Here is a 70866-nt window from a genome sequence, read left to right on the forward strand (position 1 = left end):
GTGAGTCATTATTTTTTTACTTTTTTTTTATTTTTATTTTTTATTCATTTTTAGAGAGGAGAGAGAGACAGAGAGAGAGAAGAGGGGAGGAGCTGGATGCATCAACTCCCATATATGCCTTGACCGGGCAAGCCCAGGGCCTCGAACCGGCGACCTCAGCATTTCCAGGTCGATGCTTTATCCACTGCGCCACCACAGGTCAGGCAGTGAGTCATTATTTACTTGGCTATTTACCCCACAAGACTGTGAGTCTCTGGAGGACAGGAATGTGTCTGATGCTTCATTGTAGCATTAACTGCCTAACACTGTGCCTGGCACATAACAAATGCCTTATTTTTGAAAGCTTCGGAAATTGAGTCACAATGGATATAATTAAAGAAAACAATTTTGCTATTTTTCTGCTTCATAAAAATACTTGAGTATCCTGAATACTAATGACTTTGTTTTGCTTTTCCAGAATGATGATTACCAATTTTTGAGGGCTAACTAGGCATCAGTCATAATTGCCAAGCACACCCCAATTAACTTACAACTCGTGAGTTGTCAAACCATTTGGCAGAGCCCTGGCCGGGTAGCTCAGTTGGGCGGAGTGTTGTCCTGATGTGCCAAGGTTGTGGGTTCAATCCCTAGTCAGGGCACATATAAGAAACAATCAATGGAAAAAAAAAAAAGAAACAATTAATGGCCTGATTGGTGGTGGCACAGAAGATTGTCAACCCAGAAAGATTTGTCACCAGTTCCAAACTTCTAGAGTCACCAACTTGAACGCTGGCTCACCAGCTTGAACACAGAGTTGCTGGCTCAAGCATGGGATCATTCACACAATCCCAAAGATCACTGCCTTGAGCCCAAAGGTCGCTAGCTTGAGCAAGGGGTCACTGGCTGATCAATGAATACATAAACAGGTGAGGCAACAGAGTAATGTTTTCTTTTCTCTCTCTCTCTCTCTCAAATCAATTAAAATAATTTAAAAAATAATTTGACAATGATGAAACAAGTACAAAGAGGTTAAGTAACTCATTCAAGGTTGCAGAGCTAGTGAACATTAGAGCCAGAATTCAAAACCAGGTCAGTCTGCCTAACCTGTGATGACACGGTGGATAAAGCATCGATCTGGAATGCTAAGGTCTCTGGTTCAAAACCCTGGCCTAGCCTGGTCAAGGGAGTTAATACTTCCTGCTCCTCCCTCCTTCTCACTCTCTTCTCTCTCAAATAAATAATAATAAAAAGATTTACAAAACCAGGTTCATCTGACTCCTTAGCTAGCGGCCTTATCCATTCAAACATGCCTACATGTCACCTACTTATAGAAAACCACATGAGAGGGTCAGACTCTAGTCATACCACATGACTCAATTCAGAGGTGGCTGAAGGCAGGCTGTAATCAGTATCACCAATATTTAGCATTTTCAATGTCCACTGGGTTTTTATTTTTTTATTTTTTACAGAGACAGAGAGAGAGTCAGAGAGAGGGATAGACAGGGACAGAAAGACAGTAATGGAGAAATGAGAAGCATCAATCATTAGTTTTTCATTGCATATTGCGACACCTTAGTTGTTCATTGATTTCTTTCTCATGTGCCTTGACCCAGTGCCTTCAGCAGACCGAGTAACCCCTTGCTCAAACCAGCGACTCAAACCACATGAGCCCGCACTCAAGTTGGTGACCTCGGGGTCTCGAACCTGGGTCCTCGGCATCCCAGTCCAACACTCTATCCACTGTGCCACCGCCTGGTCAGGCAATGTCCACTGTTTTGATGACCCTAGATAATTGAAAAGGAAAGAGCAACAACAACAAAACGTGTTTCTCATTTGCAGGGGTTGCTTTCTGAGTTATGACTAATCCTAAAGTCTACCTATAATTTGAACTGTGTTGTTTCAAATGCCCAAATGTGCTTCTACAAGGTATGGGGAAGGCTGATATTGCTAATACTGATCTTAGTAACGTGATATTGAGATAGATGTAACATCTGTATTTGCGGGTCACTTCCTGACAGTCTGGATTTCAGTGGATCTCTGTTGGTAGCCCTCAAAATAGATTAGGGTGTTTTGTTCAAATGCAGAAGTTAATATTTAATATTAAAGGAACAAGAAAGTGAGTGAGCAGTGTTATGCATAACATATACCTTCTTTATTCATCTATTCAATAAATATTTTAGTTTTTACTGTTTGCCTGGCACTGTTGAGGCACTTGGGATATAGCAATGAACAAAACCAGACAAAAATTTCTGCTTGGAACTTATATTTTAGTAGGAAGAGTTAAACAAAGAGAAAAGTAAAACAAGTCAGATAGTAAAAAGTCTTATGGAAACAGACGGACAGGGGAAGGGAATAGAAAATACTAGGATTTGAGTGCATTTTTAACATACTGTTGAAATTGTGCTTAGTCACTGACCTTAAGCTCCTCACTTTCTGAGCCTGCCACATAATGCCCTGGGTTTGTGTCACATATTGCAGGTGCTGCCTTCTGCACCCAGTGTGAAACTCTGGCGATCACTTTCCCTGTTGTTCATGTCTAGTTTCTTGCTGACCCCAGTTGGTCTAGACTCTTAAATCTAAAGTCTGGAGGAGGGTATTCAAATAATCTTGAGAGTTTTGGGAGAATCAGAAGAGGCAAAGGAAAATAAAACAGTACCTCTTTAAGTAAGATTAGGTAGAATTATCTTTCACTAGTTGTTAAACACAGTTTAAGGGATTAGCAGGGCATAGGTAGCTGGAAGGAGATTCTAGGTTGGTTATAATAGATCAGGCAGGGGCGCCTGACCAGGCGGTGGCGCAGTGGATAGAGCGACAGACTAGGATGTGGAGGACCCAGGTTCGAGACCCTGAGGTCGCCAGCTTGAGTGCGGGCTCATCTGGTTTGAGCAAAGCTCACCAGCTTGGACCCAAGGTCGCTGGCTTGAGCAAGGGGTTACTCAATCTGCTGAAGGCCCTGGTCAAGGCAAATATGAGAAAGCAATCAATGTAAACGAAGGTGTCGCAAGAAAAACTAATGATTGATGCTTCTCGTCTCTCTCCATTCCTGTCTGTCCCTATCTATTTCTCTCTCTGACTCTCTCTGTCTCTGTAAAAATAAATAAAAATAAAAAAATTAAAAAAAATCATTTTAAATAGATCAGGCAGGGGCAAAAGGAAAAATAACTTGTCAAATGAATGAAGCAATAGTGATGTCAAGCGTGGTGCTGGTGTGGCAGTGTGATGGATGCTTTATCTTTGATTAAGCTCCACCAGCTACTTACCCCTAGAGAACTGTACCCTACCCCAATAAATCCAAAATACTACTATTCAATTGTGGCATCTGACATTTCCCCAATCACACGTTAAGTGTGAATAAAAGCATTTTTGGAAAATCTTGTTTTGTACTGACCTACCATCCAGTTTAAGAATGTGCTTGCAAAAGCAGTTTGAAAGAATTCATGTAAAAAAAAAAAGGTGATCAAAAGATGGCCACGACTTAGGCTAGACAAAGTAGAGGGAAGGGGTTTCACTGGATGTTCTTATGTTAGCGATTAGAGCGCTGATGTTACACCATCATCAGGTTTGGCCAGGGACATGAATATGGGGTGAAGCTAATAATGGTGATAATGAAGTCACAGCCTCCCCGTTATGAAGTCAAAATCGTTAAAAAACCGGTGCTGTTCACGTCACCCAGGGTTGAGGCCTTCCTTTCGTCGTTTGGGCAGCGTTAAACACCAAAACTATCTCAAACGTGGACAGTAGGGGTTCGCGAGTGATTCGAAGCCGGTTAAGGGCTCAGTCCTGGGCCGGTGTTAAAGGACAGGCCCCGGGCGGGACTCGCTGGCCGCCCGCGGCTCAGCCTGCCCCTCACTTCCCTGCAAGGCCTGCTGGGAGCTGTAGTTCAGTTGTAGAAAAACCTCGAGGAGTCTCAACTCTTTCTTTTGTTTCCTCTGGCCCCGGGATGAGTGCGCAGAACAGGGAGCGCGGGCGGGGAGCCAGAGAGCGTAGGACTACAATTCCCGAAGGACCGTCGTTTCTAGTACGTAGTCCCAGGTAGATGGCGGCACGCTTCGCACTCCCGCGCGTGCGCACACATGTCGGGCGGTGGCGGGATTCAGCCGCGTGCACTTTCCCTCTCTAACTCGTCCAACGCTCACGGCGCCTGGGGCCTCCCCTCTGGTCTCGTCCGCCCTTCTGGTGCTCCCTCCCTCGCGGCTCCGCTCGCCGCCCCTCCTCCTCCTCAGTTCCGCCCCGAGCTCAGGCTCCGCCCGGTTCCCGCCTCGAGGGCTTGGCTCGTTCCCGCCCGAGCCCTCCCTTCTTTGAGCCCCTGCTGCTTCTGCTGAAGGCGGAGGCTCCATGTTGTCTCCTGAGCGAGCGGTAGCGGCTGCCTCGGGAGCAGGTGAGGCGCCTAACTTCCCCGGGGCCTGCCCCGTGGCCACCCCCGCTGCCCTCCCTGCTAGAGCTCGTAGGAGACCGCCTGTGCACGCCGCCGTGCCCCCTCGTCCGGGGCTGCGATCGCACGCCCCTCGCCGGGGTCCCTCGGCCCGCGGGTTCGGGGCCGGGGGCTGCTCCCAGGGCCCGGCCGATCGGGCGCGGGCGGCGCCTTGCCCAGACCCCGGCCGGGAGCGGCTGCCGTCGGGGGTCGGGCCCCGCGCCCGGGTGGGCCGTTAGTGCTTCTTGGGGCCTTGGGGTGGCGCTGGCGGCCGGTGGTCCCGGGGGCGGTGTCTAGAGGCTCAGCCCCGCCCTGGGCAGAGCCCGGCGCTGCGCCCGCTGGCGGACCGGGGACCCGGGGACCCAGGGACCCGGGGCCGGGTGGCTCTGGCCTTGGTAAGCGGCCGAGGGAGCGGGAAGGCGGATCCTTTATTATCGTTCAGCCTTTTAAGAACTGGGAGGGCTGCGAAGCGTCCTCCAGTTGGATGCCGTGTTTTTCTCCTAACGACCTTGAGACACTGACAAGAATTATTAAGAAAGTTGATTTTTTCTCAACCCACAAATTTGTGGATCAAATTGTTTTTTAAGAAGTTCTTTTTAGTACGTTTGGTACTGTACGTTGTACTTTGGCTTTCCTGAAGACAAAAGAAAAATAGAAAAAGTATTAAATAAAAACCAAATAAGAGAGTCACCATGAATTCATGGGTACGACTTCACCTGTCATTTACCTAGCTTTATTCTTGCTTAATGTGCCTGCTGTTGAAATTGCTGGAAGTTTCACTTGCGAAATCTAAAGGCAAGAAAAGAAAATAACATTGTTTGAAGAATCTTTTAGTAAATAAATACCAGCCCTTAAATTTGGACAGGGAGTTGGGTGGAATGTTTTGTGAAAGGGAGAAAAGAACTAACGGACCAAAAACGTGATTTCACACTTTGGCTTGCTTTTGGAGAACCAAAAGCTGTGTAGTTTCATTCTGCCGCAACCTCTGAGCATTGCAATGTACTGAAATTCAAATTAGTTCTTTTTTTCACCCCCCATAGAAACTTAGCTTGTACTGGAGTCTAGAAATCCCAGTTGCTGCTACTGTAACCATCTACAAAGGAACCATGTGGATGAAAAGTATCTCCATAATGAAGCATTACACTAGTAAAGCACATTGTTTTGTTAGCTATCGTTTATCTCATTGGAATAGACATAAAACTAAGAAAAATAACAGGTTAGATGTAAAGAGGTGTACTGACATAATTTTCTTAGTTTTCATTAGATAGGACTTGTTGAGGCTTTTAAAAAATTGGTACAACATATGCATTTTTCATTTTTATGCTTTCTAAATCATAGAATAAAGGATATATTCATACTTAATATTATTTAAAAGGAGAATAATAGAAAATTGTAAGAAGCAAGAAATACCAAGTTTATTGTACCTTCCGGGTTCCCCAGTGGTCTTTATTTAAACAGTTGATAACATTGTTATTTACTTATTTGTCGGGGTCACATATTTTTTAAAGATTCCTATGAAGTAGTACCTCAGGGAACTTGAGGTTGTGTGAACTTGTTTGACAACTGGTTTAGAATTTATGATGACTAGACAGGCGTGCCTGTTAAAGTTTCTGCAGCCTTGTGTTTCATACTGAGAAATTGTTCAAATAGCACAACTACATTTTAAAGGTTAGTTTCCATTTTAAAACGTTTTCCCAAGTTACCTTTCACATTTGAGGAGCATATTCTTTAAAAAATGTCAATGGGAGAAAGGAGGGCAAAGCTTTTACTTAAATACCTTTTAGTTGCGATGGCGTTGCAGTTCTCTGCACTGCTGTACATTAGAATTACCTGGGGTTTTTAAAACCTGCCAAGGCTTGGGGCCCACCCACAGATTCTGATTTAATTCATTGAGGAGCCAGGCAACAGTTTGAGAAAAGCCAAATCTAATTTGTATACTAATTTATAATCAAATTTCCCTATAGGTGGTTGCTTAAGTTTGAATTGGCTTGTTACTATACGGGAAGTATTATTTGTAATATCAGTACTTGTATTGGAAGTTGATGCTCTTCATCGCAAATTTCTAAAATGCTTTTTATTGGCATGTATTTTGATTGTTAGAGCATATTAGTTACATTTCACAGCTAAAGAATATTACAAATCCGGAAACAGGTTTTAGGCAAATAAGCAAAGGAGTAGGTTAACTCTTATGCTTTGAAGTGATAAGGAATCGAAGGCAAATAAAGATTGGAAATTAAGAAAGCCTTATTAAACTGGAACATGTAATTAAAACCTTCAGGTAAGGAGAACGAATTTGGTAGTCCTCCCATTTTCAGGGAAGTCAAACCATGAATATTGAACTCATTCTACTGGAAAGATACATATATTATTTTTTATTTTTTGTACTACATACAGCCCGGCTTCATTTTTAGATTAGCTGGGTCACCGCCATTCCTGAATCTTCAGTACTGCTTAATCATGAAGCACTATAAAATTCTTAGTTGACCAAGTTTGGTTTTTGTTCAGCATTCTGTGCTAAAGTACAAAGATTTTCTACAACAGAGGAATTGAAAAAAAGCCTCCTAAAACCTTTTAATTAATTAGTATGTAAAATTTCACCCGGTATCCTATTTAGTTGGATTTAAGTAGTATAATCTTTTCACTGACACAGCCTTAAACATTTATATGTATCTACCATCGTGCTCCTACCTTAAAACAAAGTAGAGCACATAAAAGTACTTCCCGTGCATCACCAAAAAGGAACCACACCCAGCCGTTCTGGAGTTGGCTCAGGGCTTAGTGTACTTACTTTCTCATATAACGATGTTTTCTCTGGCCTGGTCTGTGCATTAGGAACTTTAAAGACTGCCAGCAAGAGCAAGACAAGAAAATGGTATGCTTCTGTTTTTGGGTGTGTTGCCTTTTCCCTTTAGAGAATGGTATTTCAAAAGGAGAATGGAAAACTTGGGTCATAACTTTACCCTGAGTCGTGCCCTCTACTCAGTGAAAGGTTTCTAACCATAGTTGATTTGATTTTTGGAACTCACTGGACAGTAAGGATGAGCACTGAGGCTGGCTCCACCCCAAGTGGTTCTTATCTCAAGTAATTTTGCCCCATGGGACATTTAGTAAAGTCTGGAGATATTTCTGGGTCTCGTAACCAGGGGGCAGTGCTACTGGTGTCCAGTGGGTAGAGGCCAGAGGTGCTGCTAAAGATCCTGCAGTGAATAGGGTAGTCCCCACAACAAAACGTCATCCAGCCCAAAATATCAGTAGTGCTGAAGTTAGGAGACCCTGTTGCACGCTATTGACTAAATTATCTATGATACTTCTTTTTTAAGTGAGAGGAGGGGAGATAGTGAGACAGACTCCTCCATACACCCGGATTGGGATCCACCTGGCAATCCCTGTTTGGAGCCAATGCTTGAATCAACTGAGCTATTTTTAGTGTGTGATGCTGATGTGCTGGGACCAAGCAAGCTATCCTCAGCACCTGGGGCCAATGCTTGAATCAGTCGAGCCACTGGCTGGGAGAGGGAGGGAAAGAGAAGCAGATGATCACTTCTCTTGTGTGACCTGACTGGGAATCAAACCTGGGATGTCTATACACCAGGTCAACACTCTTATCCACTGAGCCACTGGCCAGGGCCTGAATTTTCTGAAACAGCAATTGTAGTTGCTTCTAATCCACTAGTTTCATTGAATTAGTCACAGTCCAAAGCAACCAAAATAGATTCTCAGAGAGACGATGACCTGGTGGTCTGGGTGGTAGGGGTGGAGGGATTGAGCTAAAAAAATAAAAAGTCATGGACACTGACAATAGTGTGGTGATTGTGGGGTGGGGACATAGAGGGGATAAATGGACATGGTGGAGACTTGACTTAGGGTGGTGAGCACAATACAGTGTACAGATGACGTGTGTAGAATTGTGCACCTGAAACCTGTATAGTTAAAAAATTTAAAAAAATTTATTCAATTGATTTTAGTGAGGGGCAGGGGGAGAGAGAGAGAGGACAGGAACACCAATCTGTTCCTGTGTGTGCCCTGACCAGGGATCGAACCGGCAACCTCTGTGCTTTGGGACGATGCGCTTAACCCACTGAGCTACCCAGCTAGGGCTGAAATGTATAATTTTGTTAACCACTGTCACCCCAATAAATTCAATGAAAAGGAAAAATAGTTTATCACAATTCAGGTGGTCTTCTCAAAGATGTGAAGGCTATTTAAGCTTTATTCCTCATAATGTTTTTATTTATTTATTTATTTATTTTGACAGAGTAAGATAGGGACAGACAGACAGGAAGGGAGAGAGATGAGAAGCATCAGTTCTTCATTGCAGCACCTTAGTTGTTCATTGATTACTTTCATGTGCCTTGACAGGGGGGGGGGTCAGAGTGAGTGACCCCTTGGTCAAGCCAGCGACTTTGGGCTTTAAGCCAGCATCCTTTGGGCTCAAGCTAGTGACCATGGGTTTATGTCTATGATCCCATGCTCAAGCTGATGAGGCTCTGTACTCAAGCTGGATGAGCCTGCTTACAAGCTGGCGACCTCAGGGTTTTGAACCTGGGTCCTCCATGTCCCAGTCTGATGCTCTATCCACTGTGCCATTGCCTGGTCAGGCCCCCATAATGTTTTTCTGGTAGAACCTAATTCTTAGATTTTTTTTTTATCTTGTTTTAAATCAACCCATGTGCTAGAAAACAGACTATAAGTACTGTGAGGCCAGCTTCAGTAAGAATTTTTTTTTTTTTTTTTAGAGACAGAGAATTAGAGAGAAGGACAGACAGACAGGAACAGAGAGATGAGAAGCATCAATCGTTAGTTTTTCGTTGCGTGTTACAACACCTTAGTTGTTCACTGATTGCTTTCTCATATGTGTTTGACCGCGGGCCTTCAGACTGAGTAACCCCCTTGCTCAAGCCAGCAACCTTGGGCTCAAGCTGGTGAGCTTTTGCTCAAACCAGATGAGCCTGCACTCAAGCTGACGACCTCGGGGTCTTGAGTCTCGAACCTGGGTCCTCTGCATTCCAGTTCGACGCTCTATCCACTGTGCCACCGCCTGGTCAGGCAGAATTAATTATTATTATTATTATTATTTTTTTTTCCTGTATTTTTCTGAAGCTGGAAACGGGGAGAGACAGTCAGACTCCCGCATACGCCCCACCGGGATCTAACCGGCACGTCCACCAGGGGGCAATACTCTGCCCCTCCAGGGTGTCGCTCTGTTGCGACCAGAGCCACTCTAGTGCCTGGGGCAGAGGCCGAGGAGCCATCCCCAGCGCCCGGGCCATCTTTGCTCCAATGGAGCCTTGGCTGCGGGAGGGGAAGAGAGAGACAGAGAGGAAGGAGAGGGGGAGGGGTGGAGAAGCAGATGGGCGCTTCTCCTGTGTGCCCTGGCCGGGAATTGAACCCGGGACTTCTGCACGCCAGGCCGACGCTCTACCACTGAGCCAAACGGCCAGGGCCTATTATTTTTTTAATGACACAGGAAGGGAGAGAGATGAGAAGCATCGACTCATAGTTGTTCATTGATTGCTTTCTCCTATTTGTCTTGACTGGGGGGCTTCAGCTGAGCCAGTGACCTTGAACTTCAAGCTAGTGACCTTTGGGCTCAACCCATCAACCGTGGGATCATGTTGATTACCCCATGCTCAAGCCGGTGAGCCTGTGCTCCAGCCAGCTTCCTTGGGGTTTTGAACCTGGGTCCTCAGCGTCCCAGGCCAATGCTTATTCCACTGTGCCTCCACCGGGTCAGACTTCTTAGAATTTATATTTTCCATAGTACTTAAAAGGATGATTATGATTTAGTAAGTAGTCTTACCTACTTTTTGTTTAAACTGTATAACTACATTTTTTTTTTAAGTTTCTAAAAATTCAGAATTAGATGATTCTAGGAAGAGAGTCAGTGCTGTAATTTGCACACGTCTTTGCAAATTCTTCCCTATAGTAATTCATTTCACCTGTTAATTTTTCAACTTCCTTCTATTTGTCTTGACATTTTAGTGCGTAGCTAGTCTATTGAATGCGCCATCACAGAGATTATTTGAACAAGCATATTTAAACCTATTGGTAGTCTTAGATTAAGGTGTGTTCTGCCAAAAGTAAAAGGTGAATCTGGACTTTAAAACTAATTAGGAAAGCCCTGGCCAGGTAGCTCAGTTGGTAAGTGTCATCCTCATATGCCACAGCTGCAGGTTCCATTCCTGGTCAGGGCACGTACAGGAATCAACCAATGACTGCAAAGTAAGTGGAACAACAAATCGATGTTTTTCTCTCTTCCCCCTCCTCTCTCTCTCAAATCAATGAATTAAAAAAAAAATTAAAAAGTAATTGAGAAAAAGTTGTAGCTCAGGGTTTTTCAACTGCTGGTCTGTCAAATTTCATACTGGTCCACAAAACAGCAGATGGGCAGTTGAAAAATACTGTTGTAGGCCCTGGCCAGTTGGCTCAGTGGTAGAGCGTCGGCCTGGCATGCAGAGGTCCCGGGTTCAATTCCCGGCCAGGGCACACAGGAGAAGCGCCCATCTGCTTCTCCACCCCTCCCCCTCTCCTTCCTTTCTGTCTCTCTCTTCCCCTCCTGCAGCGAGGCTCCATTGGAGCAAAGATGGCCTAGGCGCTGGGGATGGCTCCTTGGCCTCTGCCCCAGGCACTAGACTGGCTCTGGTCGCAACAGAGCGACGCCCCAGAGGGGCAGAGCATCGCCCCCTGGTGGGCAGAGCTTCGCCCCTGGTGGGCCTGCCAGGTGGATGCCGGTCGGGCGCATGCGGGAGTCTGTCTGACTGTCTCTCCCTGTTTCCAGCTTCAGAAAAATATTAAAAAAAAAAAAATACTGTTGTAGCTTACATATAAGCTATTGGAGAGTGTTGTAATTATCCAAATATTTTCAACATTTTCTACTTACTTGAAATGATGGATGATACAGTATCACCCTGAGCTATTTTTAGCAATAATCAGAATTGGCACTCAAAAAAACCAAAACATAGGTTTTAAGTTCACTTATGTGTATATGGATGACAAATGTGACTATGGTCAGGCCATAGGTATGTGTATACAAAAATGTCACATCTGTTATTCATGTAAGTGAACATAATGTAGCATTAACTGTTCATATAAACGAACATGAACTTATTCATATAGTTGAGCATTAATGCTGTCTCAGAGTACATATCTAGACCTTGGGAAGGAATTGCTGCAGAGAGAAGGCGTGCAGTGCTGCCACATAGAGGTGTTCCTTGTGCTGTCCCTCTAGGTTGGATCTCTAGAATTTAAGATTCCTGAGAAGTGGAAGTGAGATTTCACTGCAGTTAAAGGGGATTTGTCGCCCCCAGAAGAACACCCAGAACCTCAGATTCTTTTGTGTGGGTCCTGAGCAAGCTGCTTTAATGGTTTTAATTTTAAGTTTTGATTTGTTCTTTAGCCAACCCTGTACGATTTAAGCCAAGGGATGAATAGCTTACCTAGCAAGTTTGACCAATTTAGATATCCAGGAAATTTTCAATTGTTCATGAGTCTGTTAATTTTAGTGCTAGAAAATAGCTTCACCTCAACTATGAGTTGAGATTTCTCGTTCCCGCACCCCCAACCCCCCAGTAAAATCAGTAAAAATAATAAATCTAGAAAATAGCTTCACTAACTGCCTAATTTTGTAGAGGAAAGCAAGACCCAGAGAATAAAGTGATTTACTCATGCTTTTCCATTTAGTACAAAACTGAGCCCCCACTCTGGTCTTTCCTGATAGTTGGGGAGGCCTTTCTCCTACACACTGCTTCACAAGAATAACAGCCTTTGCCAAAGCAGGAGCTTAAATCATGGAAGGAAAAGATGATAGGAGTTGGTGGTATATTGCATTAGGTATGTAGTCAGGGAAGATGTGGAGTTTAAATGATGATGATTTGGAAGAAATGGAATAACTGAGAATTCATTTGGGTGATACTAAATGTAGATTTCTAAAATGTTGTGACACTAGAATGGTTGCTAGAGGTTAAATCTTGACTCATTTTTTCTGTTGAGACTGAGATTAGACCTGCCCAGAATCTCATAGGTTGTTTGTGGTAGAACTGGAACAGGATCTTGTCTCCCGACTCTTATGCTCATGTATTTCTACATAGTACTCCTGAGAGTGAGGTGATGGAATATCCAGGTGAATCCGCTCCTTAGGCAGCTGTACATTTGGACTTGAATGCAGGTTAGAAGTTAATGAAGTTACGTCACCAACATAGAGGGTGTAGTTAAGTAAGAATAAACAGCTCACTGAGGGTGTGAATGAGAACTGCAAAAGACGGAAGCAGAGCACCATTGCCTGGTCAGGCTGAGTCCATAGGTTTTAAGTTTTAGAAATGGGTGGCAGCTGTGTTTTGTTGCAGAGAGATGGGGTTGAATGAGAATGAAGAAATGGCCATTGGCCTGACCAGGTGGTGGCGCAGTGGATAGAGCATAGGATTGGGAGGTGGAGGACTCAGGTTTGAAACCCCGAGGTCACCTGACTTGTGGTGGCGCAGTGGATAAAGCATTGACCTGGAATGCTGAGGACACCGGTTTGAAACCCTGGGCTTCCCTGGTCAAGGCATATATGAGAGTTGATGCTTTCTGCTCTTCCCTCCTCTCTCCGTCTTTCTCTCTTCTCTCTAAAATGAATAAATAAAATCTTAAAAAAAAAAACCCCAAACCCTGAGGTCACTGGCTTGAGCGTGGACTCACCAGCTTGAGCGTGTTGAGTGTGGGGTCGTTGGCTTGAGTGTGGGATTATAGACATGACCCCATGGTTGCTGGCTTGAAGCCCCACTGGCTTGAGCAAAGGGTCACTTGCTCTGCAAAGGCACATACGAGAGAGCAATCAGTGAACAACTAAGGAGCTGCAATGAAAAATTGATGCTTCTCCTCTCTCTCCTTCCTGTCTGTCCCTATCTGTCCCTCTCTCTGTCTCTGTCACCAAAAAAATAAAAAATAAAAAATAAAAAAAATAAAAAGGCCATCGGATTTGCCAAAAGAGGTCATAAATTAACTGGAGAATAGTTTTCTTTTTTTTTTTCTTTTTCTTTTTACAGAGACAGAGAGAGGGATAGATAGGGAGGGACAGACAGGAACAGAGAGAGATGAGAAGCATCAATCATCAGTTTTTCGTTGCCACAGCTTAGTTGTTCATTGATTGCTTTCTCATATGTGCCTTGACTGCGGACCTTCAGCAGACTGAGTAACCCCTTGCTCGAGCCAGAGACCTTGGGTCCAAGCTGGTGGGTGAGATTTTGCTCAAACCAGATGAGCCCGTGCTCAAGCTGGCGACCTTGGGGTCTCGAACCTGGGTCCTCCACATCCCAGTTCGACGCTCTATCCACTGTGCCACCACATGGTCAGGCACTGGAGAATAGTTTTCAATAGAGAGATTGAGATAACGTGCTAAGAGGGGAATGGGGCAGTAAGTGGAGGAAGACATACACCTTCAAGGAGTTTGACAAGGAAAGAATGGGAAGGGAGAGGGAGGAAACTGATTTTTTTTTTTTTCTTTTTTCTGAAGCTGGAAACAGGGAGAGATAGTCAGATAGACTCCCGCATGTGCCCGACCGGGATCCACCCGGCACGCCCACCAGGGGCGATGCTCTGCCCACCAGGGGGCGATGGTCTGCCCATCCTGGGCGTCGCCATATTGCGACCAGAGCCACTCTAGCGCCTGAGGCAGAGGCCACAGAGCCATCCCCAGCGCCCGGGCTAACTTTGCTCCAATGGAGCCTTGGCTGCGGGAGGGGAAGAGAGAGACAGAGAGGAAAGCGTGGCGGAGGGGTGGAGAAGCAAATGGGCGCTTCTCCTGTGTGCCCTGGCCGGGAATCGAACCCGGGTCCTCCGCACGCTAGGCCGACGCTCTACCGCTGAGCCAACCGGCCAGGGCAGGAAACTGATTTTTAATGAGGTGTACTATTGGATTTCATGTTCACAACACTAGTACGCTATTCTTCCTATGTTAGGTACTGAGGGTGAATGCCTCCCAGTTTCTCTGCTCCCCAGGAGTTCCCAGTCTGGGTGGTAAATCGTAATTACAATATGGTAATACTGTAATGAGGAGACTAACAGTATATATAAGGTTTTAGTGGAAATAAAGTGGTTCCACTTTATTGAGTCCCTAAAATGTGTCAGACACTGGGCTCTGAGATGAGCATTTGATTTATGAATGATGGAGCTATAAGTGGTTAGAAATTTATCCACGGTCACATTGTGACAAAGTGGTAGATTTTTTTTTTTTTTTAACTGAGAGACAAGACGGGAGAGATGAGAAGCAACTTGTCTTTGCGGCGCTTTAGTTGTTCATTGATTGCTTCTCATACATTCTTGACCAGAGAGCTTCAGCTGAGCCAGTGACCCCTTGTTCAAGCCTGTGACCTTGGGCTCAAGCCAGTGACCTTGAGCTTCAAGCCAGTGACCTTTGAGCTCAATCCATCAACCATGGGATCATGTCACTGATCCTACGCTCAAGCTGGTGAGCCTGTGCTGAAGCTGGTGACCTTTGGGTTTCAAAACCTGGAACCTCAGCATCCCAGGTCAATGCTCTATCCATTGCGCCACCACCAGTCAGACATAAAAGATCTCTTCAAGGTCATCTCCAGGAACTGTTGGACAAGATATTTAACTTTTGTAGGACTTAGTTTTCTTATATTAATGGGACAGACAGTATTATTTACTTCATAGGGCTGTTCTGAGGATTAAATAATACGTGCAAAAGGCATTGCAGTAGCAGGCACCCTTTCTGTTGACGTTTGGGTTATTTCTGGCTTTGGACGATTTTGAATAAAGCTGATGGGAAGAGTCGTGTACACGTCTTTTGGTAGACATAAGCGTTTATTTCTCGCAGGTAGATACCAAGGAGTGGCATTGCTCAATCTTAGGTCCGTTTAGTGTTTATAGATACTGCCAAGCAGCCTTCTGGAGCAGTCCTGCTTCCATCAGGGTGGATGAGAACTCCGGCTGCACCACGCCCTCTGCCGCAGTTGGTACTGCTCTACCTTTACAGTTTAGTCATTCTGATAGGAAGTGGATCTCATTATGTTTTAATTGATATTTTTGATAAGTAATGGTATGGAAGCACTTTTCCACATGATTGTTGACCATTTGGATATCCTTTTTTAATGAAGTGCCTATTCATTGTTTTTTGTCCATTACTGTTTTAAAAACTAGGTATATTTGTCTTTTTCTTATGGGTTTCTATATTGATTTTGGATATGAGTCCTTTGGATATAGATATTGTGACATTTTCTCCTATCCTGTGGTTTGTAGTTTTAATCTCCTAATGGTATCTTTTTTTTTTTTTTTAATTTTTCTGAAGTTGGAAATGGGGAGGCAGTCAGACAGACTCCCGCATGCGCACGATTGGGATCCACCTGGCACGCCCACCAGGGGGCGATGCTCTGCCCCTCCGGGGCTTCGCTCTGCCGCGACCAGAGCCACTCTAGCGCCTGGGGCAGAGGCCAAGGAGCCATCTCCAGTGCCCGGGCCATCTTTGCTCCAATGGAGCCTTGGCTGCCGGAGGGGAAGAGAGAGACAGAGAGGGAGGGGTGGAGAAGCAAATGGGCGCTTCTCCTATGCGCCCTGGCCGGGAAACGAACCCGGGACTCCTGCACGCCAGGCTGACGCTCTACCACTGAGCCAACCGGCCAGGGCTTAAAATTAAGAATTTTTATTCATGAAAAAATACCATTAGGGCCCTGACCGGCCAGGGCCTAAAATTAAGAATTTTTATTCATGAAAAGATACCATTAGGGCCCTGACCGGCCAGGGCCTAAAATTAAGAATTTTTATTCATGAAAAGATACCATTAGGGCCCTGACCGGTTGGCTCAGCGGTAGAGCGTCGGCCTGGCGTGCAGGAGTCCCGGGTTCGTTTCCCGGCCAGGGCGCATAGGAGAAGCGCCCATTTGCTTCTCCACCCCTCCCTCTCTGTCTCTCTCTTCCCCTCCGGCAGCCAAGGCTCCATTGGAGCAAAGATGGCCCGGGCACTGGAGATGGCTCCTTGGCCTCTGCCCCAGGCGCTAGAGTGGCTCTGGTCGCGGCAGAGCGAAACCCCGGAGGGGCAGAGCATCGCCCCCTGGTGGGCAGAGCATCGCCCCTGGTGGGCGTGCCGGGTGGATCCCGGTCGGGCGCATGCGGGAGTCTGTCTGACTGTCTCTCCCCGTTTCCAGCTTCAGAAAAATACAAAAAAAAAAAAATATTAATTTTAGTGAAGTTTAATTTGTTATTTTTTTCTTTTTATGGTTAGTGCTTTTGTACCTTAAGAAGTTTTTGTTCTTCTCATATTCAGAAATACCTATTTAAAAAATATGTGAAATAACGTTTTTCTCTGTGACAACCTAGGTGATGCCATGGAGAGTGGAAAGCCTGGTCCAGTGCAGGTTGTTCTGGTTCAGAAAGACCAACATTCCTTTGAGCTAGAAGAGAAAGCCTTGGCCAGTGTCCTGCTGCAGGACCACATTCGCGACCTCGATGTGGTGGTGGTGTCCGTGGCCGGTGCCTTTCGAAAGGGCAAGTCCTTCTTTCTGGACTTTATGCTTCGATACATGTATTTCCAGGTAAGGTAGAATTATTTCAAATTATTAAATGATAATTTATGTTTGAAAGAGCACAATAAGCTCATGGATTATTTTTGATGTGTAAAATTACTCAAAATTTAAGATTTAATAGAAATATTTTATTTCTCCTGTAGAAAGAAGGTGGCCATTCAAATTGGTTAGGAGATCCAGAGGAACCATTAACAGGATTTTCTTGGAGAGGGGGCTCTGACCCAGAAACTACTGGGATTCAGATCTGGAATGAAGTTTTCACTGTGGAGAAGCCAGGTGGGAAGAAGGTAAGGAAGAAAGAGGCTTACAAATTAATAAAAACAACAAAGTGAGAACTTTGATGTGTGTATTGATAATCCAATTAAAAATAATTTTATCAAAATGATATGGTTTAAAAAGAATGCATGAATATAGTTTAAAAAGTCAAATAGTAATATAAAGCTTCTAACAAAGAATAGTAAGCTATAGTTGTAGAGCCTGTCCCAGATTTCTTTGTAAAGGTCAGCAGGGGCAAGTGTCTCCTAATGTGGAAGATGGGATCTGGGCGTTACGCTGTTTCTTACGCAGACTAACCCATTGCCTCCGAAAGCAGGCCTCACAGCTTCCTCTCATTTTGAGTCTTTCTAGGACTGAAGGTTCCAAATACCCCCTTCAGGTTGTTTAGTTTTAGCCTTTCCTAAATGCTAAATCATTCAATAGTTTGGGTGCTGGAAGAGTTGATGAACAACTCTTGATTGCTGTTTTCTATTCTTTTTCTTTGTAAATTTTCTTTTTATTTATTTATTTATTTTTATTTTTTGCATTTTTCTGAAGCTGGAAACAGGGAGAGACAGTCAGACAGACTCCCGCATGCGCCCGACCGGGATCCACCAGGCACGCCCACCATGGGGCGATGCTCTGCCCACCAGGGGGTGATGCTCTGCCCATCCTGGGCGTCGCCATGTTGCGACCAGAGCCACTCTAGTGCCTGGGGCAGAGGCCAAGGAGCCATCCCCAGCGCCCGGGCCATCTTTTGCTCCAATGGAGCCTTGGCTGTGGGAGGGGAAGAGAGAGACAGAGAGGAAGGCGCGGCGGAGGGGTGGAGAAGCAAATGGGCGCTTCTCCTGTGTGCCCTGGCTGGGAATCGAACCCGGGTCCTCCGCACGCCAGGTGTAAATTTTCTTAATAATAATTTTATTTGTCGCTCTTTTTTGAGTGAAGTGTCAGGAGAAAGGTATAGTGGAAGGCTTTTTTTTTTTTTTTTTTTGAGAGAAGGGGGGACAGAGAGACGAAACTCTGACACACACTCTGACCAGGATTCACCTAGCAAAAGTGTCCCCCTCTCTGGTCTGGGACCATTGCTTGAATCAGCCGAACTATTTTTAGTGCCTGAGACTGACACACTGGTACCAACCAAGCTATTCTCAGTGCCGGGGGCTGACACTTGGACCAGTCAAGCCACTGCCTATGAGAGGGGAAGAGGGAGAGAAGGAGAAAAGCAGATGGTTGCTTCTCATGTGTGCCCTGACCAGGAATTGAACTCTGGAAGTCCATACACCAGACTGATGCTCCATCCACTGAGGCACTTGCCAGGACCTTTTTTTTTTTTGCCTTTTTAAAAATGTTTATTTTACTGATTTTAGAGAGAGAGAGACAGAAACTTCAATCTGTTCCTAGATGTGCCCTGACTGAGATCTAACTAGTAGCCTCTGTGCTTTGGAATGATACTCTTAACCAACTGAGCTATCCAGCCAAGGCTAATTTTTTTCAACAACAAAAATAATCTAAATGATTGGCTTGGCTGTTGTAGTTGGGGCTGTTTTTTCCTCTTTTCCTATTGCTCTTTTGGCCTTTGTTTTACATCATTTTATTAGGTAAGAGCAGACCATCTTCTCCAGCAAAATTCTCTTCTCAAAATAAGGCACCTAAATATTTATACTTTTCTGATAGAACTTATAAGCAGGTGCTTTAGCCTCATTTAAATGTTACCTGTACTTTTCCATTTCTTCTTTACATTTTCCCCCTTCTCACTTTAACACACATGGTTTGTTTGCGTTTTCCCTTTTTTAGGTTGCAGTTGTTCTGATGGATACCCAGGGGGCATTTGACAGCCAGTCCACTGTGAAAGACTGTGCTACTATCTTCGCACTGAGCACCATGACCAGTTCTGTTCAGGTAAAACCACTAGAGAGAAGGTATATAGAGGAAATAAGATGAAGGAGTTATATCTAGTCTTAGTTATTGTTTCGTTATCAGAATTCTTACGGTATTCTGTAAATGTTTTTTTTTCAGACTATAGATATAATAGGCTCAAGAAGGAGCCTAAACTATTTTTCCATTTTGGTCATAAATTTATATAAACACTCTTAAAAAGTCTAAAGTGGAAGTTGAAATTACATCACATAGGAAATGTAGATTTGGTAAGAACTTAAAACTATTTAAAACTGTAAAGGAAAAATTATGTTATTTCTATATATGTCCAAAGGACAGATAATGTTACTGTTTAGGCAAACTTCATATTCTTATATGCAGACCTTTAAATGTTCAAAGCTTCTGCTCAATGCTTTAGGCTTATTTGGGTTTTGTTTGAAGTAAGCTAAAGTATGTGGTATCAATTTGGATTTTTGTTTTCTAGATTTATAATTTGTCCCAGAACATTCAGGAAGATGATCTTCAACAGCTACAGGTATATATTTCTCACTAAAACATTATAATATATCATTTAAAAGTGTGTGTTCATTTTTCCTTGAGAGAGAGAGAGAAGGAGGGGGAAAAGGAGGAAGTGAGGGAGGGATGGAGGAAGGGAGAGATGAGAAGCATTAACTCGCAGTTGCTTCACCTTAGTTGTTCACTGATTGCTTTTCATCTGTGCCTTGACTGGCTAGCTCAAGCTGAGCCAGTGCCGCCTTGCTCAAGCCAGTGACCATGGGATTATGTCTGTGCTCCCATGCTCAAGCTGGCGACCCTGTGCTCAAGCCAGCAACCTTGGGGTTTTGAACCTGGGTCCTCAGCGCCCCAGGTTGATGCTCTATCCACTGCTCCACTGCCTGGTCAGGCGAGTTTGTTTTATTTCATATTTTATTATTATTACTTTTTGTTGTTTTAGATTCCACATATAAGTGAGATTATATAGTATTTTTCTTTGGCTTATTTCACTTAGCATAATGCCTTCAAGGTCCATTTATATATGCAAATGATGAAATTTCCTTTTGAAGGCAGGATAATATTTCATTGAATATATATGCTAGGTTTTTTTTATCCATTCACCATTGATGGACACTTGGGCTGCTTCCATGTCTTGGCTGTTGTAAATAATGCTGCAGTGGATATGGGGTGCATGTATCTTTTTGGGGTAGGGTTTTCATTTTCTCTGGATTAATACCCAGAAGTAGAATTGCTGGATAACAATGGTTCTGTTTAATTTTTTGAGGAGCTCTGTACTGTCTTCCACAGTGACTGCTGACTCAGGGTAGTGTGCGAGGGTTCCCTTTTCTCCGCATCCTCTCCAACACTCACTTCCCCTCTTTTCCGTGAGAGCCGTCCTAGTAGATAGGAGGTGGTGCCTCAGTGTGGTTTTGATTGACATTTCCCTGATGATTAGTGATGTTGAACACCTTCTCATATACCTGTGGGCCATCTCTATGTCTTCTTCAGAAAAATGTCTATTCAGATTCTCTGCCCATTTTTTACTTGGAATATTACCCTGCTATTAAGCTTTTTGAGTTCCTTATATATTTTGGATATTAACATTTTACTGATGTATGATTTGCAAATATTTTCTCCCATTTCGTAGATTGACTTTTCATTTTGTTGATGATTTCCTTTGGTCTGTAGAAGCCTTTTAGTTTGATGTAGTCCCGCTTACTTATTTTTGCTTTTGTTCCCTTTGTGTTTGGTGTTAGATTCATAAAGTCATCACTAAGACCTGTGTCAAATAATTTACCCCCTTTGTTTTCTTCTTGGAGTTTTATGGTTCCAGGTCTCACATTCAAGTTTTTAATTCGTTCTGAGTTAATTTTTGTGTATGGTGTAAGATGGTAGCCAGCTACACTCCGGCCTGTGGCCGCCCAGTTTGCCCGCCCGCACTATTTAATATTGAAGAGGCTCTTTTCCCTGTTGTATGTTCTTGTCTCCTTTGTTGTAAAGTAATTGAATATATGGGTCATTGAATAGCATGGGTCATTCTGGGCTCTGTGTTTTGTTTCACTCATCAATTGTCTATTTTTATGCCAATACCATACTTTTTTTATTTTTTATTTTTTGATGATTAACTATAATGTAGTTTGAAATCAGGGTCTGGAAATTTCTTTTCAATTCCTTTCTTGTTTAGATCCCATTGAATCTTTTATTTGTTTATTCTCTCTTGAATTCTATGCATTCTCCAGTAGCTTCCTGAGAATGGCTAGAAAGGATACATAGGAGGTAACTTTTTTGAGGTCCTGTGAGTCTGACAATATTTTAATTTTATTCTAGAATTACAGGATGGCAGTCTTTTTCTTTTAGAACTGAAGCCATGGCTTCGTTCCCTCCTGTTCCCAGCAGTGGAGTCCCACACCTTCTGATTCCCTGTGCTTTGTGTGTGGCCCTTTGTTTCTCTGAAGCTTTTAACCTCTTCTTATTCTCGGTATGAATTTTCATGATAATGTACCTTATTGTGGGCTTTTTTCTCCTTCTTTATAAATTCATATCCTCAGATAAGAGGTTGAAATTGTTGCAACCAAGAGCTAACAACAGGATGCTGTGAAAAAGCAACATTCAGAAAGCAAAAGGGTTCTCCTGGAAATTAAAACTGTGACTGCAAAACTGGAAAATTCAGTAGAGGAGGAGTTTAAAGATAAATTGGAGAAAATTTTTCTGGCAGGTTGAATAAAAAGGCAGAGTAGAAATCTGGAGGGGGAAAGAAGTTCAGCAAAGAGAAGAGGAGAGAGGAAGAGGGAGAGGCTGGGGAGAGGCGGCAGGGAGAAGGGGACAGGGAGGACAGGGGGCACAGGAGAAAGGAAAATTTGGTGATCAATTCAGGTGAACATGTTAATAGGTATTTTAGTAAAAGAAAAAATGGAGAGGAAGAAATTACAATAGGAGTAATGTAAGATTTAGGATTGGAGGACACGAGTTTCTGCCAGAAAAGGCAGAAAGCTCTGGTGGTCCTTGACCATCTGTTTAACAGAGAGCCACTGAGAATCTGACAGGGAGCTTTGATGAGAGGTGAGCACTGTCTACCAGGTTGTATGACAGAGATGTGATTGGGCAAGATGACTTAGCTATATTGTTGCAACCTCGAAGTGTCTTTATTTGCACACTGTTATTCTTGGCTGCCAAATTACGCAGAGAAGAATTTGTTTACCTCCGGCCTGGGCTGGGTGGGTAGAAGCTTGCCGAGGCTCCAGCACCGTGCGGGCTGAGTTTCTCTGGTCAATATGTTTGTAGACTTTGATTTTAGAACCCGTTTCCAGTAAGGTCGGGGATTTTTTACTCTCTGAATCAGTGTTTATATTCTTTCCAGTTTATCCTTTCCAGATAGTGTACTTCCCATCATCTATGGGCAGGAAGAGCATGGAGCTGGGGAAGGAGCAGGGTCTGGGAGTGTTAGGTGATTTCTCCACAGACTTTCAATCATTTTCTATTTTTAGAAAGATTTTGTTTATTGATTTTATAGAGGGTGGAGAGAAAAGGGGGACTGGGAAGTAGTAACTCATAGTTGCTTCACTTTAGTTGTTCATTGATTGATTGCTTGTGGTATGTACCTTGACCAGGCAAACTTAGGGTTTCCAACTGGTGACCTCAGCATTCCAGGTCGGTGCTTTATCTACTGCGCCACCACAGGTCAGGCTCAACCATTTCTTTAGGTATCTCTCTCACCCCTTCCTTCAGGGTAACTGGTGCTTCTCATTTCCGAGCCTTTCAGGGATTCTGCTGAGAGAATCTGCTTATTTCTGGATGGCTTCTGCTTCTTGCAGATGTCTCAGGGTAGAGAAAGCCAAAGCCCGAGACAGCTCTTGTCTGTCTGTTTTTCTTCCAGTGTTTTCAGCAGCTCCTGTTTTCTGTTGTACTGTTTCTCATCATCTTTGTCCTGCAAGTTTATAACTTGTAAATTTTTTTTTGGCTATGCTTTTAGTGAGGCTTTATGAAGAAATAGAGGTAAATGCATGTGTAAACACCTTAAAGAATTTGTTTAGCCTAATGGCACAGTAGATAGAGCATCCATCTGGGGCATTGAGGTCCCAGGTTTGAAACCCTGAGGTCACTTGCATGGGTGTGGGCTCATCGGCTTAAGCGTGGGCTCATTGGCGTGAGCGTGGAATCATCGATAGGACTCTGTGGTCAGTGGCTTGAGCCCAAAGTTTGCTGGCTTGAAGCCCAAGGTCACTGACTTGAGCAAGGGGTCACTGGCTTGGCTGTAGCCCCCAGTCAAGGCACATATGAGAAACAGTCAATGAGCAACTAAAGTGCCGCAACTATGAGTTGATGCTTCTCATCTCTCTCCCTTCTTGTCTCTGTCTCTCTTGCTTAAAAAAGAAAAAGAATTTGTTCATTCTGTCATTTGAATGGCGTACGCACTATGGGCCCAGTATTCTTCGTGCTGCCGAAGGTACGGTAGTGCACAAAGCAAACATTCCTGCCCTCGCAGAGCTCATTGCTAGCAGTGAGGACAGATACTAATCAAGATGAGTAAAGGTGTGTTATGTTAGAAAGTGGGACATGTTAAGGAGAAAAGTTAAAAAGAGACGCAGGGTAGTAAGTATTGTATGGAGAATTGTAATCTTTTTAGGTAGGTGGCGATGGAAGGCTTCCCTGAGGAGTTCTTTGAGTAAAGACCCTAGGAACTGAGGGACCTGACCGCGCAGATATTTAGAGAAAGAACGCCGCAGGCAGGAAGAGGAGTCAGAACAAAGGCCCCGCGGCAGCTGCGTGCCCAGCGGGTTTGAGGAGCAGCACGGAGGGCCAGCCTGGCAGGATCCCACTAAGGAAACTGGTGTTTCTACTGAATGCGGCCAGAGGGCTTTGAGCAGAAGCAGGATGTACTCGAACTAACCTTGCTGACAACAGAGCCATGGTGGCTGCTGTATTGAGAACCTGGGTGCGGAGGTGCGGGGAGGCAGGAAGCCACTGCAGTATTCCAAGCCACGGGGAGTTTGAGTGGTTGGATTCGGATTTGCTAATGAATTGGGGTGTGGGATGTGAGACAGATCCAAGATTATTTTAAGGTTCGTGGCTCCTGTGTGCTTTTGAAACTGTAGGACTTTGGTTTCATATAAGTAGTTGTCAAGTCTGTTAAATGTGAAGTTTATAAAGAATAGTCACAGAAATACTTGAAATAATTTTGGCTTACAAACCATAACTCTTCTTTTTTTCTTTTTAAAAGCTCTTCACAGAATATGGTCGTCTGGCAATGGATGAAATTTTCCAAAAACCGTTCCAGGTAGAATATTAACTCTAAATGTTATTCATATCTTTATTTTAGTTCAGAGATCAGCAAATTACAGCTCATGGGCCAAATCTGGCCAGTTGCCTCTTTTTATGTGACCTATGAGTTAGGAATTGTTTTAAATGGTTGAAAGAAATCAAAAGAGGAATAATATTTGATGACGTGTAAATTATCTGAAATGTCAATGTCCATGTCTATAGCTAAGTTTTATTAGAGCACAGCCATACTTATTTGTGTTGTCCATGGCTGCTTCATGCTACAGCAGCCTTAAGTAATTACTCTCTGGCCATTTACAGAAAGAGGTTTAAATTAAAAAAAAAAAAATTATTGGTGTTAGAGACAGGAAGAGAGAAACATAGATTTGTTGTTCCACTCCTTTATGCATTTATTGGTTGATTCTTGTATGTGCCCTGACTGGGATCAAAGTTGTAACCTTGGTATCCCAGGGCGATACTCGAATCAACTGAACGACTGGGCTAGGGCCAGAAAAAGTTCACTACTGATTCCTGTTTTAGCTAATTATTTCATTAGGATGGGAACGCGTCGTGACTGCAATAAGATTAGAGGAGCTTTAAGTTCACTAAGTTTTCCTTTCCTTTCTAATGGTGAAAGTAGATCTGATGTATGACTAGCTAGTACCATAGTGTTTTGTCTCTTGCCTTTAGTATACATGTTTACAAGGTGTCTAAGACATTACAGAATAGACCAATCCCTCAGCACGTTTTCTTGTCTCTTTTGAAGAAGTGGCATTGTGCAAAGGAGTATTTCAGTTGTTATTTTGAAAATGGATTTATACAACATTATATACTGCTCTTTTCCTAAATAGACACTGATGTTTTTGGTTCGAGACTGGAGTTTCCCTTATGAGTACAACTATGGACTACAGGGAGGAATGTCATTTTTGGATAAGCGTCTACAGGTAAATAGAAATGTAATATGAGGAATTATGTTATATTATAGTGATAACTTTCTCATTTGCCGTAGCTATTGTATTTCAAGCAGATTATGAAGAATAAGTGTGTTAAATACTTATACGTATTAACACACACTAATATTATTTATATTTTAGATTAAAGAACCCGGTATACAGTGCATAAGGATTATAGAGAATTCTGGGCAAAAGCCCAAGCTTTGATTGTAATTTCCATTTTACATTTTACACAAGGTTCTATATGTGTCTTTAAGATGTTGCATTCAGAATTTTAGTCTGTTTTTTTTCTTCTTTTTAATGAGAGAGGGAAAGGGAGAGCGAAAGAAAGACAGGAAGGGTGAGAGATGAGAAGCATCTACTCATAGTTGTTTCACATTAGTTGTTTATTGATTCCTCACACACGTGCCTTGACTGGGGGCTCATGCTGAGGCAGTGACCCCTTGCTCAAGCCAGCAACCTTTGGGCTCAAGCCGGATGAACCTACACTCCATGACCTCAGGGTCTTGAACCGGGACCTCAGCATCCCAGGTCGACTTTATCCACTGTGCCATTGGTCAGACTAGTCTGTTGTTCTTATTAAAAATTCTTATTTGTTTTAGGATGGATATAGATAAGCTTAGTTAGTTTTTTCTCTAAAATTAAAACACAGGAGCCCTTTGTCAATCATTACTATCTGGTCAGATCCTCCTCCATGCACACAAACCTGTTGTTCTTTCTTAGTTTTGTGCAATACTCTTTTTTATTTTTTAGTGAGAGAGAGAGAGAGAGAGAGAGAGAGAGAGGAACAGACAGGGACAGACAGACAGGCAGGAAGGGAGAATGATGAGAAGCATCAGTTCTTCTTGTGGCACCCTGTTGTTTATTGATTGCTTTCTCATATGTGCCTTGACCAGGGGCTCCAGGCAATCCAGTGACCCCTTGTTCAAGCCAGTGACCTTGGGCTCAAACCAGCAACTTTGGGCTTCAAGTCAGTGACCTTTGAGCTCAAGCCAGCGACCATGGTGTCTTGTCTATGATCCCACGCTCAAGCCAGTGACCCTGTGCTCAAGCTGGTGAGCCCACACTCAAGCTGGATGAGCCTGTGCTCAAACTGGTGACCTTGGGGTTTTGAACCTGGGTCCTCTGTGTCTCAGGCTGATGCTCTATACCTCTGCACCACCGTCTGGTCAGGCATGCAATACGTTTTTAAAGAAACTCTTTTGCATCTTTGCTTTGGTAGCTATAGGAGCCAAGCCATGGTTACACATCTATTGTTTTTTAAGGTTCTGGGTTTTCTCATTGGAAAAAAACCATAGGCCGCTACAGTCCATCAAGGTGGGAAGTCTCCTTTCCTTTGTTCAGTACTAGTAGTCTCTGGGAGAGAAAAACATGGACTTTTATGAATTGTTGGTCTTCACTGGCAGGTGAGAGAACATCAACATGAAGAAATTCAGAACGTCCGAAATCACATTCACTCATGTTTCTCCAATGTCACCTGTTTTCTCCTGCCACATCCAGGACTCCAGGTGGCCACAAGCCCTGAGTTTGATGGCAAATTGAAAGGTGTGTTACAAATGATGTTATGTTAAACATGTGATTTGATTTTTGGAATTAAGTTGTTACCAGAAAATGTCAATTCAGAATCTAGTGAGTGCTTAAGAGAAATAGTGCGTTCATAGAAAGAATGGTAGTCAGAGTCCGGTTCAGCTTCTGCTCCTGCTTTACTGTGGCCAGCAGAAGTAGCTCACCTTAGTTCTTCCATCTGAGATGATGGTGGGAATACCCGTTAGTGATATTTCTAAGAGACATGATATGATTACTGGTTTACAAAAGATAAGAGTGCTGAGTATAGGAAGACCAAACAGTAGTCAGCTAATATTTATCAAGTAAAATTGACTTCCCAAAGAAAGATAACGTGATGCATGGCTATTGTTTTCATCTTATTTGTGATTATAACAAAACCTGATGCCGAGTCATGAGTTAGTATCAGGAAGTGCTAACTGGATGGTAGCTTCGAGGAGTCGGAGCTGGGGCTGCTCTGCCTGTGGAGCAGCTTTCTTTGTCCCACGGCTTCACTGTTAAGCTGATATGTATATCAGAGTTGGGACTCATGGGTTTCATTACATTATTTTCCTATTTTTGTTCCTTATTCATTGACACATTGAGTTCTATAATGGCTAGCCCTCAGTTTACCCATGTATTAAACTAAGCACTTTTGTTTATAAACTTACCTGAGCTTCTCTGGTTCCAAGTAAAGTAGAAATAATAGTAGTTGCTATTTTTACATGCTCAGTGTGTTCCCAACTATCTTAATCTGTTGGAGCTAGTCTAACCAAATACCTTGGACTGGGTTGCCTGTAAACAGTGGAATTACTTTCTGGTTGTTCTGAAGGCTAGAAGTCCAAGATCAGTGTGCCAGCATGGTGGGTTAAAAGGATGTTCCTAGTCTCAGAGTGCTGGTTGCATCTTCACATGGTGAAGGGGGGAAGGGAGCTGTGTGGGGTCTCTTGTGAGAGCACTAATCTCATGATATAATCACCTCCCAAAGGCCCCACCTACTAAGACTGTCACCTTTAGGGGTCAGGATTTCAACATACAAATTTGAGACGGGTGTTCGATTCCTGGCCAGGGCATGCAGGAGAAGCGCCCATTTGCTTCTCCACCCCCACCCCCTCCTTCCTCTCTGTCTCTCTCTTTCCCTCCCGCAGCCAAGGCTCCATTGGAGCAAAGATGGCCCGGGCGCTGGGGATGGCTCCTTGGCCTCTGCCCCAGGCGCTAGAGTGGTTCTGGTCGCAGCAGAGTGACGCCCCCTGGTGGGCAGAGCGTCGCCCCTGGTGGGCGTGCCGGGTGGATCCCGGTTGGGCGCATGCGGGAGTCTGTCTGACTGTCTCTCCCCGTTTCCAGCTTCAGAAAAATACAAAAAAAAAAATTTGAGACGGGTGCACAAACATTGAGACCGTAGCACCAGTACTATGCTGGTTACTTTCATACTTAATGCTTCTAGTAATTCCTTGAAGCTGATATTATTTCCTTTTTTGTACAGATGAAGAAACTGTTTTAGAAAAGTTAAATAACTTGCTCAGAGTTCACAGCTAGTAAGTGGTGGGGCAGAGATTTACATCCAGATCCTTCTTGCCCAAATCCAGACTGGGCTAAAATAGAAGTTCTTCTGTTATTTGGGGAAGTAATATAGAGGAGATATAATGTTTAGTTACCAGGAGAACTTGACTCAGCTGATCCAAAAAAGTTAATGTACTTTTGTTTACTTTAAGATTTACTTTCCAGCTGGATGTAATATTGTAAAAGAAGCCGTGTGTGAGTGAGAGACTTACCTTTGCCTTCTGTTTGTCACTTGCCTGATATTTTTATGTGGTGGCAGCTTTCCTGATCAGGAGACTTCCAGAGCCTTTTAGATGGCAATTCAAAAGTGCAAGTTTGGGACCTGGCTTTGGAGAGAAATTTTATTCAGGCAACACTGGAGTTAGCACCTTTTATCAAAAAGCAGTTGTGATTGACTTCGCAGTTGGGCATGGAAAGAAAGTTGAGTGTGTATGTGATGTGTCTTTTAGAGGAATAGCACTGCTATTAGATGTACTTTTATCAGACCTGAACTCTGGTTTGTCCCTCATTGGTAGGGAAGTTGTTCAGTGGAGCCCTAACTGAGGACGTTTAGGAGAGGGTGGATTACAGTGATTCCTCACGCCTCTCCCCTTGCTTCAGGGTGATCTCAGCTTATGGGGCATAAACACTCAAAATGCCATTCCTTCGTATTTTCAAGCATTTTCATATTTCAAAACATTGTATTTTAAAACTTTTTATCATGTTATTCCAGGAAATAGAAAGAGCTTTTTAAAGTTCTGAAACCCTGATTTTTGAAATTTTGTATCACTTTTGGGTATGCATACTGTATTTGTTTCCAAGGACTTCTGTGACAATGTACCACAAACTGGGTGGCTTAAGACAACAGAAATTTATTCCCTAACAGTTCAAGAGACCAGAATTCCTGGATGGAGGTGTCAGCGGGGTTGGCTCCCTCTGGGGGCTCTTGATGGAAAACCTCTCCCATGCTTCTCTGCCAGCTTCTAGTGTTTGCTGGCGGGCCTTGGCACTCCTGGCTTGTAGTTGCATCACTGCAACTCTGTGGTCACACGGCCACCTTCTGTGTGTCCTCTCTTTTTATAAGAACACTCTTTGGATTTAGGTCCCACCCTAATCTAGTATGATGTTATCTTAACTAGTCACGTCTGTAAAGACTATTTCCAAATAAGGTCACATTCTGAGATTCCAGGTGGACATGTATTTTCTTTTCTTTCTTTTTTTTTTTTGTGACAGAGAGACAGGGACAGATAGGGACAGACAGGAAGGGAGAGAGATGAGAAGTATTAATTCTTCGTTGCTGCATCTTAGTTGTTCATTGACTGCTTTCTCATGTGCCTTGCCTGGGGGTGGGGGCTCCAGCAGAGTGAGTGACCCCTTGCTCAAGCCAACGACCTTGGGCTCAAGCCAGCAACCATGGGGTCATGTCTGTGATCCCGTGCTCAAGCCTGCGACCTCGGGGTTTTGAACCTGGGTCCTCTGTGTCACAGTCCGATGCTCTGTCCACTGCGCCACCGCCTGGTCAGGCCAGGTGGACAGGTATTTTAATGGGAGGCAGTGTTCAGCCCAGTGCACATATACACAGATTATGAATAGTTTATTACTAAAGATTAAGGGTGTTAAGTTTCATATTTATTATATTTATAAAACGGGGAAAATTCTGTATAAGCACCCTTTGCTTCCTTCATCCACATTGCATTGTAAAACCTGCTTAGAGTGTTACAATCTTCCTGTCTTACATGAAAAGGCAGGTACCAGGGGAGGAAATAAATACAAATGACCGTGTGTACCCGCGAACATATGTGTAGCAGCACAGCAGTCAAGGGGGCGCAAGGTACTGGTACACGTTCGCGTCTTTATCCAAATGGTCTGGCGTGAGGCACGTTCTGTTCAAACGTTGTGTCTGAACTAGTGTTCCGGAACAGCCTTCCTAGAAGCATTAGTAGCCGAGGGTCTGCAGACTGGGTCTAATAGCAGCCTGTGGTGTCCAGGTCCTGCTAGTTCCTTGTATGAGATATTTCTGAAGTCTCAATCTTCTCAGTATGATGGAAATTGAAACCATTAGAAAGGTATTTTTGTATAGGTAATAGAGTCACATGTTTAAAATCTAGAAAAGGATTCAGAAGTATTAGGTGAAGAGTCTTGCTTCTGTTCAGGTGGTTTTCCTGTTACTTTAGTGCAAGCAAGCAAATATGAACACAAACAATAGCACTTTATGTACACTGATTTGTAGTTTTCACTCCAAGGTTGTAAAACATTTGTCCCACTTTTTTTTAAATGTGCAGTTTCATTTTTTACATTATGATTTATGATTCAATTTGGATCCAGCTTATTTTCTGAATGACTACACATTTGTCCCAGCAGTGTTTATTGAATAGTCCAACGTTCCCTCACTGGTTGAAGTGTCACCATCATATATTAAGCCACTAATCAATGTGCAGTATGGGGATTAATCCCTTTTTAAAGTTGGGGTAGGCTGTTCTTTGGTGCCATCCTGAGGAGACTGTGGCGTTGAGAATATTTACATGGAGATTGGTATGTTTACTTAGGTAGGATGGACAAAAGTTAAAAAAAATTTTTTTGATATCAGGAACTCTTATGATTTAATATGGAGTGAGGATCAGTGGAAATGTATATGCTTCTTTAGAGAAAAACCTTTTTTTTTTTTTTTTGTATTTTTCTGAAGTGTTAAGGGGGGAGGCAGGCAGACAGACTCCCATACACACCCAACCAGGATCCACCCGGCATGTCCACCAGGGGGCAATGCTCGGCCCCATCTGGGGCGTTGCTCCTTTGCAACCCGAGTCATTCTAGCGCCAGAGGCAGAGGCCATGGAACCATCCTCAGCGCCTGGGCCAATTTTGCTCCAGTGGAGCCTTGGCTGTAGGAGGGGAAGAGAGAGACAGAGAGAAAGGAGAGGGGGAAGGGTGGAGAAGCAGATGGGCGCCTCTCCTGTGTGCCCTAATTGGGAATCGAACCCGGGACTTCCATACGCCGGGCCAACACTCTACTGCTGAGCCAACCGGCCAGGGCTAGAGAAAAATCTTATGTAGATTTCAACTTATGAGCCATCAATAAATTCTGGATAGATTAGAAAGTTAAATTATAAAAATTAAAACATGGGGAAAAAGTGTATCTTGTAAACAGCATATATCTGAATTTTATTGAGAGAGACAGACACAGACAGGAAAGAAGAGAGATGAGAAGCATCAACTCGTAGTTGTGTCACTTTAGTTGTTCATTGATTGCTTCTTATATGTGCCTTCACCGGGGAGCTCTAGCTAAGCCATGGACCCCTTGCTCAAGACAGTGACCATGGGATCATTTTGATGATCCCACACGGAATGACCCTGCACTCAAGCCAACAACCTCGGGATTTTGAACCTGGGACCTCAGTGTCCCAGGTCAGCACTCCATCCACTGCATCACCACCTGTCAGGCACATATACTACTCACAAAAATTAGGGGATATTTCAAAATGACTATGAAGCTATAAAATATTCCCTAATTTTTGTGAGTAATATATATGTGAATTTTTAAAAATCCAATTTGACAATCCATTTTTTTTTAAATTGGTAAGTTTAGTCTGTTTTCTGATTCCTGATATGTTGGTTCTAGAGCTATCATCTTGCTTTTTATTTCCACTTTACTCTTTCTGTGCTTTCCCCTCCTACTTATCATGTTTTAATTGAATTTGTTTTCTTATTTCAATCTCCCAATTCCCCCCCACTAGAATAGGAGTTACACATTCTATTTTTATCTTTTTAGTTCTCCTTGAAATTTTCCCACACATACTTATTTAAAATGTAAATAGATACCTTAATCTTTTTTGTAAATAATGTCAGAGCTTTAGAACAGTTTGACTGACTGATTACTTTCCTCCTAATAGTGTTTTAGCTTTGTTTTCTTTTTAACCTCACCAATTAACTGTCATTTATATTATATAAGATACTATGTGTTTAGCTTTTCTTACCTGTTCATTGATCTCTTTGCTCACCTTTCCTTCTGGTATTACAGACCTTCCTTCTGGAAACGTTTTCCTTTGCTGTGCTACAGTTTCACTGTTGTGGACTATTTCTTTCTCCTTAACCTTCTTGTTAGATGCTGTGGTTTCTGAGGCTGTGGACTCATGATCATCAGTGCTAGAGAATTTTCAACCCTTATCCCTTGTATTATTGCCTCTAATTTATTCCCTTCTGCTGGGACTGCATTCATTCATTCATTCATTCATTCATTCATTCAGTGAGAGGAGGGGAGGCAGACAGACTACCACATGTTCCCCTATTGGAATACACCCGGAAATCCCACTAGGGGACAATACTCTATACATTTGAGGTGTTGCTGTGTTGCTTAGCAACTCAGCACTTAGCTCCAGAGGCAGAAGCTATGGAGACATCCTTAGTGCCAAGGACCAACTTGCTCCAATCCAGTTTTGGCTGCGGGAGGATGAGAGAGAGAAGCGAGAGGGGGAGGGATGGAGAAGCAGGTGGGCGCTTCTCCTGTGTGCCCTGACTGGAAATTGAACCCGGGACTTCCACACGTCAGGCTGATGCTCCACTGAGCCAACTGGCCAGGGCCAGGACTGAAATTACATGCATTAAATCTTCTCATTTTACCTTTTGTATCTTAATTATTCTTTTTTACCCCGTCATCCAACCTCTCTGTACTGCCTTTTGGGTACATTATCCAGATCTGTTTTTACCTCCAGAGAAGATTAGTGTTTGCTCCTTCAGGGAGCTAGGGGCTTACTAACCTGGGACCATTCCCACCCCCCTCTGAGATCCAGTTTAATTTAGGAGTTAACTTCGTCAACCGTTTAGTCACCCATCACAGTGAATAGTCTCAAATTAGCCCCGGCTTCACATGTACTGAGCTCACTGCTCTGCTTCCAGCTCACACCTCCTGCTGCCTGCGCGGTGCCTTGCAGCTCTGCCGCCTCCGAGCCCAGCAGTGCACTGGCGTGTGTTTTGTGCAGGATCTTGTTCGGAAGCAGTTCTTTTCAGAGTCTCTAGTCTGTAGTACTGTCAGAAGCAGAAGTCTCAAGATACTATTTTTCACCAATTTTAAAAACAGTAAAAATCTCTAGTGCGTTAAAAGTAGTAAACGTGCCTTCTCAATATGTTGGTTGGTATAAATTGGTACAATCTTACAAAAACAATTTGCAATATATAAGAGCCAAGAAAGAAATTGTAAGGATGTTTTAAATGGTGATCATGATTATCTGATGGTGGGCTTTATAGATTTTTAAAAATAGTTTTGAATGTTTCCCAGGAGTCTACATTGTCATTATAGTACTGAGTAATCCCTCTTAGAGGATCATATAATGTAAGGAAATAATTTAAGGAAATAAAAAGAACCTGAAGTCTTCTCAGCAGAGATTTTTATGGTGATATTTGTCATTGGAAAAATATAGAAACCACTTTTGTTTTATTCACTGCTCCGTCCCCAACTCTTACAATGATGCCTGCCACAAAAAGGTGCTCAGAAATGGTTGAATGGCTAAATGAAATGGAATGTCTTGATTTTATGAGTTAGAAGGGCTCTGGAGTATTGAAGAGCTCCTACCTTGATGTGGGTTTCTACCCTCTTTTTTTTCAGTTGATAGTTTCAGTTATTGGAAACCTAGGAAGATGTTAGAATGTATAAATCAGATTCCCGTGTCTTCAGAGTTGGACCAGCTGGTTCTCACCTCGAGGACAGAGCTCTGTTTGTTGGCTCTACTGTGCCCTCTGAGGGAACTTTGGAGAAGTGGTGAGAATCTGACATCTTTCTGAGAGAGCAAAGTCCTTTGGGTTGGTCCATAGGGCTGCTCTGAGGACCTGCTAGACAAGAATACCATGAAGCTGCCTGACCTATGGTGGTGCAGTGGGATAAAGCATAGATTTGGAACACTGAGGTCGTCGGTTCGAAACCCCAGGCTTACCTGGTCAAGGCACATATGGGAGTTGATGCTTCCTGCTCCTCCCCCTTCTCTCTTTCTCTCCCTCTTTCCCTCTCTCTCCTCTCTGAAAATTGAATCAAGTCTTTAAAAAAACAAAACAAGAGCCTGACCTGTGGTGGCGCAGTGGATAAAGTGTCGACCTGGGAATGCTGAGGTCGCCGGTTCGAAACCCTGGGCTTGCCTGGTCAAGGCACATATGGGAGTTGATGTTTCCAGCTCCTCCCCCCCTTCTCTCTCTCTCTGTCTCTCCTCTCTCTCTCTCTCTCCCTCTCCTCTCTCTCTTAAAAATAAATAAATAAATAAAAAACAAAACAAAAAATTAAAAAAAAAATACCATGAAGTTCCAGTGCTTCTACTTTTAACATTAAAAAATGAGCACAAATAATGAAATGGATAAGTAGAGATTTCTGATGGCTTCGAGGGGATCACGAGGGTGTGGCAAGGGCCTGGCCTTAGAGAACTTGAGTGGTTGATAATTGATTTCTGAAGACCTTGTTAATGAAATCCTTGAAAAAGTGAAATTTGTTGAAAGGCTAGGGAGTAGACTTGAACCTCCCAGAGTGAAAAGCAGGGTGAGGTTATGCTGCATATTCTCTCCTGGGCTAGGAAGGACTCAGTACTGTTGCAGAAGGGGCGGAGACAGTGCAGGGTCACGAGAGCAGGGCCGTCTGTCTGTTCCGGTTGTAGCCAGGAAGGGGCAGACGGTCTGGGACCCTGCCCTCCACTTGGAACTAGCATATGTTCACACAGTTAGACCTGAAGATTGTTTTATGCTCACCTTGGTCGCATTGTCTGTTTGGCTTATTGTTTCCTTCTTCATGGTTCCGTGAACAGATATTGCCAGTGAATTCAAAGAGCAGTTACAGATACTGATACCATATGTATTAAACCCAGCAAACTTAATGGAAAAGGAGATCAATGGCTCAAAAGTCACCTGTCGGGGGCTATTGGAATATTTTAAGGTAATTATGGGTTTTAATTATTATAATGTTTGACTTTTGGTAAAACTGGTCTAGGTTGTTAACCAACTTGAATTTCAATGTTTTAAAGCTTGGGGGCAATGGTGAGAGGCATTTTCAGACTTCGGTGTCCTTCCAGGGATGGGCCACGGGGTGGCAGTATCAGCCTAAGAATCAAATGGATGTTCTTTGCACTCTCTAGAGGAGTGGTTACTGTGGCTAAAGGAAGATTGTTCCTCAAGGAAGATGGTGTGTACAGGAGGTGGTTAGGAAGTTGCTGTGAGTAGGAGGAGACGGCACCTAGATGGGACATGGCTACCTCGAGGCGGATGGTCACTGCCCACAGGTAGTGCTGAGGCCAGTGTGCATGGGAAGTCTGGTGGGAATGTTAGCCCTGGCGGGCTCGTGCTGCTTCAGAACATTTTTAGTTAACTAAAAATGCTAACATGCACTCAGAGGTGTGTTGTGCTTTTGCTAATTCCTTGGTGTTGATCTAGGTCTTTAGGAAAATGCAGTGTTTGGTTACTGTTTCTACAGATTAAAAGTATGATTAATTATAACGGAATAACATTCTTGGTAATTGTTTTTCTGTTTTTACTTTAAGGCATATATTAAAATTTACCAAGGGGAAGATTTGCCTCACCCCAAATCCATGCTTCAGGTATGCAGTCCTCGGACGTCCTAAGTGGTAACCTTCCATTATGTGAGTTGACCCGGATCCAATAAGCAGAGTCCTTTTAGAAGACAGCGCTGTGCTCTCCTTTCCTATTATGTTGAGCTCTGTTCATTTTCAGCATATTTTCCAACAGAGTGGCTGCCTTCTGGTTTTCTTGTCTATATTCTTGGTGGTTCAGCTTAAACAGAATGGCCTCTCTTAGGCCTGGTCTTCCCACCAAACATACCGTGAAAATCTGTTTTGTTATTCCCAGGGGAAACATCCCCAGTTATGTGAGACAGGCCATTCTTCTGCTGTCTGCTCTGGCAGAACATGGCTGATGTTTCTATTTACTGTTACCTCATCAAGTTTTTACCTCCAATTAGTTTTGTTTTCAGCATTTTGGTATTTTCACAGTGTTGTTTTGTTAAAACGTAATTTCTGACTTTCATGTACTGAGCATAAGGTCATTTATTGCCAAATGTTTATTCCTTTAGTAAAAAGACGTTTTCATCAGGAAGCTAGAGTTTGGGATTGACATTGTAAAGATAATTTGTTTCCCTTTTTTGACTTACATCTATTTTTTAACATTAAAAATCTAAGCAAAGAAACTGATTTTTCAGAGGTTTAATCTATGATAAAGGTTTTTTTTTTTTTTGTATTTTTCTGAAATGAGAAGCAGGGAGGCAGAGAGACAGAGAGACAGACTCCTGCATGCACCCGACCAGGATCCACCCGGCATGTCCACCAGGGGGCGATGCTCTGCCCATCTGGGGCGTCGCTCTGTTGCAACCAGAGCCATTCTAGCGCCTGAGGCAGAGGCCATAGAGCCATCCTCAGCGCCTGGGCCAACTTTGCTCCAATGGAGTCTTGGCTGTGGAAGGGGAAGAGAGAGACAGAGAGAAAGGAGAGGGGGGAAGGGTGGAAAAGCAAATGGGTGCTTTTCCTGTGTGCCCTGGCTGGGAATTGGACCTGGGACTTCCACATGCCGGGCTGGTGCTCTACCACTGAGCCAACCGGCCAGGGCTATAAAGATTCTTATGTATGAGAACATTTTGTCAGAAAAGGTGTACGGTATTTTATTTAATAGATTGAGTTATATGAAAACCTAAAAAATAGCAGAAAGATAATAAAAAAGGGAAGAATGGTGAAGAAGGTGAGAGGAAAATTTTACATGGTTATTTGTAGAAGAATGTTGAAAGAGGAAGGATTTATAGCTTATGCTTTCCTTTCTTAAAAGGCCACTGCTGAAGCCAACAATTTAGCAGCTGCAGCCTCTGCCAAAGACATTTATTACAACAACATGGAAGAGGTATGTCGGGTAGATGTCTTATTTGGAAATATCTATAACTTGGACATTGCTGCTGACTTCAAAAGCCCACATGTGAGCCTGTTTACGGTTCTTAAGATGATGAAGTGACACGGCTGTCCTCGGTGCCCCCGGTCATGAGGGCTCGTGACTGGACCTGTTTCTGCCCGGGCCCTTGCAGCGTCACGGCTCTCTCGGGGCCACGTGTCCCTGGAATCCAAGGGTTCTTGCAGAGGCAGTGGACCTAGGCTTTATTGGTCTTGGTCATCATTTTGAAGTTAATTTCTAATATTTTAAAATATTCTAAGTTTTTCACTTTTTAAATTTTATTTGACACTCTTTTTGAAGGGATCTTCGACACATCGCGTCTTTACTCTTTTTAGGTGTGTGGGGGAGAGAAACCTTATTTGTCTCCGGACATTCTGGAGGAGAAGCACTGTGAATTGAGACAACTCGCTCTGGACCATTTTAAGAGGACCAAGAAGATGGGTGGGAAGGATTTCAGCCTTCGCTACCAGCAGGAGCTGGAGGAGGAAATCAAGGACCTCTATGAAAACTTCTGCAAGCACAATGGGAGCAAGAACGTCTTCAGCACCTTCCGGACCCCCGCCGTGCTCTTCACGGGCATCGCGGCTCTGTACATAGCCTCGGGCCTCGCTGGCTTTGTCGGTCTGGAGGTCGTGGCCCAGCTGTTCAACTGTTTGGTTGGACTGCTGCTCATAGCGCTGCTCACCTGGGGCTACATCAGGTATTCTGGGCAGTATCGGGAGCTGGGCGGAGCTATCGATTCTGGAGCAGCCTACGTGTTGGAGCAGGTAAGCAGTGCGGACGCAGAGCCCCGGCTGACAGCGGGCAGGTGTTTGTGTTTCTTTAAAAGTCTTATTTACTGATTTTAGAGAGGAGAGAGAGAGAAAGGGTGGGGGCTGGGGGGGAGGAGCAGGAAGGATCAACTGTAGTAGTTGCTTCTCGAATGTGCCCTGACCGGGCAAGCCCAGGGGTTTCAAACCTGACCTCAGCATTCCAGGTCGACACTCTGTCCACTGTGCTGCCACCGCAGGCCAGGCAGATGTTTGTGTTTCTGTTGTAAACTCTCTCCATTTGGAAGACCTTCCTAGTGAAGAAAAGCGTGAGAAACTTTCCCTGGCTATTTTTTTTCTCATAGGCATCCTGTTTTATTAATATTTAATTTGGATATATTGTTTTCATGGCTAGGGATTACCCTTCAATGCAAAAAGTGTTCCAACTTAGACATATCACAGGCAACTTCTAACTGTGTTCTTCAGACACAATTCCTGTGTGATTCTTTCCCTTATCCAAGCTTAATTTGCTTTATTAAAAATCAAGAGCTTTGAAAAAATATAAACTTAACAAAATTTTTTTGTTTCAAATTTTATTAATGGATGGCATTTCTTTCACTTAAATTCTTCCAAAAAGTCAGTGGCTTTTGACATTGACAGGATCTCCTGGCTTATAGATCTTTGAGATGCTGATTGGTTTCTTTTTCTGAGTAGCATGAACAGATCAGTTAAGTTAGAAGGCTGTGAAGCCGGGAGAGCTGTCCCTCCACCCCGTACGAGAGCAGAGGCTCAGCTAACTCTTGGGAGTTAGTTGCTGTCACAGGCTCCCTTCCCCACCTACAGTCCCCTATTTTCTGTAATATACCGATGATGTACACAGAAATTTTTGAAAGTTTATTTATAAGGACTTAGTCTCTTGATTCTGGGCTGTATTTGCTTAACTTACGTGTTGAACCAATGGACTTTTGCAGGCTACTTCTCATATTGGTAATTCCACTCAGGCCTCTGTGAGGGATGCAGTTGTTGGGAGAGCTCCCGTGGATAAAAAAGCTCAGTAGCATCTCAACAAGAGGATCCAACAAGAACCCACCGGCCCCTACTGACTTCTGGGTTTCTACTGCAGCCACAGGTGCGGGTCCAGGAATGGAGGCCTGGGACCAGCCAGGAAGCATTGAAACGTGGCACCAATAAATGAACAGACCTTTCCTGTGGTTGCAGGTTCTTCAACACACTTCCATTTCTGTTGGAAGCATTTCTTTCCCTTGCTGATGATATAAATCCAAGCCTGTGTCTCTGTTTCTTGTTACTCTCTGCTTTGTGCACTTTATGGGGAAAAGCTGAAGTTAAAAATGGAAATGTGGGTTTAAGTCCTTTATGTGCCACATAGTGCCTTTTAAGACTGAATCTGGGCTTTTGTGGGCCGAGAGGGAGGCCTGAGGACAGCCCCATGAACGATGCTCTTTGGGGTGAGCTTCTCGGTTCTTTTATACCTTACTCTATTGAGGGTTCCTTTTTAAAAAGTTTACAAAACTTGCAAAAGCTTCAGAACTAAAGACTGAAAATGATGCCATTACACTTTTAAAATCTTAATAGTGTTAGAGAATCTGCCGCCAGTGTGGAAAATGATAGCGTGTTTAATCTACCGTTGACTGAAATTGAAGCTTTTTTACTACCTGGTGACAGGCAGCTTTGTTGGAACATAGTCTTTTCTTTCTTTCTTTCTTTATTGCTACTGCTTCTTTCTAGAAAAGAGAAAATATGCCTCGAAGAGCCAGAGAGGTTCATAATAAAAGGAATGAGCTTGATAATTTAAGAAAAAAACTAGAGTTTAAATGAACCAACCATGTGACCTCTGAAAGCCGCTTGAACTTGTGCCTTGGTCAGATTCCCTGTTAATAGGTTTATATACATATATGTATTAGACACTAGTCACACACAGTTGTCATCTGAGAGGTTGTTTTTGAGAGTTCTGCATAAGAACAATACTAGTACGAATCAGAGGAAAGAAGTTACCAATGTTATTGTCTTTAAGTGATGTCCTGTTTCACGTGGCTTAGCAGTAAATCAGGCTTTATCCTTAATGTTTATTTGCATCCTCCTATGCACTAATATTTTTAATAATGGAGCTAAAACTGTCCATTTTATTTAGTGAGTCTTCCTTATTCGACTTGACCTGTCTGGTAGCTTTAAAATAGTTTTGGCTTAGTAAGGACCAAAGCCCCACCGAAATATGGACACTATTTACAAGTATCTAAAAATTCTTTTTTATTTACCTTGATTTTGTGATAAAATTTTTTTATCTGTTAGTTGCCTTTTCCTTTGACATATTGGTGAATTATTGTGGGTTTTAAAACTAAAATTTACCTGCAAATATTTATATAAACATTCAGGTATGTGAGCCTTAATTCTTAAGAGAATTTCATTTTTGGGGGGAGGGAGGTAGGAAGGGCTTAGGCAAAATCTGAGTAAATTCAGTATATATGAAGTATGAGTGGAAAGTGGGAAAAAAGAAAGTTTCTTCTAGAATATAATCTATTAATTTTTTTGACTACTTTAACACTTTACCATTCAAGTATTTTTATACATCCTGAATTAATTTCAAGCATTTTATATATTTTTCACACATACCATCTTGTCCTGAATATTCTTGCTATTTTATTCACTTGCTGTTAAATTTTAGAAAAATTTCAGTTCTAAAAACTGTTTACTTGCATATCAGTGATGCTTAGCTCTGTTAAGCTGAAAGCTTAATTTTGAATATTTAGTGCTTTTCAGGTGGCCTTTCATCTTCCTGCAGGGTCATACGTATTAGCTAGCAGATGTTAATTAAAAACCAACCCATAAAATCACTTGAGTCTAAGGAGAAAACATCAGTGTAATGGATGTTTTGCTAGAACTAAATTGCTGTTATTGAGTTTAATAAACCTATTATTTGCATGTTTTACCGGTACTTTTTGCCTTACAGATGCTGAGATACTTAGCTTTTAATACATTTTATAAGCATATTTATAGATTTAGAAGAATTGTCTAGATTGGTTCCACTTTTAATGGTGAGAAAAGGATAATGTGTCTAAAACTTATTTTAATACTAAAGGATTAGATTTTTTTTAAAATAAAAAATGATAATATATGAGTTAATGAAATCCTAGGATTTATTTACTGTTTAAGTTCACCATTTCTGTTTTGATCTTAAAGGAGTAACTTGGTTTAATTATCCTTAATGATGGGGAAGCCTTAATTTTTTGGTCTTTGTTAACATACACTGTTCATAAAAATTAGGGAATATTTTACTGCTTCATATGCATTTTGAAATATCTCCTATTTTTGTGAGCAGTATATTTTTACTCTGAAAAGTGTTTATAAATTTTTTTTCAGCGAGGATTCTTAAGAGTTTGCTTTGCCCCCCCCCCCCTTTTTTAGCGGTAAACCGGTGACTTTATATTGACTTTTTCAATAAAAGATGCATTCTTGTTGCTGGCCTAAACAGCACTGGGGAGGCTTATAATGAGGTTGAAAAGAATGTCTGTTACCTCCTAACTTCCCCCTGCCCTTAGTTTGTGGGTCAGTTCCCAGCGAGCGCTCAGGCTCGGTTCTTAGCTTTGTCGCTCCGGGGCTCCGCTGGCCTTGTGCACAGCAGTTCTCTGCCCGTCCCTAAGAGTTCCTGGGCACCCTCCTGTTAGCATAGTAAGGAAGGTTTTCAAAATCTTCTATTGAAAGAACTTATTTCAGAAGAAGTTGCATGTTAGTTTTTTGTTTTTGTTTTTTTTTACAGAGAGAGAAGGATAGACAGGGACAGACAGACAGGAACAGAGAGATGAGAAGCATCAATCATTAGTTCTTCGTTGTGCATTGCGACACCTTAGTTGTTCATTGATTGCTTTCTCATATGTGCCTTGACCGTGGGCCTTCAGCAGACCGAGTAACCCCTTGCTCAAGGCAGCGACCTTGGGTCCAAGCTGGTGAGCTTTGGCTCAAACCAGATGAGTCTGCGCTCAAGCTGGCGACCTTGGGGTCTCGAACCTGGGTCCTTGGCATCCCAGTCCGATGCTCTATCCACTGCGCCACCGCCTGGTTAGGCAGCTTTTTTTTTTTTTTTTTTTTAAATCCAATTAGCTTAGTAAAAATAATAGAACCAAAATTGTGATTCTTTCATGGAGAAATCTTTATTGGTTTGTAGACAAAATGAGGGCAAACTACCATGTCATGTGTATTGATAGAGACATCTTCAGAGTCACTCCATGGAGGTTTGTGTTAGCGCCCATTTTACACTTGGTAAAATTGCCTGGGAACAGTTTTTGCTTTCTGTGTTCTCTCTCTTCTCTTACATGGAGGAATGTGCTTTAGGCAAACAGCTGCTGTGCCAGCAGCTTGATTCTTCTGCAGTCACACCGGTGTCCTGGCTTAATGAAGACAAACTTCTGTTTGTCTAAGTGGTTTTTCACAATGACATTAAAGACCCCATTATAAAAGACTGTTTACAATCGGATAGTTTTCCTTAACATTAAATCATACTGTAGCTATGTTTTGGGTAGTGGTTCTTACCTACTTTGGAGTGCATAAGACGTACCTGGGATCCTTGTTTTAAAAAAGCTTGAATTCTCGGCTTTATATCCAGGGGTTGCCTCAGTTGCTCTGGGCTGTGGCCCTGGAATCACTACTTTTATAAACTATGGCAGGTGGTTCAAAGGCAGCAAAGGTTGCAAAGTGCAATTCAGTATGGCCTGGGGCAAGTGAGGTGGTCTGCCAGATACAATCACTGGGCGTCTGCAGTGCTCAGAGTACTAAGAATGCCTGTAATTGAGAGGATTAGCTAAACTGAAAGCGGGTTTTCAAAATTAGATTGTCATCATGCCTTCTCTGAAAGATGTATGTGCAAGTATCCAGTTCACTAGCAGGTGTCACTAGGATTAAAAAACCAATTTTGAAAGTTGTGTTTCTTTTAAAAAGCAAAATTCGGCACTGTGACTTGAACCCCTAAGTCACGCACCTTAGAAAACCTTAAGCCATCGATAAAAATAATGAACAAAAAGGAAGGAGAGGATCATAACTGAAAATTAGCAACAAAAGTAGCCCATATGAGGTATTTTTCAAAATAGATCTAGGGTCAGGAAGGTCTGAAAAATTTTCCTTCCTTGGGAAGGAATTTCATGTCCCAAGAACTAAAGTTTAAATAGTGTTCTTATGACCAAGGGAAGGTTGAACTTGATTCCAAAGCTTTCCAGTTGAGATGAATAAATGTTGTCATGGACTGAAGCCTTAAAGGAGCTCACATTAATCTTGAACATATATAATTTTTCTTCTTAGATTTCTTTAAAAATGATTTGTTAAAAGTGCTTTCTCCTATATCCTTTACAAATGGCTTTAAAATTTAATAGACTTTTTAAAAAGTGCTGTAGGATGAGATTATGCTATTAGTATATTAAAAGCATGTTTGTTTCTTAGTTGTAAGGTCATTTAATGGAATAAAGATCTCAGTATCACGTTTGTGGTTTGTTTGTTTTTTCATTGATCACGGGAAGGTTTGCAACAGTTTTGCGTGTGGCAAAGCAGGTAGGGTAGCTAAGGGGACAGTGGTGTCAGACGGAGGAGCGGTAATGTGGGCGGAGTCAGCGTTCTCTGTCCTACAAAACAGTATTGAGCTAGTGTCTGACCAGCATAGTGCCAGAGAGGGCTGTGTCCCTGCTGGTGTTGCTTACAGTCAAATACAATTGTATTTATAGTAACATGGCCTTCTGAGGACCCTTGAAATGTGGCAGTTTCCTTTGGTTGTCCCATCTGAATCCAGCTGGTTAAATGGGGGAGGTAAAGTGCCACTGACAGCCTTCCTTTTCATCGGCCACCTTGCAGGCAGTGGAGAGGTTGCATTGAACAACTCATGTTGACTAATCACTAGATATTCCCTACTTATCCCTACAGTGAAAAAAGAAAGGATTTTGTTCCTAGTTTGAAACACACTGGGTGGGGCCAGTAGTCTCCATCCATCCATCCATCCATCCATCCATCCATCCGTCCGTCCATCCATCCATCCCAGGTGGTGGTCAGGTGTCAGGCACAATGCTAGGTGTTACACTGAGCTCATCACAGTTTTGTAGGGAAGGGACAAACCCACATGTTGGTATGACTTGAGTATAGTGACAACACGGGTGCTACCAGCGGTGTTGATGCTTGTATCACTAGAAGCTGGGGAGAGGGAAGGGTCAGGGTAGGGAAGGTGGTAATGGGTGGATGGGGAGGAGTCAAGCAAACTGGCCTGTTTCTGGCACATCGACATTCTCGTCTTTGGTTACCATATATCCATTTGCCAGTGATAAAGCCAACAACTCTGGTTAGGTTTTAAAACAAGGAGTGGTAACTGGGAAAATGTAACTGGATGTCTAGGAGTAAAACTGACATCAAGCACTGAGGAATCAAATGTCAACAGGCTGTACTCTCAAGGTTACAGCGGCTGAATTAGCTGCTCTGGCAGAAGGAAGCCTGTCCAGCTGCAGGGAAGGTGGGCACAAACGTTCCAGGCTTACATCATCCCACTTTTATAACCTCAGAAGAAAGATCTTTTTTTTTTTTTTTTTTTTTTGAGTCACTATCTATTTAAAAATGTGTGTGTGTATAGCTCCAAACTAGAGAAAGCTTCTGATTGGTCTGGGTTGGGGCACATGCTCTTTCCAGGGCCAGTCACAGTCCTGGGTGCTGGGGCAGAATGACTAGCCAGACCTAGGTCACATTTGTCTCTAGTCACGTTGACAGGATACTAGAGCAGCTCCACTAGAAACCCGCAGACAAATGAGTATCTACAACAGTTACCAGTTTCTGGGACTGGCCATTTGAACAAACTGGAATGAGAAAGTCTGGAGCATCTCAGGAATGTTCCTTTGAGGGAAAGTAGAGGTGGTTCTGCTGCACACTTAATGCAGCGGAAGCTCTTTGGGGTCTCTGAACAGGCACCTCACCTCTCAGGAGGACTTGAGGGGGTGTCAGAGATGGGGGGAGGTTCAGGAGGAAGTTATACTTCATCTTCCTTTTCTTCCAGAAAAGCCTGATTTTTCTGTTCAGAGCGAACTGTCAAAACTGGTGTATTCACAAAGCCTCACCAGTGTGGCTTGGGTACACGTAAGAAGCAGGTACAGGTGGTATATGGAGCACCTTTTCCCAAGGAGCTCCCGTTTTGAGAGTTGCTGTTAAGGACTGAAACCTCATGATACCATGAGGTGCTCTCACGGTTCTGCTTTGTGTGTAAAGAGGCGTCACACACAGCATCCTTTAAATGCTGTCGCCAGCCCGCTCTCCCCTAACCCCCTTCCTCCCACCCTGGCCTTGATCCACTCTTACCCACCTGCTCGGAGTCCCCGCATGGCATTTAGTCTTGTGCTGTTTTCTCCCTCTTTCTCAGGTACTCCTTCCTCAGAGACTCAGAGAAACAATGGATGCCCTTGGAGGAAGGTGACCAACTTTTTTACAATGAAAAGGAGGACAAAAATTGAAGAAAACAATATCGTAAATAAAAGAAACATTTTATTCATTGCAACAATAATACACTATAATATGATAAATGCATAATAAAAACATTTATAATATTTTATATTGTAATTATGCTTACATGCCTATTAATTTTTAATACTTGTAAGAAACAAATACTTATTTAGATACAAATACATCACATCACATGCAATGGATCAACTCCGCATCAATCAAATATGGACATTCACAGATTAGTCTTCCAAGATCAAAAAGTAGGACATGTAGGAGGACATTTCGAGGGAGGACGGAACTTACAAAAGAAGGACTGTCCTCCCTAAAGGAGGATGATTGGTCACCTTACCCTGGAGGAGCCACCCTCTTCCTCAGAAGGCCGAGATGGAGAGATTGCAAATCATTAAAAATTAATACATTCCTCTGTCTCCGGGTTCCGTAGCTATGGTTGCAGAAAAGACCAGAAGCTTCAGAGGCAGGTGACCGTTTGGTCCTGGCGTGACTGTGCGCCAGTATGGCGGTGATGGTGTGGAATGGGTCGGGGACAATCCTGCTGACAGCGCTGGCGTTGCGTGGCAGTTTCTCAGGCGGGCCTTCCTCACAGAGCTCCTCCTCTGAGAGCTGCTGGAGAGGGAACAATAGAGAACCCTGACATCCCCGCCCCTTTCTGTGCTTTTCAATCTGTTTTTCTTGGCACAGCAACAGGTCAGAGAGAAGAAAGTAAGGAACGTGACCTTTGAGCAATTCTGGAAGCAAAGAGTAAGGAGAGACAGGAAACAGTCTGGCTTCCTCCAAACGAACCTCCATCCTGGGTTTGGACACGCACAACACTGTGTTAGGTGAAGAGTAGTGAATGCACAGAGAGCTCTGGCATTTACATGTGTTGCCTCTGACTCTCCTTGTTGGGAAGCTGGTGAATAATAGTGCAATGAGCATATATGCCTTTCCTCATGTTAATAACACACTTTGCCATGTGCCAGACATTGGGCTTGACTCTTTACAAGCGTCATTCCATTTGTTGCTGTCCCTTTGGGGAATGTATTTTTATATATTATCTTACACATTGTATATAGCGTCATCATTCCGATTTACAGATGAACAAACAGGCTCAGGGAGGGAAGGGTGCCTGGATCCTATAACTAGCGAGAGACAGGGCCAGGGTTTGGCCCAAGCATCCTGATTCCAAGGCTCAGCGCTGGCTGGGAGTGAGGGGAACAGGGAGGTGGACAGGAGCTGGCTCTTCTCTTGTAGAGTCACAGCCCAGGGCCTATGAAGGACCTGTGTTTGGTCATTCAATTCATTCATTCATGCATGCATGCATTCATTCATTCATTCATTCATGCATTTGTGGGATGCCTACTCTTTGCCAGGTTTGGAGGGATATCTGATGACTTAAGACCCAATAGTTAAAAGTACTTTCTAGACCCTTGTCTTCTAATGCATCTAAAATTTAATATAGTTTTAAACTTGAAGCCCCACGAGTATAAAACAACACTGGCCTTGAACGCTGGGCGCGGCGGGCCGAGTGAGTGTACACGAGGTGAGGAGGCAGAGGCCTTGGAGCGGGTCCAGCGGGTGCCTCCCAGCGGCGGCGGCAGGGTGAGTAGAAGGCATCTGGCACGGCAGTCCCCGAGGCTGGAGCAGGCGGTCCCCGAGGCTGGAGCAAGCGGTCCCCGAGGCTGGAGCAGGCGGTCCCCGAGGCTGGAGCAGGCGGTCCCCAAGGCTGGAGCAGGCGGTCCCGAGGCTGGAGCAGGCGGTCCCCGAGGCTGGAGCAGGCGGTCCCGAGGCTGGAGCAGGCGGTCCCCGAGGCTGGAGCAGGCGGTCCCCGAGGCTGGAGCAGGCGTCCCCGAGGCTGGAGCAGGCGGTCCCCAAGGCTGGAGCAGGCGGTCCCGAGGCTGGAGCAGGCGGTCCCCGAGGCTGGAGCAGGCGTCCCCGAGGCTGGAGCAAGCGGTCCCGAGGCTGGAGCAGGCGGTCCCCGAGGCTGGAGCAGGCGGTCCCTGTTGCTAGGGCAGGAAGCTCTGCGAGGCTCTCATTAGCCAGTCACAGGAGGAGAGGCCGGGTGACCTCACGCTGGTCGGGACTCTGGGCCTTTAAATCCGATCCCTTTTCTGCTGCGGCCGGGCTGCCTCCCAAGTCTGCGAGGTGGTTGGAGCGGTTCTTTCCGGGACGTAAGCAAGGTGAGATGTTGGGGGTGTATGTGTGGGGGGGCTCTCCCGGTCCCCGGGGCTGTGTGGGAGATGGAGAAGTTGGGTGAGGCGGGAGCCAACAAGTTTGGGAGCAGCCGCCGCCTCCTAGCACCGTGGGCCGATGCGGGCGGCTCAGCGGACTGTCCCCGCGCGGCGCGCCGGGCTGGCGACCCTGACGGCGCTCCCCGCGGCTGCGTCCTCGCCTCTCAGGTTTCTGGGGAACCTCCCCTGCCCTTTCCAGGAGTTCATCGGTTCCCAGCCAAGTGCAGGGCCGGCCGGGGGCATGCGAAGGACTCCAAGGGAGGGGCCGGTGGTTCTGGGAGGGATCAGAGACCGACCGCGCACGGTCTCCCTGCCGAAGCCCCCCTGCCCCGGGGTCCTGGGGACGTTGCTACCCGTTAATGACAGAATGAATCCCTGGCCCCCCTACCTCAGGCATTTACGCAGCTGATAAAGCGGACTTCGACCTGAAATTGAGGGTCCACGGCAGGAAAGAAGATGCGGGCGCCCATCGTAAGTGTGGGCCGGGGATGGGGGTCGTGTTTTAGTGGCGACTGGTCCTGGAGCCAGAGTTACCACTTGAGAGAGAGAGAGAGAGAGAGAGGGAGAGGCTCCTTGAGGATGTGGGGACCACACCTCGATCCACCCTGAGCATCAGGTGTCAGGTGTGGGGCCGCCGGCATCTGCTGGAGTTGTCTCAGGGTTTGAACTTGCGTGTTTACAACCAGCTCGGGAGGAAGGCGGCCCCGCGGGAAGAGGGAGGCAGCGAGGGGGAGGGGCGCCTTGCTCTACAGAGGTCCTGGGCTGCCTGCACTGGCTCCCGGCCAGCCATTTCCCAGCTTCCACTGCTCATGTTTCTAACCTGAATGTAGTTCAGAAATCATAACGGGGCTTGGGATATGCTTCTTTCCAACTTAGCACTCTGGCAGCAGAGAGGTTCAGAGTGCCGCTTGCAGGGAGACAGCCTGGGACCTGGAGCACTTGGCTGTGGGACTTCGATGGTTGTGAACCCATTGTGTTTCCCCGGTGAGGATTAATACTTATAAAGTGCTCAGAACAGTGCTTTGCACACATATGAAGTGCTCAACTGTAACTCACTATTATTACTTTTTTTTTAAAAGATTTTATCCATTCATTTTAGAGAGAGGAGAGAGAGAGAGAGAGAGAGAGAGAGAGAAGGGAGGGAAGAGTAGGAAGCATAAACCTCCACATGTGCCTTGACCAGGCCAACCCAGGGCTTCGAACCAGCCACCTCAGCGTTCCAGGTCGTTGCTCCATTCACTGCGCCACCACAGGTCAGGCCTATTATTATTATTTCAATCCACATAAACAGCTTCATAAGTGCCAGCATCAGGGTGTACCTGGCATTTTTAATGCCTGGAGTGGTCATTTTCAAATATCCCCCTCCTTCATCTGACAACATTATTTTCAGTAATAATAATAATGTTCAGAAAATAACGGTGAAAATTTTCTCTTATTGCACTTTATATATGAACTCATGCCAGTGGGCAGGGGTGGGGGAAGTAAATGTTATAGAGAAAAATAGAAAAATGTAATAGATTAATAGTTTTTAATTGCTTTAATGTATTTTGGGGAAAAAACTTCTTACATATAGTTTGGTCACAGAAATCAAGTAACATTACAGTTTCTGTTCAGGAACTTGAACTTCTGAAAAGTTGTCCATGACTTTATCTAAGTTGATCTTGTTTAAATAGTAATAAAGAATTGATCATCTTTGCATATGAATATTCAGAATCCAGGAGAGCTAGATTGGTAAATTCATCATTGCTCACAGCTGATCAAAGAACACTTTTTATTAATTTTAATTTCAAAAGCTTCTCTCATGTGAAACAACAGATATACAAATAGGAAAAGCCTTAACCATCAGGTAACTTTGTCAGAGATTCACTAAAAACCCCATTTCATTAAAAAAAAATTCTCAGAAATTGCAATACTGCCTATATCTTTATTTTGAAAAATCAGTTATGGTGGCTTTTAAATATCTCCACATTTGCAACCTTTTCACTAAAACATCTTCACTAGAAAATTCATCAGAAGTTTTTTATCTTATTTTGCAAAATTCTCCCACATTTTTCTTCTGTAAGAATCAGAGAAAATGGGAGAACGATCGTGACACCTGTTGAACCCATTGTTTTGGAATGAGAGCCTAGTTCTTGGTGAAAAGAATCCAGGCTTCTACTTTGGTTTCTTCTGGAGCTGGGAGAGCAGACCCTTTTGTCCTCTGTTTAAACACAGGAAAATGTAGGGCTACAGGAACTGGTGACACAAGTAATCCACATGAAGGTGACACAGACGCTCCAACCAATCTGAGCTATTTGGAAAATTGCCGTTGGAACAGACCCGTGCAGCTGAGTGTGTGTGGGGACTGTAACTGGATGCCCTCTGAATGAACTTCCATGTAGAAGACAAAGTATTTTTTAAAGGATAAGACATAAAAACAGGTTCTTTGAGGCTCACACATATATTATTATCTCTCAGGAACAGAACTCAAATCTGCAGAAATAGCTTTGGGAAAGGTAGTATTTTTTCACTGACGTTCTTGAAAATTGTCAGCATGTGGAGCTAATAAAACAGGAGACTGCCTTTTGGTGTGTCTTACTGTTGTTTTGAAATTGTTTACTAAAAAGTCACGCCTCTTTACACCCCGGGAGTATACTGCCGCCTCCCCAGTCTGGGTGTGATGCTGCACCGCTGTTAGGGCTGGACAAAAGTTGGTTGTTACGGCAACCAGACTTCCTTGGGTCGACCCCAGGGCCCACATTTCTATGAGCCCTTTAACCAGCCCCTGCTGCCTCCTGGTTAGCGCCAGAGCTGGTGTCTCCATGTTACCCTCCCGTCTGTGTTCCAAATGTGCTTCGCGTGAGAGGGCCAGGGCCCTCTCTCTCCCCTCCTCCACCTGCTCCTCCTTAAATCTCTGTCTTGTTGAGCTGCGGCTGCTGGGGAAGTGAAGAGCCCAGTGTGAAACCGAAAGCGAGACTCCGCAGCATGCGGGAATTGCTGGGCCTGCTCTGACCTCTGACTTTCTAGACCCCCTCCTTGGCTTCTCTCTGGCCTTCTGTTTGTCAGATGTTCTGACAGATCTCTGTGGAGTCAGTTAAGGAGCAAAGAGGAGCAGGGAGAAGGGGACTCTTCTCAAAGACCCAACAGGAGTTCGTCCTCACGCAGGAGGGGCCACGGGCTGGGAGGGCCCCGGCCCTCTGCTGAGAACGCTGTGTGCTAGGCTGGCTGCTCAGTCTGGCTGGTGGGCTGGGCATGGAAACCGACCGCTCCTTCCTTCCCGCGGTCTCATCCCAACAGGCTGCGCCTTGGAGGCTTCGGGGAAGCAGTGAGGAGGCGGAGATGTTGAACCTGTTTTGAGAATTGAGTGAGAGTTTGCCAGTGAACAGCCGAAAGCATTTCAGGTCTCGAGTGCAGTGACATAGAGGCAAAGCATGGCATGGGGTTGTCGTCGGGTGTCAGGACCTTCATGTGAATTACTTGGTGTCATGGAAGGAAGTTGGCCTTGGAGTCAGGCAGACCTGCAGTGGGATGCTGGCACTACTTCTTGGAGAGCTCTGAGACCCTGGGCAGGTTACTGCCCGCCTCTGAGCTGTTCTGGTCTGTAAAATACGGCTGCCCCAAGGATTCCAGATGTGTGAGGAGCCCCCGGTAGTGGCTGGCGGGGCGGTGGTAGTTTCCAGATGTCAGGTGCAGTCCCGATTCACGTGGGGTGGGGTTGGACACACAGACCAGGCCTGGGGCTTGGAGGACAAGGGCCTGGCGGGGGTGGGTGATGGATGATTTTGCCTCCTTTTTCCAGAATACCCATGACCTTTGGGCTGCTGGCGCTGGGCCCGGTGCCTGCTGGCACCAGCACTGTCCCTGCGCCAGCAGCTGACAAGGGGAAAGGTGATGTGCCAGCCCAGCCCCTTCTCCATCTTCTCTCTGGGCCTGAGGCCGGGGAGTCTGGGCAGCCAGGTCTCCTCCTCAGGCTCCCTGCACCCACCCCGCCAGGGCACAGGGTCTCAACCCTCTCCTCAGTATAAGTGGTTTTCCAGCTTTTCCCTTGTTATTTATTTCTCACATAGACCCTGCCTTTTGGGTCCTCACAGCCGTATTTTACTAAAGAAGCCTAGAGAGGTTAATTGACTCCTGAAGGTCACACAGCAATGTTGCAGAGAGGGGCTCAGTCGCGGTTGGACTGGCCTCCGCTTCAGGAAAGGCAGCCTCCGGTAGACTGCCTTTGGGGTCGCAGCCTCTGGGGTCGCAGCCTCTGGGGTCGACACCCAGCTCCTCACGGGATTCTGCTCTTCCTAAAATGTGGTCGTGGAAACTCCCGTCTCCCTGCTGGCGAGTCCCTTTTCAGCTCTCAGCTGCAACTCTAGTCTTTTTTGAAAAATTTTTTTAAATCACAAGTTTCTAGAGATTTTCCCCAGAGAGTCAGAAACGAAGGGGATGAGCCTAGGGACTTCCACACTCACCGCAGCCGGGAGAGGAACCTGCTCCCAGGCTGGGCTTCACCGCCTCCACAGGTGTGTCCTCTCCTCCCAGAGTGTCCGTGACCTTTCCAAATCAAAACGAATAGAATTCGTCCTCAGAAACACTGGCAGCCGAACGGCCGTGTATAGAACGCATCCTATGTGCCGGGTGGTGTTTCCTGAGTGTTTTGTAGGTATGAACCTGTTTGATCCTCACGATATCTCCACGAATTAGGTGCTAAATTACCTCTGTTTTACAGAGATGAGGAAACTGAGGCTGGGAGTTGAGTAACTTGCCCCAGGCTATTCGGTTAGGAAGTAGCAGAGCTGGGATTTGAACCCAGCTGTCTGGCTCTGGAGTCCCAAAGCTGTAATCAGTCTGCTTTTCCTGCCAACTAAGTCCGTCTTGGTTTAAACACAGAGCAGTTGTGCTCATGAGCCTACTTTTGGCATTTTTCTTATGCTTGAAATACTTTATTTAAAAAAACAACACAGCAGACGCCTGACGATGGGGCTAGAAGGGGTGAGTGTGGGTGGATCGGAGTACTTCCTTAGTGGCCTCGAATTAAAAGCATTCTTTTTGTTATGTTTTAACCCTTGGGTTGGCAATTCTTCTGCAAGTGCCCTCACTTTCCTGTGTCTCTGCTCCTTAGAACCCCCTGTCCCACCCCTGCTTACCTGTCTCCCTCTCTCCCCTTCAAGGTCACTTCCTCCCACAGTCCTCATGGTGGGAGAGTGTGAGGGTGGAGAGTGTAGGGTTTGGGTTAGAATTCTGTCTCTGTCACATAACCTCTTATCTTTTAAGACTTTGCAAAAAATCTCAAGTGCTGCCTTTTCTAGTGTCATCTCCAATTCCTCTCCTCTCATGCTCTCTCTCTCTCTCTCTCTTTTTTAAGTGAGAGGAGAGGAGATAGTGAGACAGACTCCCGCATGCGCCCTGATTGGGATCTACCTGTCAACTTTTCTCTGGGGCTGATGCTCAGACCAACTGAGCTATCCTCAGTGCCTGGGCCTACACTTGAACCAATTGAGTCACTGGCTGCGGAAGGGGAAGAGAAAGGGAAGGGGGAGAGGGAGAGGTAGAGAAGCAGATGGTTGCTTCTCTTGTGTGCCCTGACTGGGAATCAAACCCGAGACATCCATAGGCCAGGCCGACGTTCTATCCACTGGCCAGGGCCTCATTCTTTCTTAGACCCCTTTCAGCCAGGCTTTTGCTCCCAATAGGAGCTGTTCTTATACAGGTTGCCAGGGACCCTCATCCCAGACCACTCTCCTGACCTCCTGACTCATGTGTTTAGCTGCCCTCCGAGCCTCTCCATTTGGCTACCTGGTGGGTATTTCAACCAGCCTTCCCACTCAGCCTCCCCTTGTTCTGGCCAGAAACCTGGGCGTCATTGATGACTCCTTTTTCCATCACCCCCCACCTCATTCCAGCCCTGCCCGTTGCCCCTGTCCTCCACTCTCCCACTTTGCCCCTCCACTCAGCCACCCCCGCCTCTGGGCTGTCCCTCAAACACCTTCCTACCTGGGGCCACCGCTCAGTCTGTTCCCTGTGCCTGACTGTTCTAGAAATCCGCGGGGCCTATGCTCTGCCTTCCCTGACCCCTATTTAATATCGCAACCCCCTGTCTCCCTCCCACAGCCTCCATCCCCTTGGCCCTGCTCTGCCTTTTCTCTTTATTTTTGTTTTTATTTGGTTTCTCTTCTAATGCTCTAGAATGATTTACTTCTTTACTAAGGTATTTGAAGACCTTTTGGTCTCTCTTCCTGACAGTGAACCAAAGCTCCGCGCAGGCAGGGGTCTTCGCTTTGTTCATAGACACAGCCCCATGCGGGGGTTGCTGCCGGCCACCAGCTCTGTGAGCGGCTGATGAGGGAATGAGCAGATGACTCTCCCAGGTAGAAGCAGGGCTCCCCAAGGCGACCAAGGGGTGTCGCTGGCCACTGACACCTGTTCCCCGAGGTAGGTGCAGTGTGTTTGGGGGTCTGCACGTACACCAGCTACCCCCTCTCTGTAACTTGTATGCAGGCTCGAGTCTGCCGGGGATCAAGGCGGCAGGCTGGGGGTCGGGAACCAGGGCGTTCCAGGGCATGGAGATGCAGCACGTGATGTGCCTGTTTTATTGCTGTTGTCAGTGTCCTGGACTCCCTCGGCGCTTTACCCCTGCCTCTCGGAATGCTCAGCACTTACATTGAAAAGAAGAGTTTAAAGGTGCTACACAGGTGGAATGAACTGGTGGACCTATTTGAGATAAAGCAAATACTGTAACGTAACAGTGGAATCTAGGTGGTGGGGATACGGACAGCAGTCTCTTAAAAAGGCTTTCAATTTTGGGCGTTTGAAAAATCAAATTGTATGTTTAAAAACTTTTCATAGTAAATGTTGGGAAACATGCTGTGAACTTCAAAGTGCTCATTGCAGAAAAGCTGGAAAATACAGAAAAATAGAAGGAAGCAAAATAACCACAATCCTACCTTCGCCCCAGCGCCCGGTCCCTCTTCCTAGGCTTTTTGCTGTGTGTATTTATTTTGCTACATAATGCTAATCACATGGATTACCCTCAGATTGAACATGCTGATCTTTTTCAAGTCCTCAGTTTCTTCTGATTCTAAAACAAATGTATGTGTATTTAAACATTTTGGAAAACTAGAAAAGAATAAAAAAATTAATACACCAAATTCTACCAACTAGTAATAAACACTTTATGTTTTGTTGTATTTACCATTTTTCTTTTATGTGTTTGTTTTCCTTTTTATTTTTTAAAAAAGATTTTATTTACCAATTTCAGAGAGAGGAGAGAGAGAGAGAAGGGGGAAGGAGTGAGAAGCATCAAATCAACTTGTAGTACAGTAGTTGCTCCTCGTATGTGCCTTGACTGGGCAAGCCTAGGGTTTCGAAGCGGTGACGTCAGCATTCCAGGTCGACACACACATTAACCACTGCACCACAACAGGTCAGGCTGTTTTCCTTTTTAAAAAAAAAATTTATTGATTGATTTGAAAGAGAGAGAGAGACAGAGACATGGATCTATTCCTGTATGTGCCCTGACCGGGGATCGAACCTGCAACCTTTGCACTTCAGAACGATGCTCTAATTAACTGAGCTATCTGGCGAGGGCTGTTTGTTTTACTTTTTAAACAAAAATTTAAAATACGTTGTTTTATATAAAAGCTTTTTCATTATCATTATATTATGGACATTTCTTGTCAGTAAGTGTTCTTTTAAAATGTAACTCCTAAAACATAACTTTGTGGTATCCTACGATACAAGTATGGCAAGTTTTGATTCATCTTTTAATGTAGAATATTTAGGTATCCAATAATTTGCCATTAGATAGGACTCTGTGAGGGAAAACCTTTGGGGGCATTTCAGATTATTTCCTTCAGATCTGGTCGATAAACAGAAATTGGGTCAAGAAGAATGAATATGTTTTAGGTTAGTAAGACAAATTGCCGTATTGCCCTTCGGAAAAGTTGAACTTTGATCTATATTCCCATCAGCAGTGAATGAGAGTGCCTGTTTACCTGCATCTTTTCCTGTATTTAGTATTTGTGTTTTAATCCCCCCCAAACTAGTTTTTAATTTGTATTTCTTTCATTACTAGCAAGGTAGAATATGTTTTCTTGTGTTACTAGTAATATATATTGCTCCTTTTATTATTATTTAAAAAAATTTTTTTATTTATTCATGTTTTAGAGAGGAGAGAGAGAGAGAGAGAGAGAGAGAGAGAGAAAGCGGGGGGGGGGGGGGACGACACAGAAAGCATCAATCTCCACATGTGCCTTGACCAGGCAAGCCCTGGGTTTTCGAACTGGCGACCTCAGCGTTTCAGGTCAACACCTCTATCCACTGCGCCACCACAGGTCAGGCGCTCCTTTTAAAGTTATCATGCCCTGTCTAGTTTTTTGTTTGTGTGTGTGTTGAAATCTTTTTTTTCCCATTGATTTACAAAGATGCTTTGTATATGAAAGACACTGACTGCTTTTCTATCGTTTTCTCCAGTTGGTCAAGATTGTTTGTTTGTGGTATTTTTTTCATGCAATTTGTGTTTTGGTCTGGCTCTTTTGGTTGTAAGAAACGAGCAACTGCTTAACGCTAGTTCAAGTAAAGAAGGTTTAGTGTAAGGACACATGTGGAGAGGTAAGGGGGTTCTGTGAAAATCTAAGAACAGGAGCTGTAATGAGGCCAGGCCAGCCAGGGCCTGTTGCTGGGAGGCAGGTCAGGATCAAGGTGGGTCAGACATCTCAGTCCCAGGAGTTTGTTCATCTCCACTCCAGTGCTTGGCCGTCTACCACTGACGTCACTCAGCTAGATTTCTGTTTGTTTTTTTTTTCAAAAACAAGTTTTAAAAATTTAGAGAGGAGAGAGAGAGAGAGAAAGGGGGGAGGAGCAGGAAGCATCAACTCCCATATGTGCCTTGACCAGGCAAGCCCAGGGTTTCGAACCGGCGACCTCAGCATTTCCAGGTTGACGTTTTATCCACTGCGCCACCACAGGTCAGACTCAGCTAGATTTCTTGATATGCTTGCTCCCTTCTCTCCTGATCTCAGTTTTAGCCCCTACTGCCAAAGACCTATTATTTTTCATTTCGTGGTTCAAATTTTTGAGAGGGGTTGGGATTTGATAGTTCAGCTCCGCGTCTCATGGTGGACCCTAGGATGCTGACCTGCTTGGGGCCCATGCCACGGTCTAGTCCTGAGGTTGGTCACATCACGTGGTATAAAATACAGCTGCCTGGGCACCTGGGATTATGGGGGATAATTTTCCCTTAAAAGGTATATGGGCCTAACCTGTGGTGGCGCAGTGGATAAAGCGTCCACTTGGAACTCTGAGGTCGCTGGTTCAAAACCCCGGGCTTGCCTGGTCAGGGCACATATGGGAGTTGAGGCTTCCTGCTCCTCCCCCCTTCTCTCTCTCTCTCTGTTTGTCTCTCCTCTCTAAATGAAAAATAAATTAAAAAAAAAAGTGAAATATGAACATAACAGGCAATAACAGAAACTTTCAAAATAAGAACTTTAACATTTAAAAAGTTATAAAACCTTTTAATTCTTTACTTTATGCCTTTTTCTTTGGCCTTTATCCTTAAGAGTTTCTTTCCCTATTCCAAGACCTAATACACATTCACCTATATTATTTTTAAGAGTATTTTGTGGTTTTATGTTGCATTTAAGTGTTGCTTATTTTTTAAGCGTCATTAACATGGTCACAGCTATAGGTTTCAGATGGGAGACGGTTTCAAGGTGACAGATAATGTCCACCTTTTCCCATTAAAAAAACAGCAAGTTCTTTAACATGAAGGATTTTTGCACATCTAAAAATCTTAAAAAATTTTTCTTATGGAAGTAATTCATATTGGTTAGAAAAACCCCACACTCAATTAAACCATATAATATAAAATGCAGAAGTCCCTTGTTCCAACCCCCACAGTATATAATATACAACAGTTTGGTGTATGTTCCTCAGACAATATATAGTTTATAATACATTTTGCTTTATAAATGTGTAAAAATGTATTTTAAGCAATAACGGGGATAATAATGTTTCTCAACTTTTTTTGATGATTTCCGTGTGTGTGCTCATGTAAATCCACCTTGTTCTGGCTAATGGCTATGTATCTACATGTGGATGGAGAATTAACTTATTTCATTGGTTTGTATTAATGGTGTTTAGGTTGTTTTTCCAGAATGAATTGGGGGGGCTAGAAATGACTCCTTAATTTGCTTGCTGAGGAAAATGTCCTACACACAGCTCTTTGTGTCTCTGCTATTGTGGGGAAAGACAAAGACTTTTTGTTCTGAAATCCAGTGGGGGCGCAGTCAGCTTTGCCATTGTGATCGCCCTTGTTCCCGGAGAGAGCCTGATGACTGGGCGGCCTGGGGACCCTCAGCCCCACCCTGGAGAGGCAGCTGTCCTCCTGGTTTTTCCTGCTAGTCCCCACTGTTCCTGAAGGAAGAACCACCCCACCCAGCAATGTAGCACAGCTGATTCCAGTTCCTGATTCCCAGGACTGGAGATGATGCTAACTAAGAGAGGGAGGCATCCCTGCTGATCCCCTTGTAATAGGAGTCGGGCAGTGAGGATTTGAGGTCTTGCAGGCCACGTGGTCTGGATTGCAAGGATTCAACTCTGCTGTTGCAGAGACCAGCTATGGACAAATCTAAGTGCCTGGGTGTGGCTGTGCACCTGTACCAGTAAAATTCCACGGACATAGACATTTGAATTTCATATGTCCCCAAATAGTATTCTTTTCACTTTTCCTACAACCATTGAAGAGGTGTAAAAAACCATTCTTAAGCTCGCATGCAAAAATAAGCAGAGGCCCCATTTGGCCGGTGGCTGATAGTACTTGTACTTCTAACTTTGTAACAGGATTTCTTGAGCTCTTAATGTTGATTAGGCCGGGTTGGCTTGTGTATATCATTACGTCACTGTTCCTAGTTAGCCTGTAGTGCTGGAAGGTGAATTATATCCTTGGCTCGTGGCACCCTGTCTGCACTGCAAGGCCCCCTTCTCTTATGGGTTGTTTTCTTTTCTTCCTTTTATCATGATTCCTTTCTCCATCTTCCCGATGGCCAGCACCCCAGTGTGTTTAATGTGTGGTTCTTTAGTTTGTGTGATTCTTTTCTTGTTGTAGCATTTTAAAACGTTTTTTTTCAGGGACAGTTCTCCTAAGGCGTGTACTGCTGGGCTCTGGGCGGACATCTTTAATTTATGGAAGTGGTGTTGTGTTGCAGGCTTCCTTCTCACTTTCCCACTCAGCGTGTGGAGAAGGCTATCCTCGCTGCCATGTGAACATTGAGCCCTTGCTTCTAACTAGTGCACAGGGCTCATGGGCAAGGCCACCACCTTTTACCTCATTAAAAAAAAAGTTCTATTGAGTGGTATCATGTTTTGAGCTTCTGTGTATTTATTTTTTTATTTTTTTATTTTTTATTTATTTATTTATTTTTAAAGGAATGAAATCTTTTTTTTTATTTTTTTATTTTAATTTTTATTTATTCATTTTTTAGAGAGGAGAGAGAGAGAGACAGAGAGGAGAGAGAGACAGAGAGAGAGAAGGGGGAAGGAGCTGGAAGCATCAACTCCCATATGTGCCTTCACCAGGCAAGCCCAGGGTTTCGAACTGGCGACCTCAGCATTTCCAGGTCGATGCTTTATCCACTGCGCCACCACAGGTCAGGCACTTCTGTGTATTTAGAAACATTTTTGTTCTTACAAGGGACAGGCAATTTGAGTATTAAAAAAAAAATCATGCCGGTTCGAAACCCTGGGCTTGCCTGGTCAAGGTACAAATGGGAGTTGATGCTTCCAGCTCCTCCCCCTTCTCTCTCTCTGTCTCTCTCTCCCTCTCTCTCTCCTCTCTAAAAATGAATAAATAAAATTTAAAAAAAAATCACAACTTCTTTTTTTTCAAACTGTAGATATCCACTTTAAAATATTTAAAATTTTAATTTTTAAAATTAGTGTTATTAAAAAGTTAATAACCATAATTAATTAATTAGTTCATAAAAACACTAATTAAAAAAATAAATATCCCTAATTTCCCCCTTTTAGTGTTTGGTTTTATGAGGTTTTTTTTGTTTTTTTTTTTAGAGACAGAGAGAGAGTCAGAGAGAGGGATAGATAGGTACAGACAGACAGGAACAAAGAGAGATGAGAAACATCAATCATCAGTTTTTTGTTGTGACACCTTAGTTGTTCATTGATTGCTTTCTCATATGTGCCTTGACTGCAGGTCTTCAGCAGACCGAGTAACCCCTTGCTCAAGCCCGTGACCTTGGGTCCAAGCTGGTGAGCTTTGCTCAAACCAGATGAGCCCGCACTCAAGCTGGCGACTTCAGGGTCTTAAACCTGGGTCCTTCTGCATCCCAGTCCGATGCTCTATCCACTGCACCACCACCTGGTCAGGCTGGTTTTCTGAGTTTTGATAAACACATACAATTGCATAATTATCACCACCATCAAGATACAGAAGATGAGCCAACTGGCCCTGGCTGGTTGGCTCAGTGGTAGACGGCTTGGTGTGTGGAAATCCCAGGTTTAATTCCTGGTCAGGGCACACAGGAGAAGCAACCATCTGCTTCTCTACCCCTCCTCCTTTTAACTCTCTCTCCTCTCTCGCTCTTCCCCTCCCACAGCCATGGCTCAAAAATGGTTTGAGCAAGTTGGCCCCGGACACTGAGGATGGCTCCATAGTTTCTAAAACAGCTCGGTTGCAGAGCAATGAAACAGTGGCCCCAGATGGGCAGAGCACCTCCCTGGTAGGGGGCTTGCTGGGTGGATCCCGGTTGAGGTGCATGCAGGAGTCTGTTTCTGCCTCCCTGCTTCTCACTCAAACCCTATCGTTTTCAGCCCCTCTCCTCGCTCCTAGCCCATGGCAGTCATGGACTACTTTTCTGCCCTTAGCGAGGCCTAGTTCAAATGACACACAAGGGGAATCATATGTTGCTTTCGGGGTATGGTTTTTTTCTACAAATGCATCATGCGTTCACCACCCTGTTACCTTTGGTGTTCAGTGTTACAAAGTCTGAGTTTCTTTGTAGATATTTTGGTCATTGTGATGAGATTTTTTTTCTATGTGTAGGTCTTCTGTCATTGATGTTTGGTTGGGACACAGTGAGCTCCTTAGGTCTGTGTCCCCATGTCTGTTTAATACTTGATTCCAAATTACTGATGTTCAAATTGTCTTCTCTTCCAATTGGTGGCCTTCCTGAAGGCTGGGACCTTGTCTTTATGTCCCTGCTTATTCATGGAGATCCTCAGTTACATTCATATTTGAGGATCCTTGAAGGTTCCCTAACTCTCACCAAACAATATATTTTTTTCTTCTAATCTGGAAAACAATTGGGATTCATTAATTGTGATCACTATCTATTGTTTGAAAATAAGTTCTCAGTAAGGTTTGAGGGCCTTCTTTCTGAAAGGTGAATAAATTATAATTAATTAAATAATAAATAAAATATAATTAATAAATTATAAGAGAAGTATCTGTAAAATTCCCAAGAAAAGATTTTTTTCTGCCATATATAATGCTTGTTTGCAGTTTTTATGTTCCTACAAATAGAAATGCGCTGCCATTGACCTTACTTCATAGGCATTGTAGAGTTGTAATTGGCTATTTCTACTGCCCATCATTTTTATCCCAAGGGTGACTCCTTCTCCCCTCCTCATTTTAGATGGAATCTCTTAGGCCCACAGACCGTGGCACAGGATGTGGGCAACCCCCCCTACCAACCTCTTCACTGCGCTGTATTCTAAAGAGACGGCCTCCTGGACCATTAAAAGAATTTAAGGTTGGCCTGGATCAGAGGGGCTCTTACCTCTGATCCTGGTCCGAGTCGGAATGTCCTCACCCCTCATACTTAGTACACTGGCTATTATTGTCACCGCAATAATTGTGAAGGAAAGTGATCTGGAACTTCTCCAGGCTTTTCTCAAGCTCCCCCACCCCAGGCTTCCCTAACAGGGCGGGGCTCCCTACCTTCCCCTGCACACACATGCGCACTTTCGCTCCCACATGTGCTTCATTGCGACATAGCGATATAATAAGAAATATGTACATATTTGGTCCTTAGCTTCAGTTCTTGGCACAGAATTCCTAAAACTCTGGTAATTTCCAGAGTGATTGGGTCAGAATAGGTTTTTTTTTAATTTTAATTTTAATTTTTATTTTTTTAAAGATTTTATTTTATGGACTTGAGAGAGAGCTTGTAGTAGTTGCTTCTCATACGTGTCTTGACCGGGCAAGCCTGGGGTTTTGAACCAGCAACATCAGCATTCCAAGTCGACACTTTATCCACTGCCCCACCACTGGCCAGGCAGAAAATAGTCCCCCACCAATAAGAAGCCCTTTTCCACCATACTTGACTTTATGCTAATGAGGTGACAAGGGTCCAGAGCTAGAGGAACCAACCCTGTGTTTAGAGGTCTGGAGGTTGGGTGAATCAATAAAGGCCAATGATTTAATCAACTGTGCCTACATATTGTAGCCTCCATAAAAAACCCCGATCTAAGGGATCGGTGACCACGTGGAGGTGTGGGAGAGGACGGGGAGGACGGGGAACCTGTGCCCCTTTCCACGTACCTCGCCCTATGCCTCTCTTCCATCTGGCTGTCCCTGGGTTGTATACTTTTGTTACAACCTGGTGACCTACTAGCAAACTCTTTTCCTGAGCCACTCTAGCAAACACTGAACCCGAGGACAGGTTGTGGGAGCTTCCAATTTACAGCTGTTCGGTGGGAAGCACATGCAGGCCTGTGACTGGCAGCTGAATTGCTGAGGACAGTGTTGTGGGACTGAGCCTTTGATTTGTGGGGTCTGTGCAACTCTGGGTGGTTACTGCTCACTGAAGACTTAATTTCTTTGTGGAAAACCCATGTATGTTGGTGTGGGTACAGCACAGTGAAAGAAGAGTTTTTCTTCGCATGCGCTCTCTCTCTCTCTCTCTCTCTTATCATCAGGGTGAGCAACTAGGAGGACACTCCTGCCAGAGACTGATCGACACCAGGCTTGTCCAGCCCCAAGGCCAGGCTGGGGAGTGCCTGTGGGACACGCTTCTGATTTGACCGCTTCTGGCGGGGACCCAGCCTTTGCCTGCGGGCGCCAGGGCCTCACTCTCTACCACCTCTGACAGCCCTGTTCTTGGTTTTGCAGCCAGAGCCCAATCCTGGAGACCTGATTGAGATTTTTCGCCCCTTCTACAGACACTGGGCCATCTATGTGGGTGATGGATACGTGGTCCACCTGGCCCCCCCAAGTAAGGATGCCCAGGACCTCTGCTGTGCTGGAACTGGGAGGAGGGGGGAGGGGGTGCTGTGGGCAAAGGTGACTCTGATGTTCTCTTCGCTCTATGACTGGCACTTGGTTCCTGAGTGCCATAAGAAGGCAGTTTAATGTGGGGTAATGGTTTTCAAACCCTGCTCCTTGGCACCAAGGGGCTCTGTAGACTGGCTGAGGGGAGCTTCCAAGGGGCAGCTCTGACTTTACGGTTTTATATTTAAATGTAAAACTCCCTGAGAGAGCACGGGTTTCGGGGCAGCAGACCAGGCTAGGAATCCAGTTTCTCCTCCCCAGCCTTGCTTTCCTTATCTATAAATGAGGCTAAGAATACTGAGCTTGGAGAACCGTTGGGAAGATTCCCCACCCCCTTTGCTTAAACTTGTTCCTCAACCTGAGGTTTATCATAAATAAGTGCACAATATAGTAAGACGTTTGGTCCATGAATTAAAAAAACTATTCATCCAGGGCCCTGGCTGGTTGGCTCAGTGGATAGAGCATAGGCCTGGTGTGCGGACATCCTAGGTTCGATCCCTGATCACAGCATACATGCGAAGTGACCATCTGCTTCTCTTCCCCTCCCTCTCCCTGTTCTCTCTCTCTTCCTCTTCTGCAGCCAGTGGCTCGGTTGGTCTGAGTGTTGGCCCCAGGCACTGAGGATAGCTCAGTTGATTCGAGCATTGGCCCCACACTGGGGTTGCTGGGTGGATCCCGGTCGGGGTGCATGCATGAATCTGTCTCACTATCTCCTCTCCTCTTACTTAAAAAACACACAAAAAAAACAAACAAAAAAATCCCTATCCATCCTAGAACATTCTGCGCCCGCATGCCTCTTCAGTGTCCGCTCGCCGTCCCTGGAGGCAGCCGCTGTCCTGGCTTCTCTTGCCAGAGATCAGTTTTGCCTGTTCTGGAACTTCACGTAGGAGCAATTGCTTTTTTCATGAGTCCCGTGAGAGTCACCGTGCTGTGAGTAGCAATAGCGCAGACATTTTCACGGCCATGTGTTTTCCACTACGTGAGTATACCTCAGTTTGTTGTCCATTCTTCTGTGGGTGGACACCGGATTGGCTCCAGGTGTGCACTGCTCTGGGTGCAGCTGCCGTGGGCATCTGTGGACAGGCAGGTTCACCTGGTACTTGTAGAGGAATTGGAAGTAACCAGAGCAGATGTCACCTTCCTCACCCCTGAGCAATCAAACCACCAATACCCGCACCCACACAATCTGCCTTTCCTTCTGTTAAAGTGCAACAAGTGTCCCTGCCCTTATTTTAAAAAGCCAGCTCCTGTGTGTGGGTCTGGGACCCCCTCCTCTTATTGTTATAAACTCTTTGCTCTTCAAATTTCCCACCTTCTCTGTGTTGTCATCCTTTCCCTGTTGCCATGGAAACCAGTGTAAGCTCTCCTGTTGGTAGAACCAACGCCCCTCCGGTTCACATCCCCTGTCTTCAGCTTCCCATTGAGCCGATCTCGTGTCTGCTGTGGACACTGCTGGCCCCTCACTCCCCTTTCTCTCTGGTCCCCCCGCGAGGCTCCCCTTTTCAGCAGCACGTATCAATGCTACAAAAGACCTTCTGCATCTTGACAAAGGAGCTGGGAGGAGGGGTGGGGGAGGGGCTGTGGCCAAAGGTGACCCCAATGTTCTCTTTGCTCCCTGACTGGCCCTTGGTCCCTGAGTGCTGTGAGAAGGCAGTTCAATGTGGGGCAATGAGCTTGAACAGTGAACTTGACCTCCATCTGCTCTCCACCTGGGCTCCTCTTCCTCTCCTACATCCCTAATCCTTACTCTCCGCAGAGAAAGTCTTGCACATGCCGTGCTCTATCCTTGCCGAGGTCTTTGCTCTTGCTTGTCCTTCGGCTCGTAGCGCTTTTCCCTGGACCCGAGCACAGCCGCCTCCTCTCCCTCATTCCAGTCTCAACTCAAATGCCTGTTCCCTCCCTGGTCCGAGCTGGCGCAGCCTCCTGAGCCACCCTCTCCCGCATTACCCCACTTAACCTCATCTGTAGCGTTTTCAGTAGCTGAAAGTATCTTATTTCGTCTGTGTGCAGGTAGTCAATGTCCTCTCACTGGAACGTGAGCTACTTGGGGCCAGGTGGGCTGTCTAGTTTGGGCCACTATCTCTAGCACCTTGGACAAGGCCTGGCACATAGCAGGGCCTTGGTGTGGATTACCCACTGCACTGAGCAGGTGAAACTCATGGGCGGGAGGCAGGGGAAGGCACGGCAGGGATCTGGGTGGACCCGTGTGCCATGGACCACCGGGTGAGTGATGCTTCTAAAAGGGAAAAGACGCTTCTACGTGTGTCTTCTCATTCTGGTTTCCTGGGAATCTTGCAAGATAGGGCAGGACTGACCTCCGGCTGCTGAGAAAATGGTAGAAATTAGAAGTGGAGGGAAGCCTAGAGAACAACCCCAAGAATAATGATGGCTAGCACTCTCTTGCACTCTCCTTGTGCCAGGTACTGGTAAGGGCACCTTGTGTGCCAGCTGCTTTAATCCTTGCAGCAGCCTGCGCAGTGTGGTGGGGACAGGCAGGGGTATTGCCCAAGGTCACACAGCAGGTAAGTGTCGGGAAGGCGGGGCTTGAACCCTGGCAGTCTGACTCTCGATTCTGTGCCTTTAACCATGATGTGCCTTAAATACTGCCCAGTCTGATGCTCCCCATACTTCAGTCATCATCATTTTTTTTTGCCATATCCACATGCTTATCTATAATTGTCTAATTTGTATTTTCTTTACTTTTTTTTTTTGTATTTTTCTGAAGTTGGAAACGGGGAGGCAGTCAGACAGACTCCTGCATGCACCCGACCGGGATCCACCCGGCACGCCCACCAGGGGGTGATGCTCTGCTCATCTAGGGCATCGCTCTGTTGCAACCAGAGCCATTCCAGTGCCTGAGGCAGAGGCCACAGAGCCATCCTCAGCGCCCGGGCCAACTTTGCTCCAATGGAGCCTTGGCTGTGGGAAAGGAAGAGAGAGACAGAGAGGAAGGAGAGGGAGAGGGGTGGAGAAGCAGATGGGCGCTTCTCCTGTGTGCCTTGGCCGGGAATTGAACCCGGGACTCTTGCACGCCAGGCCGATGCTCTACCACTGAGCCAACCAGCCATTTTCTTTAATAGACTAACTTTAAGTACCGATATAATTTTTTCAAAGTAACTTTTAATTATTATAGTGATGTGTATTTGTGTATCAATTTTAGTGTGTATTTGGGGATTCCCAGAGTGTTGGCTTGGCAGGTTAAGCCACACAGTGTGTCTGGTCCTCTCCCGCTTTCCCTTCCACATCTTCTCATCCTCTTGTGGATGGTGCCAAGGGTGGATGCCCGGCGGGGGGCTGGCTCTGATCCTCAGGGGCCGGCATGGGACCATGGCTCTGTATCCTCTCTGTGACCCACAGGTGAAATCCCGGGAGCTGGTGCATCCAGCATCATGTCCGCCCTGACTGACAGGGCTGTAGTGAAGAAGGAGCTGCTGTTCGATGTGGCCGGGAGTGACAAGTACCATGTCAATAACAAACACGATGACAAGTACACACCGCTGCCTCCCAGCAAAATCGTTCAACGAGCGGAGGAGTTGGTGGGACAGGAGGTGCTCTACAAGCTGACCAGTGAGAACTGTGAGCACTTTGTGAATGAGCTGCGCTACGGAGTCTCCCGCAGCGACCAGGTGCGTCCTCAGCCTGTGTCCCTGTCCCCAGGAACCAGGACGCTGGCTCCACTGACAGTGCTGGGCTTCAGTGTGGGCTGGGTAGGGGTGGGGACAGAGGCATGAATGAGACACAATAGCAGAGACTGAATCCCTGCCCTGAGGGTGTGACAGTGGGCGAGGGACAAAGTTGGGGAGACCTGCCAGTCGGAAGTGCAGATCGTGTAGTTAGAGGTGATGTCACAGCCATGACCGTCACCCCATATCCACGCCCTCCCAGACTGCCAGGCCCTGAGATGGACCCTTCCCACAGCCCCAGAGGTGGGTTTTATTGACAGATGGAGAAACTGAGACTCATAGCACTTAAGTAACTGTTGGTGACCATTTATTTTATCAAACAAATCTGTGTTGAGTCTCTAGACCGGGTCCTTGTCTTGCCTTGGGAGTGCCACTGTGTGGTAAATAGTAGAGGTGGGATTGCAAGCCCAGGTGTGTTTGACACAGGGTTGTTTTTTTTGTTTTTGTTTTTTTTAGAGAGAGAAAGAGAGAGAGTGAGAGAGAGTCAGGGACAGACAGATAAGAAAGGAAAGAGATGAGAAGCATCAACTCATAGTTGTGGCACCTTAGTTGTTCGTAGATTGCTTTCTCATATGTACCTTGATGGGGGGGTTACAGCTGAGTCAGTGACCCCTTGCTCAAGCCAGCAAACTTGGGCTTCAAGCCAGTAACCTTTGGGCTCAAGCCAGTGACCATGAGGTCATGTCTGTGATCCCACACTCAAGCCAGCGACCCCCACACTCAAGCCGGTGACCTTGGGGTTTTGAACCTGGGTCCTCAGTGACTCAGGCTGATGCTTCGTCCACTGCACCACTGCCTGGTCAGGCTGACACAGCTCGTTATGCTTATGAAAAGCGCTGTCCTCTGTTCTGCTGAACCCGAGGGTCAACCCAGGGGGCCCCACGAGATGCAGTTCTGTTCACTTACTAAGCTTGGTTTTGGCCACGACCCCTCATTTTGAATTTCTTTTTCTCCTGGATAACTAACCTCCTTCGTGTTCTCTCTCACTCCCTCTTCTCCCTGTCTGCACCTTTGGTACCATTTTCTTTTTCTGAGAACATTGTAAAAGTTCTTAGATGCTGGTTAAAACAAAAGTGTATAGTTTAAAAAAAATTGTCGGCATTGTGTCATTGTCACCTGGCTATTGGTATTGTTGCCAAGAATCTGAAGTGGTCCAGCTTTTGGATCCTTCATATGTGATCTAGTTTTTCTTTCTGGAAGCTTATAGGATCTTTTTTATTTTATCTTACTTTTTATTTTTGGTGCTCCAAAAATCACTATGATATCCCTGTTTGGATCTATGATTATATGTTGTGCTGGGCACTCGATGACTCCTTTCAATCTGGAAACCTCATTCCTTCAGTTCTGGGAATTTTTCATTTTCTCTTCTCTCATTCTGACACCCCAATTATTTGGAGGTTGGACCTTTAGACTGCTCCTCTGAGTTCCTTATCTGTCCTGCTTTCCATTTATTTATTTTTAATTTAAAAAACTAATACTTATTGATAGATATGGATATAATAGAAGTTTTTTTTCAAGTAGCAGAGGTAATATCAGCGTAAAAAAGAGAAACTTATGCAAAATAAATTTGTTTTTATTATTGGTGATAGTGTACAAACATGGAGGTCCTCACTCACACACGGCTTCTACTTCAGGTCCATTTCCATTCTCCCAGGCAGCAATTACCCTCAAGCAAAATTTACTATGGAAACCTGGGAAGCAATAACATAGTCCTTGAAAGTCGGAGTGCTACATTAGGAAGATTGGTAGATTCATAAGATATTTCCTAGTCATCTCATTTTTACTTATTCTTTATTGATTATTCATAGATTAAAGAATAGATTCACAGGTTGATATGAATAAAGAATAATGTGTTGATATAAAATTGTTACATAATTTAGTAAAATATGTATGTTATGAGGCACGAATGATACTTAGAGTAATTAAATACAATTCCAAATTTGAGGTAGTGAAATAACTAAAAAAGAGTTTCTATCATTCACTCTCTATATAAACACTAATTCTACTCTTCTTGCAAAATGAAACAATGCAAATTAGACACATCACACTTTTCTTCCTTCCCAGACCCCCAGGTATAAGAACCAAAATGTCTGTAGATATTGCCAGATTTTCTCCTGAGGGCAAAACTGTCCCCGTTTGAGAACTGCTGGCTGAGGTGAGTGATGGTCATAACACACAGTGTGTGACGAACTAGAATCTGACTTCCACATGACTCCCATCTCATTAGAGACGGTGGATTTAGCAGATATTGGAAATGTCCAGCAGTGTGTCTCTCTGTGAGTGCTGTCACAGTGGGGATGCCCCTTTCACTGAACTCATGAGGACATTGTGTTTGTTTGTAATACTCTGGTCAGTCATTCTGTTTCTTTGTCCTGTGCTCTTTGAAGCATGAAGCAGATTATGACTCATTTAATCTATCAGTTAGAAAGGGAAGCAGTGGATTTAGGCTAAAATGTCATTTGTGCTTTACATGTCTAAGTGTATTCTCAAAAAAGAGTCCCTGACTTTCCACCCACCTAAAACTACTTGGGCTTCAGAAAAGGTATGACTAGTAGACCTCTGTAGATAAGCCTTCATAGCAAAGAGTACTTTTTTGCTTTAGTTTTTTTTTTTTAACTGATTGATATGAGAGATAGAGAGAGGAAGTGGTCATTGGCTCCACTTAGTTCTGCATTCACTGGTCACTTCCTATAAGTGCCCTGGCCAGTGACAGGTACTTTGTAAAGACGCAACTAGGAGCTACGCTCCTAGTGAAGTCTACGCTGGGTCAGATACAAAACTAAGATAAATAGAAATGAAGATGTGGCCAGTGGTAATGCATATATTACATAAATCTGGGTGAATTGCAGAGGATTATTTTTAAATTACTGTAAATATTAAAGCCAAATTTCTACACAAATAATTTATAACCAGTTTTATTTACTTATTATTGGCTTGTTTGTTTTTTCCCCTTCTTTTCTAAGTGAGAGGAAGAGAGATAGAGAGACAGACTATTACATACGCCCCAACCAAGATCCACCTGGCAACCCCCATCTGGGGCTGATGTTGTGCCCATCTGGGGCCATGTTCACAACTGGGCTATTTTTAGCACCTGAGATGGAGACTCTATGGAGCCATCCTCACAGCCTGGGGACCATGTGGTCAAACCAATTGAGCCATGGCTGTGGGAGGGGAAGAGAGAGAGAGAGAGAGAAGGGGGAAAGCGAGGGGTGGAGAAGCTGATGGTCACTTCTCTGGTGTGCCCTGACTGGGTATCGAATCTGGGACATCCACAACCTGGCTGATGCTCTACCACTGAGCCAACCGGACAGGGCCCAGTTTTATTTTGTAACCTCTCAGACTCTAAATTCAATTGCCCTCAGAATAACACTCTTCTTCATCCACTTAGAACCAGTATTGAATTTGAAGAAAGCACATTAGAATTTTCTTTTTCCCAGGAACAATTCTGGGGCTTAACTGAAGGAAGCTGTGTAGCATAATTTCAGTTTGTCACTTAAAAAAAAGACAGATTTCTTAGCATAGCTAATGAGGGGCGGTTTTTCTCTCTCAAAGCGTTTTGATTTAGAACCTGTGATGCACACTGTGTAGCCCGTTTGTATGTTCAGAACTCCAGCAATTTCAGCACAGAGGCTGGACCCTTAGCCTTGCACTGGGAAACCATCAGTGATGTCTGAGGCAGCCTTGCCTCCGGCCGATCATTTTCCCTGTAATATCAGCACCGCCAAGACTAACTAGATACCACTTTCTTGTGTTTAATTATACTCTGTGACGTTGCACAAAGCATGACCACAAACAAAGGGGTTGTTGTCCTTTTCCTGGACAAAGTGTCTTCTGTATAAACCAGCTGCTTCAGCGTTTCTCACACTATGAGACTCTGTAAAGAGCTGGGGGCATCGTGTGCCTTCTGCATCATCTGCCAGCCATTTCTCCCATCCTGACACAGAGCTGAGCCAGGAAAACACCGGAGTTATGCAGTACAAATGGGTTTATGCAGGTTTCCTAGCAAGTTAACCCAGCAGAACCAAGGCTGCCACGGAACTGTGCCTCATTACCTTTTGGAGGGAGGTTTAAAGACTGAACAGGAGTCAAACCTCACCTCTTTAGTTTTATCCAGTTTTGTCATCATGTGTTCTGGCTGCTAAGAGCATCGGTTATGGGTGCTTTGTGATGCTAGTTACCCTGGTGTATTTCATGTATAGCCGTACTGGACCCAGTTATGGCTCAGATGAGCCTGGGCAAGCCATCGAAGACCTCCAAAT

The 70866-nt window shown here is 44.6% G+C and overlaps 2 protein-coding genes across 3 annotated transcripts in view; both read left to right on the forward strand.

The window, feature by feature from the left end:
- The first annotated feature begins 4086 nt into the window (after positions 1-4086).
- On the forward strand, positions 4087-41112 carry ATL3 (atlastin GTPase 3). 2 transcript variants are annotated; one of them, XM_066360084.1, is made up of 13 exons: positions 4087-4357; positions 16702-16916; positions 17051-17194; positions 18957-19061; positions 19522-19572; positions 24250-24306; positions 25139-25231; positions 26647-26785; positions 35094-35221; positions 35823-35879; positions 37114-37185; positions 37566-37997; positions 38951-41112. In XM_066360084.1, exons 1-13 carry the CDS (start codon positions 4315-4317, stop codon positions 39035-39037), a joined length of 1623 nt encoding a protein of 540 aa, XP_066216181.1. In that variant the 5' UTR covers positions 4087-4314; the 3' UTR covers positions 39038-41112. The 2 variants fall into 2 exon arrangements, with proteins under 2 accessions (XP_066216181.1, XP_066216177.1); XM_066360080.1 differs by lacking the exon at positions 4087-4357 and adding an exon at positions 15231-15345.
- Positions 41113-47399: 6287 nt separating this feature from the next.
- The window catches only part of LOC136388083 (phospholipase A and acyltransferase 3), a 28002-nt gene continuing 4535 nt past the window's right edge, over positions 47400-70866 (forward strand). Inside the window, exons 1-4 of the mRNA XM_066360108.1 lie at positions 47400-47623; positions 48068-48145; positions 62766-62868; positions 66282-66550. Of these exons, the coding sequence (XP_066216205.1) occupies positions 48131-48145; positions 62766-62868; positions 66282-66550 (387 nt within the window). The 5' untranslated portion in view covers positions 47400-47623; positions 48068-48130. The remainder of the gene's footprint in view (positions 47624-48067; positions 48146-62765; positions 62869-66281; positions 66551-70866) is intronic.

This window comes from Saccopteryx leptura, chromosome 1 (assembly GCF_036850995.1).
Source record: "Saccopteryx leptura isolate mSacLep1 chromosome 1, mSacLep1_pri_phased_curated, whole genome shotgun sequence".
Taxonomy (NCBI): domain Eukaryota; kingdom Metazoa; phylum Chordata; class Mammalia; order Chiroptera; family Emballonuridae; genus Saccopteryx; species Saccopteryx leptura.

Bases quoted from the DNA above. Each gene is read 5' to 3' on its own strand.
- ATL3 (XM_066360084.1), top strand. From the start codon at position 4,315: ATGTTGTCTCCTGAGCGAGCGGTAGCGGCTGCCTCGGGAGCAG. The intron at 16,917-17,050 runs GTAAGGTAGAAT...TTTCTCCTGTAG, and splicing joins TTCGATACATGTATTTCCAG to AAAGAAGGTGGCCATTCAAA. The intron at 19,062-19,521 runs GTAAAACCACTA...TTTGTTTTCTAG, and splicing joins CCATGACCAGTTCTGTTCAG to ATTTATAATTTGTCCCAGAA.